Here is a 71,544-nt window from a genome sequence, read left to right on the forward strand (position 1 = left end):
TAGGCACAGGTATTGGCTGAGTTTCTGTCGGCCATTTTCAGTGTCTCTACCGAGTGTCTCGTGAAACTTGAAGCCTCATCTAGACTGAATGATTAGAGGTATGTCGAGGGAATTTTTAAGCAGTTGTCCTGAAAATACAAGTACGGTACCAGTATATATTTTTAGCGGTTTAATGGGAACATCGGACACACCAGACAGTGTCGTCACCAGCAAAGCTGTTTTACTCCATGGTATGCACTGTTGGAAATTCTTATCCAGAAATTTGTGCTCAAGTTCTGACTTGTTGTACATGAATCTGCCTGCTGTTGCTGACTGATTAAAAAATGAATTTAAAAAAATCGCCAAATGTGTCTTAACACCCCAGAGCTGACTCTTGCATGAGCAGGTTGTCTGTTATCTTGTTTTTTTTTTTGTTTTTTTTTTTTGGTGGGTTTGTTTTATTATTTTGTAAACTGCACTATGAAGAAAGATCCATGTTAAGAAACTGTGTTTCCAATTCCACACCAAAGTGTTTGGTTTTTTTTTCTTCTTCTTTGTTCACACTAGAGGCCATGGAAGTCAGCCGAGGGAGACCATGTGACTGGCCCTCTGATGTCATTTCCTGTATGTACTGGACAGACACTGGCAAGGGAAAATGGGTTAATAAATCTATTCCATCCAAATGATATAGTTGTGTCAAGTGTGTGGCTATACTTTTTCAGTTTGTCCTCCAATTTATAATCCACGGTCAGGTTCACTCACAATTCTGAGCAGATTTTAAATGGTGCCTTCATTTTGCCATCTAGGCCATTGACTTCAAGGTATTTTGAGAGAGGAAAGAAGGAACAATATTTAAATGCAGAACGTGCAAATCATTGTCCTCTTTTAGATGTGCAAACCAACCTACCAATGTAGCACTGGCTCCCCTGAGAACGTTCAGACAATGTGCCATCATAGATATTTATAGATAAAATATATATGAAGCCCATAGCCACTGCTGTTCTACTGCATTTGAGTTCCATTAAACAAGCATCAAATGCAATAGATGCAATATTTTAAAACGGTTGGAGCTTTGAAGAGGGGGTTTTAATGTGTTCTTATGCTGTTGAGACGAGGTGCTTCACGTGGCTGTCGGTGACTGTACAGACTAGAGCATGCTGAAACGGCGATAGCAGCTCCCGCTCGAGCAGCCCGCGGGGCTCGGAGTGAAAACACCATCTGTGGCTTCGCCGCTCATGCGTTCATCAGCAGAGCGCTTCCACACCGCGGTGTTCCAGCTCAGTCCTCCATTTAAAGAGAACACGCAGGGCAGCTCTCGCCTTTGTCCCCTGAAAATATTTCAATAACTCGCATTGCGGTTCAACAGTAAAGTGGATGGTAGAAGACAGCGGGCAGCTTCGGAACGCCTGAGGGCCAAACGTGCGCAAACGTTGAGGATGGTGTCTGCTGTTGGACAACAGGGCTGAATGTTATAGATGACAGAGATTTATCAGCATTCTACTCATCACTGTTGTCTTCTGAAGTGGAGTCTTTTGTGGTGGAGTAATGCTTCTTTATTGCAAGCCTTGTAGGCATAGATCTCAGGCAGCTCTCCTAAAAACTCCATGGTTATCTACGTAGATGGTTACTTCCACACCTTGTGAGGTTGGTTCAAGGAAGTGAAGTCACCACATTTAACTGAAACTTCCAGAATCAAGACACTCTAATTCTAAAGAAGTCCAGAACTACTTTTTCCCACCCAGATTGTATGTATGTATACATATACAAAGCTCATGTAAAATACCAATGCAATGTGGCCTAATTAATATTTATGCCATCTAGTGGAGGCTGATATCTATTTCATCCATTTCACAATAAATCCAATCAAAAATGCAACCTTTGTAGTAAGTAGTTTTAAGGAGGTTATGTGGTGTTGAAACAATGGATAAAAACAACTGACGTGTTTTAAAAGCATACTGTGTGTTACTTTCCAGTAAAATCAGTTTTCCTCTCCTCCAAATAGCGATAAATTGTTTCCAAAATACTTAGTTACAATACTTACCAGTTACAGTAATGAAAATATACGTATGGAATATGGATACTTATTTGAAATGACATCTAAAAAATTGGCTGTTCTTTTCAAGCACTGCATCTTTTCAAGTATCTACACAGCATAGAGTATAAAAGGTCACTGCAGAAGGGTTTCATTTTATGAACAAAATGACCTTCAGAAAATTTGATCGCAATATTGGTCAGGTGATGCATGGACCACACGTTGCTAATGGACACTCACCACACAGCTCACTTCATAGATAAACATACACAGAAGGACTCAGAGCTAACCAGCACTGCTATAAAGATAAACATACACAGAAGGACTCAGAGCTAACCAGCACTGCTATAAAGATAAACATACACAGAAGGACTTAGAGCTAACCAGCACTGCTATAAAGATAAACATACACAGAAGGACTTAGAGCTAACCAGCACTGCTATAAAGATAAACATACACAGAAGGACTTAGAGCTAACCAGCACTGCTATAAAGATAAACATACACAGAAGGACTCAGAGCTAACCAGCACTGCTATAAAGATAAACATACACAGAAGGACTCAGAGCTAACCAGCACTGCTATAAAGATAAACATACACAGAAGGACTCAGAGCTAACCAGCACTGCTATAAAGATAAACATACACAGAAGGACTCAGAGCTAACCAGCACTGCTATAAAGATAAACATACACAGAAGGACTCAGAGCTAACCAGCACTGCTATAAAGATAAACATACACAGAAGGACTCAGAGCTAACCAGCACTGCTATAAAGATAAACATACACAGAAGGACTCAGAGCTAACCAGCACTGCTATAACGATAAACATACACAGAAGGACTCAGAACTAACCAGCACTGCTATAAAGATAAACATACACAGAAGGACTTAGAGCTAACCAGCACTGCTATAAAGATAAACATACACAGAAGGACTTAGAGCTAACCAGCACTGCTATAAAGATAAACATACACAGAAGGACTCAGAGCTAACCAGCACTGCTATAAAGATAAACATACACAGAAGGACTCAGAGCTAACCAGCACTGCTATAAAGATAAACATACACAGAAGGACTCAGAGCTAACCAGCACTGCTATAAAGATAAACATACACAGAAGGACTCAGAGCTAACCAGCACTGCTATAAAGATAAACATACACAGAAGGACTCAGAGCTAACCAGCACTGCTATAAAGATAAACATACACAGAAGGACTCAGAGCTAACCAGCACTGCTATAAAGATAAACATACACAGAAGGACTCAGAGCTAACCGCACTGCTAAACGATAAACATACACAGAAGGACTCAGAACTAACCAGCACTGCTATAAAGATAAACATACACAGAAGGACTTAGAGCTAACCAGCACTGCTATAAAGATAAACATACACAGAAGGACTTAGAGCTAACCAGCACTGCTATAAAGATAAACATACACAGAAGGACTTAGAGCTAACCAGCACTGCTATAAGATAAACATACACAGAAGGACTTAGAGCTAACCAGCACTGCTATAAGATAACATACACAGAAGGACTCAGAGCTAACCAGCACTGCTATAAAGATAAACATACACAGAAGGACTCAGAGCTAACCAGCACTGCTATAAAGATAAACATACACAGAAGGACTTAGAGCTAACCAGCACTGCTATAAAGATAAACATACACAGAAGGACTCAGAGCTAACCAGCACTGCTATAAAGATAAACATACACAGAAGGACTCAGAGCTAACTGGCACTGCTATAAAGATAAACATACACAGAAGGACTCAGAGCTAACCAGCACTGCTATAAAGATAAACATACACAGAAGGACTCAGAGCTAACCGGCTAACCAGCACTGTGAAAAGCTGTTACTGTTGGTCACGATAGGCATGGTTTTGACTCCAGGTGCAAACACTACTAATAAAATGAGTACAACCTCAATCAAAGTTTCAGGATTTTCAAAATACTGCCCCTGTCAGTCTTGTAGCTTCTGCATAAAACATTCCCAGAGAAAACCTAAGCATAATGCAGCCTTCTATTTCTCAAGACTCATCCATGATTGAAGACGAGCTGCACGCAGGAAGTACGTAACATCAGGTGACAGAAAGGAGTATGCCAGTAATTCAGCCTTCTGGGACCAAGATGCTTTGCATGAGTAAGGGCGATTTTCACACGCTGCTAGAAACTTGATGGACAGCAAAATTCATGGATGTTATACCATAACATTTATTTCATAAAAGGTAATGTACAAAACTGAAAAGCAACATTTAGTAAAAATCACAGTCCTGCAAAAGCAGGTTTGCATTAACATAAGCTTACTTTGCAGATACCCGATGACATCCCCCACACAGAAAAAAATAACATATTAAAAAAATAAAAAAATTAAAAAACAGTTCTTTGAAACTTGCACCCCAGTTTACCGTGCCACATAAAAAAAACAAACATCTCAACACTAACTACACGATTTGCTTGAGCCTAAAAATGTGTTTCTCACACGGATGGGATAGCGGATGGGACAGAGGTACTGACAATGTAAAACAACTTGATTTACAGGATTTCAGAGCAACGGCATTGTGGGTACATCAAAAAAACAAAAAACAAAAAACAACTGGGGACCAGGTGACTTTAAAGGGCATCCAAGATCCAAGAATCTGCTCTTTGGAAAATGGCAGCACTTTAATTTGCCATCGTCATGCAACATATATATTCAACTGGAACACAAAATAAAAGCTTCCAAGATCAAACAGAGTACGTATTTTTCAACGAAGCCCACAGAAAGTGTTTCCTTAAACATACCCAGCATGCACCAAACCGGTGGCCCTGATTGGTGGATCTGATACATAACCCTGGGTACGTCCAAAATAACACATTCCCTGAGTTTTATTTCCTCATAACGTCCCCCTCAGTGCATTTTAAGCAAAGCTAATCTCACTGAATTCTCATCTCGCGTTTTGTCTGTTCAACTGTTTCCTAGTAGACACACAAACACCTTGAGCCAAATCCACAGGAAGCAAACGAACATTACTTTAATAATATTAGAAACTGCACTGTGTGGCTGGAGGATAAGACAGACCTGTTTCGCACCAAAGCCGGTAACTTTTAAATATGGCAATTAAATTAAACAACGGAATGAGATACACAAGGAAAACAACAAATCGTAAAGAATTCGGGTCTGAAAATTCTAGAATTTGGGTTGTTTTTATCTCAACTTTGGACATTCTACGGAGGCTAGGCTGTTATGTTTATAAAGTCTGAACACTACGGAACTGGTGTAGCTGTGTTGTCTAAACTCAGGATTTACGCTACGCGGGGACTGCAGCTTTGAAATTCAAGCATGACTCAAATTACAAGAAGTCAATCCTTATGTTCGCCGCCCCCAAAACTTCTTTGAGTGAACTAGTTCATAGAAACACACAGCTTGGCAAGTTCTGATCCTGCTAAAACAGCCTACCGAGAACATAAAAACATTATCTGCTAAAAAAAATAAATAAATAAAAATAGCCGTTATTGTGGCATCAGATGCCGGACGTTGTATTTCGACGTGTCCTGGTACTGAGTCATGGGCTTGTCCGCGATTCCGCACGTTCCCACGCCGACCTTTCCGTTTACGCTCTCCGGTGACGCGAATATGCTCCTCTTCACCTGAAAGAGGAGGGAGAAAGCACAAAACACCATTTTTTACACAGTGTATTACTGACGTGTGGTCTGAAAGATGGGGGGGAAAAATATAGTATAACACATTAATAAATCATATTTTGGAAGGGCTAAAAAACTTATTTTAAGTTTGTACACCTATATGGTGACAACTGATAATTAAATGATATACATAATAGCCATAAACATGAACAGTGATGGTGTGCAATGTCAGATTTTTTTTGCTACAGTGCAAGACAGCCATCAATAAACCTGAGAACCAAACTGTGGCCCTCTGGCTTTGTGACCCAGTACTGACCAGGTTACCCAGCATGCCTCAGCAGCTAACGACTCTACACCAGAACCAAAACTTTACAGGAAAATGATCCAAAATGCTTTCGATGACATTCCACAAAGTGCAGCTAGCTATTGTGAAGTCAAGCTGCATGAGCGGGCACCACGTTCTCGTATCGAACCCAGACCGTCTCAATTCTGACTATGGCCAACACACAAATGGCTCTAGCGTTGCTCAGATTGGTGTGTATCAGTTGGCCAGGATGACAAAATATAGGCTCTGCTTTTATGCGTTAGTTAACTCACGATTGTCAAACTCATCGTCGAGCGAAATGAAAGACAGAACCCTCGGAACGTCTCTTCTCCTGCTCAAGGTATGCGTGACTGCACACTTCTTTCTCCTATCCATCGGTATTATGTGATGTAACTTACTGTGTTTGCTGCCATGTGGTCTTATGCTGCATTTGGTCTCATCAGCTAGTAATGTTAGAAAAAATATATCACGTGACCAAGTCATTTATACTAGGTGTTTGCGTTTGGGTCATCGGCAACTGGCAAGTTTATCACATAAACAGTACACGTCCGCTGAGATGTCAAGAAGCCGGACCAATGAGATTGGCCACTAAATGAGAACAGCAGGGTGTGGTCAGCGATACGTCACAATTGGTTAATGCTGGCATCATGGAACTTTCCAGAGTTTACCACTGGTATTTACAACTTTGTCGCCCGTTCGAATGCAGCTCCCTGGTGGCAAACTCGAAAATTTGCAACTTTGAGGAAGATCGGCTGAAAGTGCCATTACAGTGAGCGCTTGTCACATGACGTGTGTTCGGTGCAGGGTAGGCGGAGCTCGGACCTGTCCCTTCTTGTTCTTGGAGTACGCTTTGTTGTTAAACTGCTGCCATTTCGATTTCTGGTCCTCCCTCTCCTGTTCGAGCTCCTTCATCCTCTGCACCTTCTTCTGGGCTTTCTTCTTCTTGTACTCCCTCTGCTCGGCGATCTGCTCCTTCCTGTAGGCACACGTTCAGAACATCTCCCTCTCACTGCACTTTCTAGGTACTGCAACCAAGTTCTTTAAACTGTAACTGTATTGCATTACATTACATTACATTTATTTGGCAGACGCTTTTATCCAAAGCGACGTACAAAAAGTGCATTTCATGGTCATAGACAACAGCTAAACACAGGTTCAGTAAGATACTTATTTTGTACAGCTATTTCTAGCCAAGAACACAGTTTAGTTCACACAGTGGACACTATTCTGACCTAACATCTGCAAAGCCAGCTAGGCAGAAGAATGAGCTACAGTATTAGGACAAATACAAATTACCAAAAAGTTCCGGGATGGGGCAATATGTAACAAGTGTCATAAAAGGGGGGGCGGTGGATTTAGAATGAAATACACAGCGTGGTGGTGGTTAGTCTAGGTATAGTCTGAAGAGATGAGTCCTCAGGCCACGGCAGAAGATGGGTAGTGAGGGGGAGGTTCGGAGAGGGACGGGGAGTTCGTTCCACGACTGGGGAGCTAGGGTGGAGATCCCTTTGGTCGGGTGGGAGGGGTTACAAGGCGTCCTGCTGCCGCAGAGCGGTGTGGTCGAGCAGGCACATAGGATCGAATCACGTCCTGCAAGTAGATGGGGGCTGTCCTGTTGGCTGCAGTGCAGCCAATCCTCATAATTGCATACGCCTGGAGCTGTAATGTAAACCATTTACCTTGGATATGCATGTACAAGGGGTAAGTAATATCACTGGGGCTATGATGGTATGCACTACACTTTGTGCAACAGAGTATGCAGTCATCCATTGTGCAACTACTATTATTATTATTACTCATAACTGAATACTGACACATGTACACTTTAGCATTTCTCCTGGATTGGGGTCAAAATTCCTAAAAGAATACTAGACTTTTTTTTTTTTTTTCACAGTGTTATGCAAGCCCTAAGTGTCAGTGTAATGGTTAGGGTCAGAGTCAGGGTCGGTGTCAGTGTTATGGTCAGGGTCACGGTTACGGGAAGCGCCACCTCACCTGGACTTTGACTTGCTCCCGTCTTCGTCCGAGCGCTTGCCCTCCTCCACGGGTTTGAGGTTGGCGAGGGGCATGACCTCGGCGTTGCCGTAGCCCATGAAGGTGATGGCCCCCGTCCCGTTCTCCTCGTCGATCTCCTCGATCTCGGCTTCGTACAACCTGCCGGTAAATCACGTCTGTAAGCAGGTGAGTACGGGTTTTACATTCAGGCCCTACACAGCACAACAGCGAGAGAGAGACACTCCTTCTGCAAGACAAACGCCAAAGCTCTTCAGTTAAAACTGACATACCACTGCCTTTTTATAAAGTGGGTAAGAGTCCTTGTAAGAGCAGGCTAGAAAAACCAATGAAAATTTTTTAAAAAGCAAAACATTGGTTGGGAATATTAGAATAACTCCATTCTGCTTATCAAGTTTACACAATTACTTCTCTGGCCTGAAACACTTTGTGCCATTACATTAAACTGCGGCGCAGGGCACCGGTCAGAGAAACGGCCTCCTTACCATCGCAGAAAAAGACCGAGCAGACACGAAAAAGAGGGATAACTGCACTTAAGAGAGGGATAACTGCACTTCAGAGAAGGATAACTGCACTTCAGAGAGGATAACTGCACTTAAGAGAAGGATAACTGCATTTAAGAGAGGGATAACTGCACTTCAGAGAAGGATAACTGCACTTAGGAGAGGGATAACTGCACTTAAGAGAGGGATAACTGCACTTCAGAGAAGGATAACTGCACTTAAGAGAAGGATAACTGCATTTAAGAGAGGGATAACTGCACTTAGGAGAGGGATAACTGCACTTAAGAGAGGGATAACTGCACTTAAGAGAGGTATAACTGCACTTAAGAATGGGATACCTACACTTTAGAGAAGGATAACTGCACTTAAGAGAATGATAACTGCACTTAAGAGAGGGAAACTGCACTTAGGAGAGGGATAACTGCACTTAAGAGAGGGATAACTGCACTTACTGTCCGTCCTCATTCCACACCGCCATGCAGCGGTTGCCCACTTTCCAGGCGTGGCTCGGGGGGGGCGCCGCGGAGCTGTCCGCGCTGGCGGGGGCGGCCGACGGCTGGCTGGACAGCAGGTCATTGGTCAGCTCGATGACTTCCTGCGAAGAGAGACACCGCGGCGTCGCGTTCGCCGGGGTTTAGCGCCCGCCGACCGCTCTCACACTTTAAACGCGCTCTCGCCGCTTCCAGGCTGAGGCCTGTTTGCACCGGCCGTACCGAATCAGGCCTCAGCCGCATGATGTGACACTGGTACACTTGCAGCACTTTCACTGTGAAATTCAGAAATCAAACCGGTCCATTTCAAATGGTAAAACTTGTATAATCTTTTAAGAATTACGCTGGTGTGTTATAGTTACACAAGGAGGATGCTCCAATAACTGGTAACCTGCAGCTAGGGGGCGCCAGCACACCGGTAGTATGGGAAACCCTGGCTGATGCTTCACCCAGCCAGGCCACTTTAGTCTACTTTAGCCCAGCAGGAAGAGGCTAGAACAGCACTCTTGGGCCCTGTTTCACAAAGCAAGATTATGGAGCTATCTGGATAACTGCTCTGAGTGACACCCAATACCCTCCCAAATCTGGAACATGCACTGAAGTGAAAAGAGCTGTTCTGAGTTTTATACAGAGCACTTATCCAGCAAACTCAGGAATCCTGCTTCGTCAAACAGGGCCCAGGTCTTGGCCTGCTAGTGACACAGCCCGGGTGGACCTTTCGATATCAAGGCTACAAGAGCACAGCCTGCACTTGCGGTGAGAGTCATTATGGACTGGGCTCCTATGGAGACCAGTTTTGTCATATTTCACACAGTCATTTAATAAGGCAGGAACAATTAGGCAGCTCATTAGGTTGATAGCCATTTCTTTAAAAACGTTGTCTGTAGACCAAGCATAAAGAAAGGATGCATCAATAGGAGCGATGTAGCTTAATGGTCAGGGAACAGGGCTTGCTTGTAGGTTTGCTTCCCTGGTGGGATGCTACCACTGTACCCTTGAGGAAGGTCCTTAACGAGAATAGCTAAATATGCTGCTGCATAAAAGGAATGCATATAAAAATAATGTTAATCTATTAGAGTTACTGTGAATAAGCATCTGCTGAATTGCTGTAATGTAATGATCTGCAGTCTTACCAGTAAGTCCTTCTGAAGTTTGAGCAGGTCCTCATTGTCAGCATCGGATGATAACGCTGCTTCCACCTGCTGCAGCTGAGCTTTGTAGCTGGATAACTGTTTCATTAGATCATCTGACATCTGCAAACACAAACAGCTCAGAGAAAATGGCTCAGCTTCACCCGACACCCAGCCCGGTCCACGGTACAGTATTTATATACATTTCATCAACAGTAAGACATAAGAGAAGGACTTATTACTACTTTACAAACACTCAAAGTTAGCCACGGGACGCTGATCACAAACACGACCACCACCGGAAGCAGTGCGCATTGAAAATGTAGCTAGGTGCGCATTGTTACTGTACAAGATAATTGCCACGGAATAACGGTAACATTAAGCAGCGTCAGACTTACACGGTTTAACTGTTTTCATGGACTGCTTTCAACGTTTCCTAAGCTAACGTTACTTGGTCAAGTAATTTAGGTACTTTAATAAACCGAAGCTGAACACGGTGTCCAAGTCGGCGCAAACACACTGGTTGCCTAACGACGACAACCACAAATCCAGGGACTAACTTCCTATCAATTGATCTTCGCTGTCATTAGTTCTTAGCTGTCACTACGAATTGTGCATTAGCCATTTCCAATTGGAAGCCATGAGTTCAATCAGCTGAGAGTACTGCTGATCAGCAACCTGTGCAAATTGGCTAGCCAGCGTAAGATAACAAAGCAATTAATCTAGCCAGCTAATTACCAAGGTATCCTACACTGCGCGTAGGACTGTGAGAGAGAAAACAACAGCTTTGCTCGCTAGTTTATAGTAAATGTGTAATTCCGTGTTTGAGGTCAAATTAGCCATCTATTTGGAAACACAGAGAGCAACATGATCAGGGTTAGTTAGGCCTTGTGTGATTAGCTGACCAGCTACCTAATTTAGCTTACAAACACAATCTCCGTATTTAGAGCGCGTGAAATGGTCTATAAACGATTACGATTAGATATGTACGTACCTTTATGTACACGAAGTTGGTAAATTAATAACCAAATATGTATATATCTCTACCTTTTTCCCAGCCTGGTTTTCTCTAGCTAGCTTCTCGTCTTTTCTTCACCCCTGATGAATTCTCGTTTAACGTACACGTCTCTCGCGATATTGTTTTCTTTCGTCATCCTCTTACGTTTTTTTAATGACGTATTGTTAATTTATTTATTTCTGTATTTTTTTTATCGTATGGCTGTTTCTGAATCGGTACACGATTTTATACGCTAACTGCTTGTGCACGGATTATGTGTAGATGTCCTGATTCTGGATCAGTTGGCTACAGATACTCGCCAACTCATTCTAAATGCGACCTTCGCGATAAACCCATGAGGGGGAGCTAGTGCTTTAATAGAATAGCATCATTAGTGTTTTCTTGGAAATTGTGGCATTATAACTTGTAAAGCCATCCAAATAAGGCGTAAAAAATTATATACATATTGAGATATTCACTGTTGATGATTTGAATGCATAAGTAAAAAACTGTGCTAATATATTCCATGTCGATTCAGTATATGAGACCTGACAAAGTGCACAGTGTAAGATTTACAGCCAAGCGCTCAAACCTGTTTTATATGAAAAATAAAAGTATGGATATCCAGAACCAGCCAAAAACAAGGGCTTGAAGTAATTTCACTGAGCACAATGTTATTGGCTGTCCTTTTAAAAGAAGCACAAAACAGAGACATACAAATTCCTGTTATTTATATATTTTGTTCCAAGACTCAAATAAGCAGAGTGTGAATCATAAAGTGTAACTTGAAGAGGAAGAAACACAACAGAATTTAAAATCATTTCCATTTGGAGGCTTTCTGATGAGTTTGGAACAAGAACTGAAGACAGAAATGATGATGAAAGAATTCACTTCTGTGAAAATAATCCTATTCAATTAAATTTAGCAAGTGACCCATTATATTTTTCCTTTCATATACTTACTGATAGTACTTGGTGTTTTTGTTAAGTATGAAGTTCATCATATTCCACACACATGGAACAGATTGTTTTACTGCATATGGACATTTTTCAGCATGGTAGAAATATCTTGAGACGTTATATAAATACCCTTTGCTATCTAGAAAATGAAACTTGACACACACCTCTTACATTCTCATCTAAAATCAGATTCTGAGCTTGACAGTTTCACTAATGAAGGGCTGTTATTGGAGAATCAAACGTCCTTTCCTTTATCTTCACACATGATGTGTTGTTCTTGTCTTGTTCTTTTGGGAGGCTGTCGAGGCTGCCAAGGCTAGGACACGTGTGCTCATGTCGTTGATGTCACTTACCACGCAGACAGCGGTTCACACTGGAGGTGAAGTGTCTGTGACTCAGGGTTACTGTTCGCTGTGTGACAGCATGTGTCATCTGTCCCTACAGACCAGACTTAGCCTCCATTCATACTCTCCACTTCACCTATTTCAGGAAGCTATAGCTCACAGACCAGCTCCATTAACTGTCATTCTGCTCTCCTTGTTTATGCCCCACTTGTTCCCCATAGCACATATTTTACATCGCATTTGTACTAATAATTTATAAAATACTTCGCATTTATTTTCATTTTTTGACATCTTTTAAACTCCTCATCATTCATTAATTTTTTTTCCAAAATTGGAATGTCCAATCATATTTGTAGGCCTTTTCTATGTCTGTAGCTCTGGAGTTTGGTTGGCTGAAGGCTGGCACTTGTGTCCAAAATGGCAGCCACTGCGCATAATTACGCTGCAGTCCGCCAGCTGAGCTGCACACTGCAGGCTCCCCATTGGCCAGAGGAGTTGCTCTTGCCTGATCAAACAGGGAGAAACTCGCCAACCAATAGCTTCCCTTAGTGGGCCAATTATATGTCTCTCTGTGAGACTCCCAACAACTGTTCCTGGTAACAGGGTCAAGGGGGTTTCACACCAGATCGGGCACTTGGCGCATCCTGCTCATTTTCTATGGACAGGCTGCGTGGTGCATGATGGAAGCGGGACAGTGAGTGGCGTGGTGCTGTCGCTGGTTCTGTATTTGCACAGAATGTGCTCTGTCTGTGCTGCAACTATTTCTCACCTCAAATGTTTTCAGTAATATATTTTAGTGGACAGTTTAGGGGGGAAAAGAAAGTTCATCCACGCTTTGCCATATTGTTCAATTTTGAAAAGGGGAGCCAAAACCAAGGACCACCCAGCATCTATCCAACCAGGTCACTTGTTTGTATTGATCCCACAGAGGCATCTATCCAACGGAACCCGCCTACACTGCTTGCATCGTACCGCCCATTAAGCGGAGAGCTTGGGGGTCCAGCGCATCGCCATGCGGCCTCGCCGGATTCGGTGAGAATGCAGCATCAGGATTCGAACAACGTCTCGCTCCACCAACATCGTATTCTCACAGAATCTGACAAGGACACCTGGAGACGCGTCAAACCCCAAGCTCTCCGTTCAGTTCACAGGATGTGTATGTGTCCATTTTATAACATCACATGGTCGCAATTTTTGACATCAGAACAAAACTTGATACCAATTGTCGATCAGTATTTCACATGATCTATTTGAATACATTTTTGTTTCTAATACCAATTTAACATTCTCTTTGTAATAATGTGCAGGGAAAATCCAGAAAATAAAAAAGAGATGAATCTATAAAGTGAAAAAAAAAAATTGAGAGAAATAAACAAATACAAAAAAAACAACAACTCAGATACAACTGCTCATTTTAGGCTCAAGGCATTTGAGTGATAGTTCAGGACAGGTTTGATTGACCCTCATTGCACAGAGAAAGAGTGCTTTAGTTGGTTGTGCTACCCAACCACAGATAGATACTTCCTTTCCTGATGCACTCTTAACATGAAATGAGGGCTTATTTTGTCTGTCCTCACAAAGTAAGGTAATTTTCTCCCTGTATGATGCTGAGAACCCATGCGTTTATGTCATCTCAACTGTATTATTGCAGTGCTTTGGTCTCGCAAATTATGTCATTTAAAAATGTCACACTACCCAGAATGCATCAGCCAGTACTGACAGGAATAGAGAAGTGAAAACACATTGCTTCAGAACTTACAGTGAGCTCCATAATGTCTGGGACAAATACATATTATTCTTGATTTGGCTCCGTACTCCTCAATTTTAGATTTGTAATTCACATGTGGTTGAGGTGCATATTCTCAGCATTTATTTAAGGCTATTTTAATACACAGTGGTTTCACCATGTAGAAATAACAGCACTATTTATACATAGCCCCCCATTTCAGGGCACTATAATGTTTGGGAGATAATCGTGTTATGTAAATGAAAGGAGTTATATTTACTGCTTTGTTGCATATCCTTTGCATGCAATGTCTGCTTGAAGTTTGTGACTCATAGACATCACCAGGGGGCTGAGTATGTTCTCTGGTGATTCTCTGCCAGGCCTGTACTGCAGCCGTCTTCAGCTCCTACTTGTTTCGGGGGCTAGTTATCTTAAGTCTTCTGTTCATGGAACATGGACTGTAGCACAAAGAGCTGCCCTGTGTTTTACTCAGCGCAGTTATCCTACTCAGTCATCCTGATTCGCAATACAGCCCCCTGGAGAGCTTGTGGTGATTGTGCCTGCAAAGCTACAAGCACTTTAATTAGGAGAACTGAGCTTATGATAGGGGAACAGTGGAAATTAGAAAAGATATGAAGTATTAATCATGCTCATTAGTGCTCCATTTTAGATTGAGCGATACTACTACTACTGTTGCTGCTGCTGCTACTACTATTACTACTGCTACTGCCACTACTACAACAACTATTACTGCTACTACTACTACTATTACTACTGCTATTACTACTGCTACTACTATTACTATTGCTATTACTACTGCTACTGCTGCTACTACTACAACAACTACTACTAATACTGCTACTACTACTATCACTACTGCTATTACAACTGCTACTGCTAGTACTACTACTACTATAATAATAATAATAACAACAACAACAACAATAACATGCATGTTTCTATTATATAATCTATTACAGCTGGCTTTTGTAGGTTTGTGACATCATGTTCAAAGGACCCAGCGTTATATAAAAGCTTGTAATGGTTTTGTGCCGGGGTTGCATCTAAAAATGGCATCCTTTGTCTCTTTGCTTCATATCGCGAGAAGGACTGAGTCCAACAGTTGCACTGCTCTGATGACAAAACAGCTCTCCCCGGGAGCTATTTTGACCTGCTCTGAAAATTGTAGAGATGGGCCGGATGCCCATTATATGCTATTAGACATGTGCGTCCTGAGAAAATGAAAGGTTTTTTTGGCAGTTGTAATTTCCCCACATGTACCTTAACTGAGTAACCTGCCGGACATAAAGGTCAGGTCACCCTGACGAGAAGACAAGCAGCGTAAGACGTGTGAATGACTCTGTCGGTTGTGTAAGAGAGGGCTCTGTCACGCCCCCACCCGTTCCATTAAGGCTGTTCAGGGAGGACCCTTTCTGTCACAATGCCTGTCGAACGTCATCCTACGCAGGGCAAGGCAGAGTCCCACATGGGCTGGGCTTTGTGCCATCGTGCCCTCTGACAGCCAGGGGAAACGTGGCCCTTTGCAACCCGCTATTATGGATCCCAGCTGTGCTCCCTGCGAGTGCCCCCCTAAACAGCGAGCCGCCTGACGCTACGCGCTAGCTGCTGGCGCGTGGAGACGTCACTCCCTCCTGCGGAGCAGATGCTTGTAGCGGCGTCTGCGTCACGGCAACCACATCTGGGAAAGGACAGACAGTAAAAGAGAACGCGCGCTATGGACACTGTTGCCCGTTTCCTTGTCGCTGATTATGGTTGTTCGGCGTCGCCGATCACTGTCTCTAAAGATCCGAATGGCGTATATGCTGAGAAAGAGGACAAAATGGAGGCAAACGAGGGAGATGACTTGTTTGGGAAGTGTGTCCCTCTCTTTCTATGTCGCTGGCGTTCTCTTATGGGACGTTCACGCGGAAGCTGGAATTAGACCACTCAGAAGGGCAGAAGCCGGCTGCTGGTTGTTCGATCTGTCCTAAACAGAGAGGCTGTGCTTTTCCTGCTCCTCTGGAGCTCAGAGCTCAAAGACGCCATGAGTCACTGATGTCGCTAATCATTTCTGGGGCGCTTGTGAGCTGTGGAAGGCGGCGGACGCGCGTTGCATCCTGTGTGTGAATGACGTGCGTCAGCGACCGCTCGCTCTGCCACGCGCCAGCTATGCACACCAGCTCCCGCTCTCTCACTCACACCAGCTTCAACTGAGAGGCCCGAGTCTTCATCATCATCATCATCATCATCATCATCATCATCATCATCATTATTATTATTATTATTAGTAGTAGTAGTATTAGTAGTAGTAGTAGTAGTAATAATTGTAGGAGTAGTAGTAACAGTCATAGAAATGGTAGTATTGGCATTGTTATAGTAGCACAGTGTAATTTTAAAAAGGACACGGTTGAGCAGAAATGGACTACAGCTTCTTTCTCACTACTGTAATGTTCAGATATTATAAAATAACAAATTCAATATGTGAATGTATTGTGTTCTTTTTGGCCAATCTATTTTAAAAAGCTACTGCTGCAAATGAGCATTCCTTTATCTGTCAGGGAGTTGTTTTGAAGGGTTTTTTTAAAAACATTTTGTTGTTGTTTTTGCACATTCTTTTTGAGCTACATCTCCCCTCCCTTCTGTGCCCAACATGACCACATGATTCACCACACACTAGCTAAAGGTTATTGTAAAATCAGGCAGCCAATCATCTGTCTGTTCTCTCAAGCACATGCTAAAGATCCAGATGTTCAAATAGAAAGTACGTTGACTCACTTTTAATGCTCTGAGCGAAACACACCCCAAACACACCCTTTTCAATAATTTCACCCCCAGTTTCTGAGAGAGAAGAACCTGGGTGTGTTCCAGGCAATCCGTCATCTCCCACTCATTGGCAACACTTTTCCATATCTTTTTTTCCCTCCTACAAGCTGCACATCATTACTGTACTTTGGCGTACCTGTGCATGTACACACTGGACCAAATATTTTGTTCATTCTGTATGTGTACTTTAAATAGAAATGGATGTACAGGCTTATTTCACCCTGTAGATTAAAAACAGAGGTTTGTAGGTAAAAAGGGTTTACGAACCGCATTTCTGAAAGTTTTGCACATCTTTTTTGCAGCTAAAATGAAATTAAAGTCTCAAGGATTTCCTTGTAGTGCTTTCAATCAGTGAAGAGTGTGAAATTTTTCCAACTTGATGACACAATGGCAACATTTTGATCTTTGGCATTTCACCCTCATTTACTAAATGCTGACTGTGGATATTTTATTTGCACATCCTTTATGTGACTGGATCTTCTTGCTCATAATATTTGCTTGAAGTGTGCATTGATTCTCTGTTCTGTGTTTTTTTTTTGTTCTTTGTGAAGCCTCTAAAACTGTGGGGATGTGGGGGGAAGGGGGGGGGGGGGGTACCATTTTCCTGTCCTTCAGGAAGTCAGAAGACCTGGTGCTGTCCCCCGGAATGCTGAGAGCAGGAAGTGCTGCCGGTCAGCACGGAAATGGCATGCTCGGTCAGCTGGGCCCCTTCCATGACCGGGGCCAATGTATAAGAGTTTACTTCCTGTCTGTGAATAGCCTGCCATTTGCTGACGGTGTGACTTATTTAGCGCTGTTGCACCATGGGAACAATGCAGATATCCATGCATTGTGACCATCTTACCATCTACCCATCTTTATTTTTTTGATGCGTTTCCATCAAGAAAACATTCTAAACAAGTGCTGTCTCAAAAGAATGTTCTGGTGATTGTATTTTAAGAACCGTTGTAAAGCACAACATTCTACTGGCAAAGCCAAAAAAACACTTCCCTGCCAACTGTATATGAGAGCTGGCATTGGCAGGAATCAGTGTGTTGTTTTTATTTAAAAAAATGTATTTTAATAAGTAGATGTTCAATAATGGTTTGTTTTATACTGTGACATATTGTGGCCTTTGGAAACTGTGCATCCATTTGTTTAATTAAAATCAATCAAATGCATGTTATTTGTATAATACTTTTTACAGAGAACTGTCACAAAGATGCTTTACAGAGAAACAGAAAGAAAATTGGGCAAAAACTAGACCTGAACCCCCAAAATTCAAGCAAGGTGGTGATTTTAAAAAAACTCCCTGATGGGAAGAAATCTCGGGTGGAACCTGACTACAGAGGGGAAGTCCATCCACTGGCAGGCCCGATGTAAAGTAGAGGCAGAATGCACAGTGACATAGATGTAATAAAGGATCTATCACAGCAAATAATCAAATGGGTTGAGCAGGTTACAGTTGAATTATTAAACTAGCTGGTAAAGTAGAAAGTCCCAATGAAGAGATGTATAACATGCAGTTCACCAGAAGGGTGGGGAGATGCATCTGGGTCTCCATGTTGTGTCAAGATGTTGTTTTGAACCAGGGACAGGGCTATAACTGTCCACAAACTCAGGACAAATGACAGGGCAGGAGCCTCATGGGAAAAAAACAGAGAAGAAGATTAGGCACTGTATAAATTAGGAGAGTAACAATTACAAATGTGAAGGCCAAGGTGTAATGTGGAAGGGCACAGTGTACTATGCTATGGGAGCATATCTGAAAGATGTGAAATCTATAATTAGCCTGTTCGACAGGATCCAATTCAGTTGGATCCCAATTTGGTTTCTGGAGTAGTGTCTTGATTTCTGCCTCCTTAAAGGATGTAGGAACATAGCCTGAAAACAATGGAGAAGTAAGCATGTGTAGAATTGGTTAGCCAATGACAGGCAATGACTCCTTCAGTAGCTTTGTGGATATGAGATCTAGAAGACAGGTTTATGCTTTGGAGGAAGAAACTGATTTGGTTAAGGTCTGGGATTAAAGAATTGAAGTCGCTCTTTGTGTCTACAGGCAGTTCTATATGGTCAATGTTGTTGCCGCTGACTGGTGTAGAGGCAACTAGCTTTTCCCTATTTATTTTAGCTGCAAGAAGCTGGAATTTGAGGATTAGTTGCTACATGATTATTAGTTATTTCAGCAACCACAGTGAATAGAAACTGGAGCTAGTTCTTATTTTCTTGTGTAAGCTTTGAAAAGTAAAACGACCTAAGATTGGAGAGATGGGATGCTTATGAACACCGACTTCAGGCCAAGTGGAATAGCTCCAGTTTAGTGGGAACGCCACTTGCATTATAGTTGACAAGACATGTGGTCAGTATACCAGAGGGCAAGCCTCTTATCAATGACGTTAATGGAGCAACTACATAAAAGGTTTTACATAAAGTAGTAGCCAATCCGTCAGTTAGATCATCAGCTCATAAGGAGCTAGCAGAAATGTCTAAATCAAACTATTCTGGTAGCACATTAACAAGGTTTGTAGTAGTAGAGGTAGTGTTAGTTCATCCTAGATTCAGACGTTGCAGGGTGGGGTAATTGTGCATTCAGTGTAACAAGAACATTTCTAATATTTCAAATGAATCAAATTTCTGCTTTGGTTTTGGGATTGAGTGATTAAGGGAATTTGTAAATAAATATTAAAAAGATCACCATGTCCTGCAATTGTTTCCTTTCCTTCCACAAATAGTGTAAGCAATTCCACAGTAAGAGAAGAAAGCGCTTACAAAATCTAATGGCAAAAGTTGCGAAACAATCATATCATTGTTTTCTGTGATCTATGAATTACAAATAAAAAATAAGCCAAAACGGTGGGGGTGTATTATGAGAGGGGGTGTATGTTAAGACCCGACAAGTCCATGACCTAAATGGCGCTGTGTAAATTGCAGCAAATTCCTGTGAGATTAGTCCTACAGTTTCATTATTTCATAACAGCAGGCTTGCAGGTTTGGAACACATTATGTTGAAAGACCATTTGATTTCAGTGACTTGGCTGTTTTTACCACCTATGTTCCTGCATTATGTACAAATAAATTAGATTCTTCAGACAGACTGTCCTGACAGAAACATACCTGATTTGAAAACAGTGCGAAAGTTGTAGTCATGCTCGTCAGCTGAAATGTATAAAATATATTTTCTCTTTTAAGTTTGCAGCAAATAGAAATAATGTCAGACAATGACATAGAGAACAGTATTAAGTTGGAAGTCATGTGAGGTGTCAGTCTCCTGCAGTGGATACACACACACACACACACATGCACGCAGACACACACACACACACACAAACACATGTACTGTCCACATACACAAACACACACACAGCCACACACACAGAGATATAATGACATGACTGATGGTGAAATCATTGCTTCTTGGTAAAATTATAAGGACATTTTATACTACTTTCAAAAATATATTCCATAAATATAACTGAGGTAACTGATGCTTGTTGAAGTTATGTAATTAATTTATGGAATACTGCCTGGTCAGTAGGCTCATCACCTCCACTCATAAGCTGAGGAAATTAAGACCGACACCCCCCCCCCCCACCCCCCACCCCCAAATATCCACATGGTGTGAGGTATTTACCAACCAAATCTTAACCCTCCCAATCGGCAGGGGTCTCCCTGATTTTAAATCATAAATATCAAAAGTTTGGGTTGAGGTTAATTTGAAATTGGTAAACTTCTCACACTGCAATCTGGAAACACCCCACGCTGCAGAATAATGTGGACAGATAATCAGTAATACTGTGTTGTGAAAGGAACAGCGAACAAGAACCTGTAATAGCTAATGTTACAGCCTACAGTCAGGTCCATAAATATTTGGACATTGACACAATTTTCATCATTTCGGTTCTGTACGCCACCACAATGGATTTGAAATGAAACAATCAAGGTATGATTTGAGTGTAGACTTCCAGCTTTAATTTAAGGGTTTTGTCAAAAATATTGTATGAACAATGTAGGAATTACAACCATTTTTATACATAACCCCCCCCCCCCCCATTTTTAGGGGCTCAAAAGTAATTGGACATAAATTAAATTGTCATTTTTAATACTTGGTTGCAAATCCTTTGCAGTCAATGACTACGTGAAGTCTTGAACCCATACACATCACCAGACACTGGGTTTCTTCCCTGTTGATGCTCTGCCAGGCCTCTACTGCAGCTGTCTTCAGTTCCTGCTTGTTCTTGGGGCGTTCTGCCTTCAGTTTTGCCTTCAGCAAGTGAATTCCAGGCTCAGCTGGATTCAGATCAGGTGATTGACTTGGCATTCTACAGAACATTCCACTTCTTTGCCTTAAAAAAGTCTTGAGTTGCTTTCGCAGTATGCTTTGGGTCATTGTCCATCTGCACAGTGAAGCACCGTCTAATGAGTTTTGAAGCATTTGGCTGAATCTGGGCAGATAATATAGCCCTATACACTTCGGAATTCATCCTGCTGCTTTTGTCAGCAGTCACATCATCAATAAATACAAGGGAACCAGTTCCTGAGGCAGCCATACATGCCCACGCCATAACACTACCTCCACCATGCTTCACAGATGAGGTGGTATGCTTTGGATAATAAGCCATTCCTTCCCTTCTCTATATTGTTCTCTTCCCATCATTCTGGTACAAGTTGACCTTTGTCTCATCTGTCCATATGATGTTGTTCCAGAACTGTACAGGCTTTTTTAGATGTTTTTTGACAAACTCTAATATGGTCTTCCTGTTTTTGAGGCTTACCAATGGTTTACATCTTGTGGTAAACCCTCTGTATTTACTTTGATGAAGTCTTCTCTTGATTGTTGACTTTGACACAGATACGCCTACCTCCTGGAGGGTGTTCTTGACCTGGCCAACCGCTGTGAAGGGGTTTTTCTTCACCAGGGAAAGTATTCTTCTGTCATCCACCACAGTTGTTTTCTGTGGTCTTCCAGGCCTTTTGGTGTTCCTGAGCTCACCAGTGCATTCTTTCTTTTTTAGAACGTACCAAATAGTTTTGCTATTTCACTGATCTCTGATGGGGTTTTTTTTTCAGCCTAATGATGGCTTGCTTGACAGCGCTTTGGACTTGAGAGTTAACAGCAACAGATTCCAAATGCAAATGCCACACTTCAATTCTAGACCTTTTATCTGCTTAATTTTAAATTAAATAATGAGGGAATAACACACACCTGGCCATGGAACAGCTGAGCAGCCGATTGTCCAATTACTTTTGGTCCCTTAAAAAGAGGGGGGGGGGGGGCACATATAAAAAGTGCTGTAATTCCTACACCGTTCACCCGATTTAGATGTAAATACCTCCAAATTAAATTAAGGTCTGCACTTTGAGCTCATATTCATTATTTAATTTCAACTCCAATATTCTGTGGTAGACAGCTAAAATAACTATTACTTTGTCAATGTCCAAATATTTATGGACCTGACTGTATGTATACTTGGGTATACTTGTGCAAAAAGAGGTTATCTATCTGGTGGCATTTTTTTTGTTACAATACAAATTGGAATTTGTTAAGCTAAAACTTATTGATCATAGATGGGTCTTATGTGACTTCCCGGTGCTATCCCCCTTTTATATTCCTAAGATTATCGCTGATGTTCTCCACATCTTAAAGTCACTCTGTATAATAGCATCTGTTAAGTGGTTGAAATTTAATTGTTGCCACTATTGCCTCTTCTGTATAAGAGCACCCTGGCATTAGGAATGTATAGCATTTACACGACTTTACACAACCTTAAATGTAAGTAAGAGCGATGGGCGGAGGGGTTGGTAGTTTGTGACGTGATGGAAATTATTCTGCTTCCACAAGAACCACAAGGCCGCTGGAAAATATGCGCAATATCAGCCTACCCCTTTTTGTGATGTCACAGTTGCAACCCAGCCCACGTGTCTGTCTTTCAATTCTGTCAAATGCAGAACCTGCCTGAAGTGGCAGCTTCCTGTAAAACTACACCAGCCGAAAAACAAATGGATTTCCTTATTTTGCATTACAGAAAGCACGTGCCATCTCAGACTTAATCTTTTGAAACCAGGAGTGTATATAAATGCATTAAGCGGTTGGTTTAAAAGGTCATTTACTATCTTGTAGCAGACACAAGCCTATTACCTCATTATCGGCTTATGACAGACCACATTAACAGAGGCTAATAATGGGAACAGACCAAAGTTAACTTCAGTAGCATTCCTGTTAAGAAGGGTTTTCTTCTATTATGGCCTGTGGTAATGTCTACATAAAGTAGTCATGCATGAAGGCTTAGAAGTGGACTCCGTGGCACTCTAGAAATCACCAATTTGTTGTCAAATTAATAGTCTGCTATCCCTGCGGGTTTTTTTAAATCAAGGTGTTAATACACTTCGTTTAATTCTATGTATCATTTTCATACACCTATATTCAAAAAAAATGCGGACGTATAAAAAAATACAAATTATTTTTGGCATTTTTCATTTTTACCTTTTTATCATTTTAGGTAATTTACAATGATAATACGGACATATTTTGGCAATGGCAAAAATATATAAAACAACTATAGCGTAACAGTGTGCCGTGTAAATGTTTAGACCGCTTTCGGTTGTATTACTAATTACTTTAGGTGGAGACACAACATAGTAGGCTACGCAACAATGTGGGCGGTCTTGTCTAAATCATGCCGGTGTCCATATTTGGTTCGTGGCGTCACAATCCGGAGGTTCATTCATATAAAGTAGTTCAGCGGAATCCCACGGAGGGAACGTAAGCACCGACGCACGGAGGAGTCACTGTGACTATCTGGCTGTTGTGAACTCCGCGCCAGTGTCATTCACTTCTGAGTACCATTTCTTATTTTTAACCAGGCTAACACATATCCCAGTGAGCATTTCTAATGACAAGCAGCATGAAGGTTTTAAGCATAGACTGCCGACGTCTTCAGAAAATAATAAGAAAAGAATATGGAAACTGTCTCATAGTGGATTGCCGAACGTATTTTTCTTTCTTGGACTCAAGCATAAAAGGTTCCGTCAATGTAAACTTGAACTCGGTTATTCTCCGGAGATTGCGAGGAGGTCCCGTGCCTCTAAAATACATTATACCGGACGAGAAAGCCCAGTGTCGACTGCGAGAGGGCAGCATCTCGACGGTAGTAGCTTTGGACAGCAGTACGCTCCACTGGCAAAAAGTAAAAAAGGACAGCGTTGCCCAGATTGTTATCAGTACATTCTCACATCTAGCAAGTGGAGCTAAAATTTGTTTTCTGAAAGGTAAGACACCGAATGAAAAAATCTGTTGAATTGTGTTGACAATCCAATCGGGTTTATACAAAGCGTATGATACTGTATGTTGAGATTGTGCCTAACGCTCCATGGTGGATTCTTCATATTTGTGAGTAAAGTTGTATACTTATTCAAAATGAAAGCTGAAGCTTATAACTGTACTTTTGCCTCACATGGTCAACTGGCTCTTTCATTTTGTGATATGACTTAAAATGTAACTATAATATAATTAAGTATTGCTTTTTAATACTAGCAGTTATTTATCCTTTAATGCGTGTTTATCAGTCACCTAATTAGACCTACATTTAGTCTTTTAGCTGTTTCATGAGAAGAACACACTGTGCTTTACTCTACTGGATTGCCCAGAGTTGCGAGAGGTGGTATTGGGAGACAAACTGAAAATGCGCACAGCAACATCAAATTCAGTGGATATGAGTCAGACCCTGATAAATCATTACTCAGTCGCCAGTGCGCGGGTTAACTGTTTGGTCTCTTCCTCTGTGTATAACTGGAAAAATGTAAACATATTGGACTGACGTGAATTTGTAGCAGTCTTTCCTTTAAATGTGGACTAATTGTTATTCATTAAGGCATTTATATTCGTAAGATAAGAGCATTAAAGGACGAACGAACACGGACACAAGTCATTTAAATCATCAATTTATAGGTACATTGAACAGGCATGGACCGTGGACAGGCCAGTGGCTCAAAGCTACCAGGGACATAAAGACCGTGTTTTTTCACGTTGTCGACACAATTCAGTTTGTCTGAGTTGATTGTCAATTGCTAGCTACTTCTAGATCTGGATTTGAATTCAGTTAATAATTTCAGTCCTTTATGGAAGAAACTAATTGTCGGCTATTTGTTAGTGTAAAGAAGCTTGACTGCTAGACTGAAAGAAATAGTTTTTGTTACCATGTATTTTCTTTCAGGTCAATAAAACAATTTTATCCAGACAGTGAATCCAGAATTAGAATTTAGTTAAAGGATAGATACTAACATTAGGCTAAAAGCCTGAAAAGAACAACAACTTTACTTCTTTCAGTTTTATCAGTGAACAAGCAGACCTGCAACAGACAGAATGTGGAAATGGTTGGAAGATCAAGTAGACACTAGTAGCTGAGAGCTCCAAAATTTTTGCCTTTGCAATTTATTTTATCACAACTTAATTAATTAATTTATTTATTCATGTATTATTTGGCTGATAAAAAGCATTTCTCATTTCAAGCAATTTGCCTCAATCTGCTAGAAATATCACAACCAAAAATGCACAAATGTATTTTCTTTTCTGTATATGCCTTCTGTCTTGAAATAAAATGAGTTTCTGCAAATTTGAACCAAACTGCCATGGGATTATTATTCGGTGTAACATTAAGTCTGTGGAACTGCAACAGGGGACAGTTTCCCACTGCTCCAGTTAGACCGATCCCACTGCCGGCCATTTTGTCTAAAAAGAAGATGACAGTTATTGGTGAAACACTTTAAGCACATATCCCTGGCTCTTATAAACATTCTGTCCTCCTAAAAGCACCAATAAGATGTCCAGAGTCTGAGAAAAAAATGATAGAATAATTATAAACAATCAGCTTCTATATGTAAACACAGTGTGTTATGTTGCCTTTTATGATTTTATGTTAGCCAAACAATTAAATGTAATGCAGACTAGAATGCTTCAAAAATAATTGAAGTGCACCATAATATCATTCATGTTAAACATTACTGAGATATTGTATATTGAAATTTGTGATGTTTAACATGGAAGTCATGGTTGTACAGACTGATTAAAGCAAGACGCCAAGATGGCCAAGCTGGTAAAAGCTAATGAAGAGCCAATAGGCATGAGTAACTCTAAAATACAGCATCTATGCCACAAAAAGCCAGCTTTATTCAGGATGACAAATTAGAATATATGTAACAAAAAATGTGCTGCATTTCAGTGTTTTACTAAAAACATATTGAGTAATGAATGTAGTATGTAAAGGTACATCTAACTATATAGATGACCTTTCAGACTTCCACTTGCTTTAATCCACAGATATAGTAATACGTGTATTTTTCTTCTCGACAGGCGGATATGAGTGCTTCCATTCTCAGTACCCCGAGCTCTGCACTGAGCTGAAACCCACCCCGCACCGCGGAACTGAAATGCAGAAGCTGGTCTCTCACCACAAACCAGATTACGATCAGGTGCGTATGGGGGAAGGGTCAGCGGTTCCTGTCCTCAGCCCACATTCAGAGCGAGCCGTTTCCCTCTTTCCCTCGCTCACTCATTCTGTTCGACGTTTTGTGAAAGAGTGCAGTCACGCTGGCCAACCAGTTCCGTAACTACTGCGACCTTTGATGCGAAACGATTTCTTTTTAACTTCTCCATCGCAGTCCAGCTGCAAAAAATATGGACTGCTAATGTTTGCTGTTTGCTAATGTACATGTTTGAGCCAACTGGTGGACAGGCATAATACCTTTAAAGCAAAGACAGAGAAAACCTCAACCTAGAGATGCCCAGTAAAATACAAAGATAACCTTTTAAACTTTTCACCTCATATTGATGTAAATGATAAATAATAGTGATGATAGCTTGAAAGTATGTTAAATAACTCATATAAATAAAAGTTTCATACTAGCTGTTAACATTTAAATAATTGTTAGATAATTATCGCAAAAGTATGTTTTTCTGCCTTGTGTGATAACAGCAGCTCCAAATGCCGCAAATTCTTGGCCTTGCTTCACACTACAGGCTAAAAATAGTGATTGCTGCTGTAATTTACATAACTATCTCACAGGAAATCCTTTGCATTTGATTCTTGTGCAAGATATTCAAATGCCTGCTAAAAAATCCCAGTAACTATAAATAGGATTAGAGTTTCACAGGGACGCTCACTTCTAGTGAGGGCATGGATATTAAAACCACAGGTTTTTGTTACACAAACATGGATTATGAGATGCAGAACGCATTCTATTTACAGTACTCAGGTCAATCCAATTTAATGTATGTAGCACTTTTTACAGAGACAATGTCACAAACAGGATGTTTCACAGGAAAATTGGGAAACACTGGACCAGAACACCCCCCCCCCCCAAAAAAAAAAGAAAAAGAAAAAAAATGATGTCAAAAAAAAAAAGCTCCCCAGTGGGAAGAAATAAAAAGGCAAACAATGGTGAGAAAAAAAACTTCCTGGTGGAAGAACTCTCAGGAGAAGCCGAGCTGACAGGAAGAGCTCATTCTCCATTCTGCCACATTCATGTGTGACACTGCAATAACGTCCATAAAGCTCTCCAAAAAAAGGTAGTCACTTTCATAACCCTCTGCGGTTATGCTTGTGTAGACTTCTCTTCATTTCAGTCTTTGAAACATCTCACCAATACCAATGTACCAAACAGCTGATTTTGATGCACCCAATGTTCTGGCTATGTCTCTGATTGATTTATTCAGATTTTTTCACCCCATGATGGAATACTTTACTGGCATTGACACTATGTTGAGAGACAACAGCAACGGGACTCTAAATGCAGATCCCACACCTAGAATCAACCTTCTGTTAGCTTCCTTGTGCATGAACTAATGATGCAGAAACACACAGCTGAACAAGAAACAGCTGAGCAGCCAATTGTCCAATTACTTTTGGTCCCCCTAACTGGGGGGACAATATTTATAAAGGTCTGCAATCCTTACCCCATTCACCTGATATGGATGCAAATACCTGCAAATTAAAGCTGACAGTCTGCACTTAAACCTCTCATTCATTGTTTAATTTCAAGTCCAATGTGCTAACACACAGAGCCAAAACAACAAAAATGTCTCACTGTCCAAATGCTTACGGACTACAATGTAAATGACTACACCACAACTGCCATTTAACACTGTTGCACTTGGTCAGACAGGCCTTTGATTAAACAGATTACTAACTAGGCCTACACGTATATATGAATAAATAGGTATGTTTTTTTCTTGGCCTCAGCGTGTCAATGTGCAGATGTACAATCAAATCGCCCCCAACGCTTTGTCACTGGATTGAGCGAGTGAGACGGCACCGTACAGAAGCACTGCCCCCGAATTCACACAGGAAGTGAATATGCAGGATTATAAATGAACTAATACTTTGTGGCTTACCAGGGCTGTCTAGGTCAGTCTCTGAAATCCTCATGACGTAAGCTGCGGACAGGCCACAATTGTTTCTCGGCGAATTAGTTCAGTATAGCAGTTGAGAGCCTGATGTCCGGTCAGAGTGAGTCATTTAATGTGGTGAAAACTATCAGTCACAGCTATATCACTTTACAAACAGCGAGATTAATGCCAAGGCATTATTCATTTTGGAAGTGTAGAATTTAATAATGAAGCCATTTATATTTACTGGTCTACTATTTATATGTAAACTCATTACATCAGTAGTGCCCTTCAGCCAGCCAACATTTGTGACATCTTTCCTTCCTTTAAGGTATTTACGGTCCTGTCAAAGAGCTGGTACCAGATCTATTGGACTGGCATTAATATTGAATGCTTGATATTTAGGGGCTTCCATTCAATTGAGACACAAAAACTGGTCAGCAGTGGTGTTGCCAGTCGTATATGTATCAAAGACATTCAGCTGATACAAAAAAATTGAATAAATAAAAACAATAGATATGACTTTGAAGAGTGATATATTGTTGTTTTATTGTAGGTTCTATGGGACATGTTTGTTTTCTCATAAGAGATAAGCTATAATTATGGGCTTTTTTCCCTCAATGTCGTCACTAAACCTTTATTGACTTTGTTTGTTTTGTCTGTTTTTTTTCTCCCAGGGCAAGCCGGTGGAGATCCTGCCTTTCCTGTACCTGGGCAGTGCCTACCACGCTTCCAGGGACGACTACCTCCATGACCTTCAGATCACGGCCTTGCTCAACATCTCCCGCAGGGACCCGCAGCAGCCCAAAGGCCGCCTGCGCTACAAGCGCATCCCGGTGGAGGACAGCCACCTCGCCGACATCAGCGCCCACTTCCCCGAGGCCATAGACTTCATCGGTAAGCCCCTCCTCCGCACCGTCCGCAGCCTCAGGGGGACCAATAAGGCCAGGCCTTCGGAGGACACGCCCAAACGCCGCACGCTGTCAATCTTACTACTGGACACATGCCAGAAAGAGGATATTAATTGTGCTGTTGAATATTTTTATCGCCGTGGGGCTCCAGGATTCGGATATGCTTTTCTCGGAAACTTTAAATGTACTATTCCCTGCCTATAGAAAATGCACTTGTAGTTATACAGTTATAAAACAGCATGACAAGAAATTATACTGTAAGTGAATAATGAGTAGTAAACTTCTTTAATTAAGACAGTGCTACTTTCTGTAAAATAAATAAATACATAAATTGATCTGCAAACATTTAAGGTAATTCTGTGCAACTTTAAAATATGCTTAATTAGTACCATGGCAGGCATTAACTATGTGGGTGGACAGAATGAAAGAAGAAACACATTTCTTTATCTGCCAGTAGTCTGCTAAAGGAGGATGTAGTCATTTTAGCAGGCACGGCTGTTAAAAATAAACCTTGATTTGTCAGGGAAGCGATCCTGCGCTAATCTTTCTCAGCACCTGTCCTCCAAAAAGCCCGGAGTGGATGTGCGTAATGGCCGTCATTCAAAATGGAGCCTCACCCTCCTGATTTCAGAAAACACACGACGAAGCTGCCGCCAGCTTTTAGCCTCGTCACTCAGGCGTAGCCAGGGACAATGAGGCGTCCTCGTTAACGGCAGGTTTAGAAGCAGCTGTTTACCTGCTGAAGGTGCGTCTAGCGGAGGCCAGTTGCACAAACGTCATCAGAATAAAAACATCAACAGCCTCATTTGCTCATACTAACAGTCTGGCACGATAAGCCCACAAGCTGTCCCGTCCACAGCTGAACAGTGCGTCAGGACTCCACTGTGGGTGAAACGCAGTGGAAACACACACAGAGTAGGCTGGGTAATGGAAAATTCTGCCTCAGGAGCAGAGGAGTACATTTTTCACTTGCACTGATCGGCAGCTGTGCTATAACACATGCAAATTTAAAAACACTTCATATTTTTTTCAAGAAGACATTGCTTCCTTCTTCTATGACCCACATCCTTTTATTAATATCTCCCTCTCTCTCTATCTATATATATTCATAGTTCTTAGAAAGTCTCATTGAGATAAAAAAAAATATTTTGTAAAGAATACCTTTCCAAGAGGCAGCATATTTAAAAGCAAGCACATTACACAGAAAAGGATACATACCACCAAGTAAAAACCACCAAGCTAATGCTATTCTTAATGTTACCACCAAATCTGAAGATAATTTTTCTTCTTTTGTCAGAAGAAAAAAATGAATGAATTGCTGTGATTGTTTTGTCTTTCAGACTGCGTGAGAACATCAGGGGGGAAAGTTCTGGTTCACTGTGAAGCGGGCATCTCCAGATCTCCCACCATATGCATGGCCTACATCATGAAAACCAAGGGACTTCAGCTGGAGGAGGCCTTCCAGTTCATCAAGCAGCGGCGGCCCCTTATCTCCCCGAACCTCAGCTTCATGGGGCAGCTGCTTCAGCTCGAGACCGAGCTCCTCCCCTCTGTGACGCTTACGCCTACTGCCCCCTGCAGTCAGGACAGAATATCACCGCGCGCAGACGCCTTCGCTCTCAGCAATACGTACGAGGCATCCGTGTTCAGCTTCCCAACATCCTTTCTGACTCCAGTGTCCATTCAGACCCCGGTGCACCAGCTGAATTTATGCCCGATAACCGCGTTGCCTTAATTTGAACATTGTGCGTGTGCAAGATGAGAGACAGAAAACGAAAATTGCCAGTGAAAATGTACACTCAACATATGACGAAGGAATGAAGGACATTTGTTTCTTTCTTGTTTAGTAATTAAGTTACTACAGACTCCGTTTTTCTACGTATGTAATAAACCAAGCACGACAAGTAGATTGATAACTGCCTTAAAGTGATTTTTGTTCACAGTAAGTTAGAAGTGCATTATAAATGCGGGTATTCCAATTTTTTAAAGCTCTGAAAGTTAGTGGAAATAGTACCCTAATAAAGATGTTGGCCAAATACAACACTGTTGTTGATTCTTTATTTTTCCATACGCACAGTGAGTTTGCTAAAATCCACACCAGACTTTGGCTAATTGTTACATTACATAATTTTCAATTCGTCCGGTTGGTTTCATATTGCAACGATTCAAGCGCACCAATGCGCAAATAAAGCGATTTGTATGTACACGTGTGTGTTCGATTATATTTGGTGGGGATTCCAGTTATTAGGCATACGTTCTCCTAGCAAATAATGATGGAGTATCGAACGCATTGTGTAGCTATTTTGTTAGCCACTTATAATCTGGCATCAATACCAGAAGCTCATATTGGTAGAACAAAAACAATATTGGTGTCAGTCCAGAATTGCGGATTTGACCAGTCGCTTTTCGGCGATGGGCTCTGATGTTGCATTCCTTCAGAATCGCGACCCTAGATACGTTCCAAATCTAAAAACAGTAAAAGTCCTCTGTCTATCGGTCATGATATGTGCTAAAGGCCAAGAAGAGGCTGGCACTATTGTAATTCTGATGCGCTAATCTATTCAGGCCAAACACGTTAATGTGACATTGTTCGCCGGTTTTATCGAATCCCCTCTCACTCAATTTCTGACTAAATATCAGAAATGTGTTTGTAATTGAATGTTTTTTTCTCTTACTACTCCCTTGTGTAGCCTAATTGTAAGCCCATGTTTCTTGAAGGCACGGTTCGTTTGTTTGGTGCGCACCACGGGTGAAGGTTTCACACCTGTCAAAACCTAACAGAAAAAACTTCGATTGGTCCGCACCAAATGAGGTCGGTGTGAAAGCACCCCTAGCCTACCTGCTTCATGCATGACACATTTTGCAATGTTGTGGGCATTATGGGATATAATCAATATATGGCATTTTCGATTTTATTGTAGGCTAGTAGACAAGCAATTCTAGTCCTAGTGCCAATTGTTTAGCACAGCCGCCTGCCAATATATTGGCACAAATTACTGATAATGTCCCTATTGTAAGAACATATTATAGTGAAAGCAATATCTATGTATTTGCGTCAACTCAAAGTTAGTTGAGAGGAAAGGCCTGTATGAATGAATAGAGAAGCAGAAGAATGAAACCAATTAATTTCATAAAGCGCCCACTGAGCCACATTGTATAACCTAGGCTACTGTACAATGTAAGCGTCAGGCTACACTTTGCGTACAATACATAATGCACGACTGGAATTAAACATATAATAAAAAAGACTGTTAAACAGACTTCCTGTGGAATATAACCTTATAATGGTTTAGTGCAAAATGTATTTCTGTCTAGTGACTTCAAGTAGTATTTTTCACACTCCGGGTACGATAAAAAGACAGCTACGCACCCCGCACTTTTGCCGCCGAACGTCTCATCCTTTGGTAGATACCAACTGAACAAAATATGGGTGTACATAAAAATGTTGATAAACTGAAAGATGTTTAACTTTCATGAACAAGAAAATATTAATACTGCATAACAAATAAAAAATTTTAAATACTAATTAATAGAAAAGACACGGCATTTTAATTTTTACAAGACTGTCTTTTCTTAAAATTGAATTCGTGTTGGTTTTCGTTCACCTACAGCGGCCATTTTTACTATTCCTCCTCATCCTTCTCAGCCACCATTTTTGTCTTTTATTTGTGTTATGCAGTGTATCGATAATCTGCATTTCGGATATTGTAAAATTAAGAAATGCATATAATTGCTACACAGTTAATAATTTAAATGCACGTCGCCACGCTTCGGTGAACGGAAAGGACATTTCCTGAACTCTTGTGAATTAATCTACTTGATCTCCGAGACAAGAATTCTTGCAGAGCGGGTTAGCTAGCAAGCTAGCCACAATAGCGCCGAAATGTACATCAAACAGGTAGCTAATAGTAGTTTTCATTTTTTTGACCTACATGTAATTGCGACTCCGGTTTATGAAAGTAATATATATATATAAAATGTAATCGAAATTGTGTATCTATCTCCGTGCAGATTGAGAAAGTTTTTTTTGTCAGAAAGCACGGCACATTGTTTTCGCAAATATACGCTCGCGAACGTATTAGCTCGAGCTAGCTTAGGCGGCAATTTTAGCTAAATAACGAAGTGCTAGCGAACTACTTAGCTTACGAATGTGACTCAGGTAGTGCATTTTATTTTTTATGAATAACGTTTTGGTGTAGTCGAGCGCGGGTTTTAAAATGTCAAACAAGCTATCTGACGAGGTTTCCCTCGGTGTGGTTGCTGACTGGCTTGACACGTAAAGTTAGCATGTGAGTTAGCTTGCTGGGCTAGCTGGCTGATTATGTCGGACTACCAACTTTTGCACGAGGGGAAAATCTGGTTTGTCGCTGTAATTGGCACTATCTATGGTGTTTGGAGTTAATGCTTTGTAGTAATGCTAGCTAGAGTGCGTTTTTATACTAATAATGACGAATCAGTAATGAATACCAGCAGCAGGGGCAATGAGGCCTGGTAAATAAATGTCACAGTAATTTGGCTGGTCGTTCACATGAATGGGGGCTGGCAAGCTTCAAGTCTAGGCTAAGCTAGCTCTACTTTTCAAAACAAACGCACGTAGCCACACCACGAGTATCCCCCCACTTGTTAGCCTATTACGCATCTGGGCTTTTAAAGTCTTTTTCCAGGTTTATTAAAGTTAAAAAAACGCGCTGTTTTGGCGACCCAGGACCATCTTGAGTTGAGATGAACAACACAAACTTTTGAGTTCGATTCGAACTCTTCACACAGTCAGTCGGTTCTAGACATTTGCTGATGTTTCTGTTACTAAATGCGAACAATTGAAAATGTAGGTAATAACGTTGTTTGTATTAGACATGCAACGAGGATGACGTTTTAAGCTCGCTTAAAACGATGTGATGTACTTGGCTAAGTAGCGAATAGCGCAGCAGACACACCCACTCCAACATTTTAACACTAAATAACCGAGCAATAACATTAGTTTGAGATATTCACTAATCTCCTTTGCCGAAATATGTATCAGCGGCCAATCGTCATGCTTTTGAAAGGTCATTAATTTTATGCATTGTTTTTCTCCGGGTTTAGGTGATTATCCAGGGGTTCCGAAGTTATCGAGATCAGACTGTGGTCGATCCATTCAGCTCAAAGCACAACGTCATCGGTGAGTTTCAAGCAGTCAATAAGTTCTAAAGGTGTTTATATATATGGAATTGCATCACTGTAGCAAGCTTTTAAAGCATTTGTGTCGAAAAGGGAAAATTGCAACACATTTTCTTTTGTTTGTTTTAGTTGGAAGAAATGGGTCCGGAAAAAGCAACTTCTTCTATGGTATGTGCACATTTTCTTGTATTCGAATGTATTTTAATTGTCATAAAGATATGTCGTTTTATTGCATATGCCAAAAAAGGTCCTACAATTCTTTTTTTTCCGTTGTTTGTGTTTTTCCCCCAGCCATCCAATTTGTTCTCAGTGATGAGTTCAGTCACCTACGCCCAGAGCAGAGACTGGCTTTACTGCATGTGAGTCTTTGACTGAAATTAAATAGATGATTAGATTGGATATAGCACTGCGCAACACTAACATTTTTTCTCTTTCAGGAAGGGACTGGTCCACGTGTCATCTCTGCTTTTGTGGAAATCATATTTGACAATTCTGACAACAGGTTACCGGTAAGCAAGCCTAGAAAATGCAGTTTCTTCACGTATGAAACGGGTCTTATGAATGAGTAGCAAGCATTTTCTAGATTTTTTAAATTAATTAATTTTTTTGTTCAACATGGTTTTGCATAGAGAAAAGTAAGTAATGTAAAGGTTTCCTAACAGATTGACAAAGAAGAGGTCTCTCTCCGTCGTGTTATCGGAGCAAAAAAAGACCAGTATTTCTTGGACAAGAAAATGGTGACGTGAGTAACATTTTCTCGGCACAACAACAGGCACGGAGATGGTGACTCAGAATGATTTAAAATTCATACTGCCAAATGTTCTATACAATAGGAGCTGTTGAATATGGTAATTAAACACAAAGGCTGACTTGGACCACCCTGTATAAATAGAACAAATGTTCAAGATTTTCTCTGAACAGAAAACAAAAATGTTATATTTATTTGCTAACATAATGCCTATTAATTCTTTTATTTCAGGAAAAATGACGTGATGAACCTGCTGGAAAGCGCTGGGTTTTCTCGCAGCAATCCTTACTATATTGTGAAGCAAGGAAAGGTAAGACCGTTGTGAACTTGTAACCCTTCCACCCTTTTATTTCTTTTTGGTATTATTATCTTTTTGAGCCTTGGGGGTTTATTTGTCCTATTTTCAGTGTTAACGGAAGCGAGCTCTTTGCCCGTGTTCATAAAGCATGTGAACAGGAGCGCTGATCTAGGATGCCTTTTCCCTTTTGGCTCTATATGGGTCGATGGATATGGACTGATCCTAGATCAGCGCTTGTACTCCATTGCTTTATGAATACAGTCACCGTACTACCAGACTGCTATCACGGTTTGCTTGTGTAATCATGTTTGCAGCATACAGGGAAATATGTTTCTATGACTGGTAGAACCTTTATAGCAATGTCCCGTTGACAAGCAGCAGCTTAGAGGATTGCGTTCGAGTCAGGCGCGTGCCAATAGGCAGGCGTGACCGTCGCTGTTCCCCGTTCAGATCAACCAGATGGCGACAGCGCCCGATTCCCAGCGCCTGAAACTGCTGAGGGAGGTGGCCGGAACCCGAGTGTACGACGAGCGCAAGGAGGAGAGCATCTCCCTCATGAAGGAGACGGGTAAGACCTCCCGAGGAAGATCTCCCGAGGAAGACCGCGCTCATTCACTGGGCTATACATGAGATACAAGGGCAGAATTTAGCCACACAGCCATAGAATAGGTTCCGAAGCAGTTATTGGATCGATTTAAATGTTTCATAAGCAGATAAAAACTTATGGTCTGTACTTTCCTTATTTGATCGTCGTGAGAAAGCATTAGTTCTGTTCCTCTTGTTGTGTCAGTGTTTAAAGTTTGAAAGAACAGTCGCTATTGAAAACGTTAGCTCCAGACTAAGGGAGGCTCATAATGTTAAAGTGGTGTAAGCTACTTCAAATGTAAATGCTCCTACGCTCGAAGGCGACCTGTCATCGTGTGTTCTGCCTGAACGCTTTCGTATCGGCGGCTGCGTTTCGTGTGCCGTTCGCTGTGGAAGTGAGAGGCGGCGGCTAGGTTAGCGGCTAATCGGCGCTCTGCTCTCCCCTCAGAGGGCAAAAGGGAGAAGATCAACGAGCTGCTGAAGTACATCGAGGAGCGCCTGCACACGCTGGAGGACGAGAAGGAGGAGCTGGCGCAGTACCAGAAGTGGGACAAGATGAGGAGAGCCCTGGAGTACACCATCTATAACCAGGAGCTCAACGAGACCCGCGCCAAGCTGGACGAGGTGCGCCCCCTAGAGGCGGGAGGGCAGGAAGTGTGCGGGGAGACGGACCGGTCTTAGGAGTGCCCGTTCAGCGCTTTCTTTTCTCAGAGGAACAGAGACACTTACTGTTATACGCCAGAGATAAAGCGATGGCTTGGTTTTATTTCTCCATGTTTGTTTGAAGCTGTAGGTTTATATCAGGTCACTTAAGATACTGCCCCCTAATGATCCTGCAGGTGTGTGAGTCCCCTCTCCCACACACACACACACACACACACACGCATCTGAAGGCGACAGTGCAGAGACCCTAGGGCATGGTATAGAAAGCCATATTCATTTATCCGTTCTCTACTGCTAGGCGAGTAACCATGCTCATTGTTTGTACCTTTCAGCTGTCCACCAAGCGGGAAACCTGCGGGGACAAATCTCGACAGCTGCGGGACGCCCAGCAGGACGCCCGGGACAAAGTGGAGGTACGTGTCTCGCACACCTTCCAACGGACACTTCAGAGCGCTCAGGCTCATTATTGGAAAGATTTTGGCCGTCATGTTATACTCATCCTGGAGTGGATATAGCTGATCCTGGGCCCATATTAATTTTCAGGTTTTTATTGGAGCAGAAAGACAGTGAGATGGCTTTTAGAGGAACAGTAAGGCAGTAAGATGGGTTCTTCCTCTTCCTCAGGAAACTGAGCGGGTGGTGCGCGAGCTGAAGGCCAAGATCTCGGCCATGAAGGAGGAGAAGGAGCAGCTGAGCACGGAGAGGCAGGAGCAGATCAAGCAGAGGACCAAACTGGAGCTGAAGACCAAGGACCTGCAGGATGAGCTGGCGGGGAACAGCGAGCAGAGGGTACGGAGGCCTGGGGTGTGCTCGTAGCATAATGGGCAGGGTGCAGGCTGTGGGTTCGATTCCCAGCCGGGGCTCTCCTAGGTGTAGCATGAGAGGCGGGTTTAAACCAGGTGAGCCAGAATACCCTCACCTGGGCATTTTGGGCTCCTGGTGATGGAAGGAGAACCAGCCACATGGTTTACCTCCCTGCTTTCATTAATAAAGCAGTTATGTGGTTTGTGAAAGTAAATGTTGTAATACCTTTAAATATGCCAGTCTTGTGCGCACAGATGTGTATCATTTCTGAGAAAAGGAAAAGAAAAAAAAAAGAACACCTAAGTTGCATGTTTAACCTTTGCTGCGGTTTTGGTCTGAGCAGGTAATTTTGAGAGATGAATTGATTTCCCCCCCCCCCCCCGTTAGAAACGATTGCTCAAGGAACGGCAGAAACTTCTGGAAAAGATCGAGGAGAAGCAGAAGGAGCTGCAGGAGACGGAGCCCAAGTTCAACGCCGTGAAGGAGAAGGAGGAGCGAGGCATAGCCAGGTGCGGGGTCCTGCGGGTTTACCTCCTGCCGCTGTGAGTTTCCTCCCCGAACTGAACCGCTCTGCTAAACGGGGTTTTCCCCGCTCCCTTGCGCCCCCCGCAGGCTGGCCCAGGCCACGCAGGAGAGGACCGACCTGTACGCCAAGCAGGGCCGCGGCAGTCAGTTCACCTCCAAGGAGGAGCGGGACAAGTGGATCAAGAAGGAGCTCAAGTCCCTGGACCAGGCCATCAACGACAAGAAGCGCCAGATCGCCGCCATCCACAAGGACCTGGAGGACACGGAGGCCAACAAGGAGCGCAACCTGGAGCAGTACAGCGTGAGCAGGGCTTCCTTACAAAAGCGCAGATACCGCTAACATTTTAGCATTCTCTTCCAGTGCGCTCTCAATGGAGGGATGGGAATTTGAGGCTTTGGAAAGCCTATATGCATTAGTCATATCCATTGATCTATATGTTAAAATGATTTTAAGCATTTATTTTTCCCCAATCTAAAGAGATGTACACTACTGCCTAAACTTGAATTCATATTAGGCAAGATGAGAAAATACTGAGCACTAGGGCATCGATTAGTATATGCTGAGCAATCTGGCATCATTTAGCAAATACTGAGCACTCTGACATTCTTTAGTATATACTGAACACTTGCATCACTCAGTATATACTGAGCAATTTGGCATTGTTTTGTGTATACTGAGCACTGTGGCATTGTTTAGTATATACTGAGCACTCGAGCATCGTTTAGTAAATACTGAGCAATCTAGCATCATTTAGTATGTATTGAGCAGTTTGGCATTGTTTATTTCAGGTTGATGTGCAGTGTAAGAAATAAAGGAATAGCATGTGCCTAATTAAACCTCGTCCTTTTCCTTCCTTTCCAGAAACTAGATCAGGATCTGAACGAAGTGAAGACGCGCGTGGAAGAATTGGACAAGAAATATTACGAAGTAAAGAACAGAAAAGATGAACTGCAGAGCGAGAGAAAGTAAGATTTATTCTTTTCAAACTGCTCCCATGTGCTTTTCATTATTTTAAAAAAAGTGTAAAATAAAATGGGCGATAGATTAGGGTTTATCTGTTTTGTTTTGTGTGGTGTCATTGTATATTTGGTGTCCTGATAAAATGTTTAATCTCCATATGGATCTATGGGACTTACCAGAGTAGAAATATTAACTTGACGAACATCAAACAAATATGCTTTCGGCCAGCCTAGCATTTTGCATCAAATTAAAATAGTTTTTTTTGTAACTAAGACAGTTAGTGTTGTTTTTATTGGTGAGATTGAGGTAAGCCATCAGGAATAGCGATTTGGTCCTCCTGTGAAAGGGAAGAAGTAAATGTGCGATTTGGAGGCGAGCGTTAGCCTAGCTCCTGTTGTTCTTCCGCACAGTTACCTGTGGAGGTTAGGGTAGTGCTGTTTTAATGGGTTTCTCCCTGGCACAGTTACCTGTGGAGGTTAGGGTAGTGCTGTTTTAATGGGTTTCTCCCTGGCACAGTTACCTGTGGAGGTTAGGGTAGTGCTGTTTTAATGGGTTTCTCCCTGGCACAGTTACCTGTGGAGGTTAGGGTAGTGCTGTTTTAATGGGTTTCTCCCTGGCACAGTTACCTGTGGAGGTTAGGGTAGTGCTGTTTTAATGGGTTTCTCCCTGGCACAGTTACCTGTGGAGGGAGGAGAACGCGGAGCAGCAGGCCCTGGCCGCCAAGCGGGAGGACTTGGAGAAGAAGCAGCAGCTCCTGCGCGCGGCTACTGGAAAGGTCTGCACGCACACACGCCCGCCCGCCCGCACACACACCCGCACGCCCCGCCCGCTCGCACACACACACACCCACACGCCTGCCCGCTCGCACACACACCCGCACACCTGCCCACTCGCACACACACCCGCACACCTGCCCACTCGCACACACACCCGCCTGCTTATAAGATAAGATTATTGGTTTGTTTTCGAGCTGTAAAGGTTGACTCCTGTTCCTGTGTTTCCTGCAGGCCATTTTGAACGGCATCGACAGCATCAACAAAGTGCTGGAGCACTTCCGCCGCAAAGGCATCAACCAGCACGTCATCAACGGCTACTACGGGATCGTCATGAACAACTTCGAGTGCGAGCCCGCCTTCTACACCTGCGTGGAGGTCACGGCTGGGACCAGGTGAGCGCTTTGCCACCTGTAGTGTCATTTATGAAAACTTAATTTGTTTTTGTGCAGTAATTCAGGCTGCTTGCTTCACACCTCCTTTTCAGAAAGGGTGATCTCCAGACCCTTTGTTCCATGGAAATTGCTGTCTTTTGTGTTCCTTGCATTTTCTAGAGCTTTCCTCCAGTTTATCCCTTCTGCTGTAGATCACACCTGCTTTTGGTACATACAGGGGTACTTTTTTGTTGGTTGTAGGCACTGTAAAGTTTTCTGACCAGATGCAGTCTCAACATCTGAGTCTCATTTTTGCTGCCGCAAGTCCTGCCAATTCATTGTGATTCTGTTTTAAGGTGTTATTGACATTTTAAATGTGAAATGCAATTAAATTAATTAAATACCGATATAGTTATTATAAAATAATAATGCTTTATTTGCTGGAGGAATAAGAAGTTGCCAACGCTAATCCTTGTTTCCTGTCCCCAGGTTGTTTTACCACATTGTGGAGACTGATGAAGTCAGCACCAAAATCCTGACCGAGTTCAATAAGATGAACCTGCCTGGGGAGGTCACCTTTCTCCCCCTCAGCAAACTGGACGTCAGAGATACGGCCTATCCAGAGACAAACGTAAGCCGTCTGTTCCGTTAAATTCACACATTGTGTTGTTTATTTTTTTTTTCTGAATTTTATTTTTCGGTTTTCTGGCACCTGGAACACGTACTGAATTGGAATGAAACTTGCTCTGTGACTTAACCTTAAGCGTGTTGTTCTCAGTTCTGTTGATGTGTGATGTATCGCATTATTTTACATCCTTGCTTAAACAAGACTACTCTTGTTCCTCATTTTATTGTACTTACAATCAGCAGTGTAATGTAATCGTGCGGTTTGTGTCAGTGAAAATATGTACGAGCGGATTGTGTTCAGAAGTATAACCTACGCGTGGCTCTCGATACGAGCGTCCTGCTGGATGCCCATTCGCCGCGCAGTGGCTCTCGATACGAGCGTCCTGCTGAATGCCCATTCGCCGCGCAGTGGCTCTCGATACGAGCGTCCTGCTGGATGCCCATTCGCCGCGCAGTGGCTCTCGATACGAGCGTCCTGCTGAATGCCCATTCGCCGCGCAGTGTAACGGGGCGTGTCCCTTTTCAGGACGCCATCCCGATGATCAGCAAGCTGCGCTACAGCCCCAAGTTCGACAAGGCCTTCAAGCACGTGTTCGGCAAGACGCTGATCTGCCGCAGCATGGAGGTGTCCACCCAGCTGGCCCGCGCCTTCACCATGGACTGCATCACGCTGGAGGGTGAGTGGGGGGGGGAGGGAGGGGGGACAGCACACGGCCCAGCAGAAATGTGTGCTCCCAGCCCTGCAGTCCTGGGAGGTGTTTCAGCTGACAAAACATGGCTCATATATTTGAGCTGATTGAAATGGGAACAACACAGTCACATTGCTGTAAGACTAATAAAAGCATGTGTTCTAATTTAGTTTTTCCTTCCAGTGTTGATAATTTTATGTTTGGAATGAATGCCAAAAATGAGTGTTGAAAGGACACTGTATTCTTCAGTGGTTTATATTTGGTTTGGGAATAGGAACAGTTGAAAGTGAAGTTCAGCGGGTTTGGTTTGAGTGAAAAGCGTAGCGCATCGAGGGCCTGTAAAGTCAGGTGACTGTGTGCGTTGGGCTGCAGGTGACCAGGTGAGCCATCGCGGGGCCCTCACTGGGGGGTACTACGACACCAGGAAGTCCCGCCTGGAGCTGCAGAAGGACGCCCGCAAAGCAGAGGAGGAGCTGGGAGAGCTGGAAGCCAAGCTGAACGAAAATCTGCGCAGGAACATCGAACATATCCTGCCCCTTTAGTGTGTGTCTGTGTGTGTGTGTGCGCATGCGTGTGTCTGTGTGTGTGTGTGCATGTGTGTGTCTGTGTGCGTGCGTGTGTGTGTGTGTGCGTGCCTGTGCGTGTGTGGTATTCTAGAACCTTAATGCCCAGTAATAGGCACCTACCGTGTTTAATGGGCTGCTATACATCATATTCCTTGTTAGAGTGCATCGCAAATAGCTGTTAATAATAGTCCTGTCTGTAGTTTGTCTTGGACCAGGTAATCTTGTGCAGTATTTCTTTTTTCAAACGTGTCTTGCCATTGGCTGCCGGACGGTAGGCGTGTGTGAGTCTCGTCCTTAACGGCCTGCACGCATCAATAACGAGATCGACCAGCTGATGAACCAGATGCAGCAGATCGAGACGCAGCAGCGCAAGTTCAAGGCGTCCCGGGACAGCATCCTGTCCGAGATGAAGATGCTGAAGGAGAAGCGGCTGCAGTCGGAGAAGACCTTCATGCCGAAGGTGACGGCCCGTTCGCTCGCTCACCAGGGGGGCGGGGATTTAAGCCCCGTGTTCCCTTAGCACTGTCTCCCAGTCAATGTCCCTTTAATACTGCCGTTACAGTCACAGGGAGTTAAAGTAGGCTCGCACACCACTATTAAAACTAGATGAAAGGCTTAAAATGTCTACAGTACAAAACATTATTTTGTCAGTGTTAAGAATATAAGCTGTTATTGCCTGAGGCAGTGGTGCAGTTCTGTGGGACACGGTACCCAGTTGTCTGACTAGTGATATCACCCATGACCTGACGATTTAAGGCTCCACTTCTTACACAAGCTTATTAGCCCGACCTTTCAGACTGCTCCCCATTAGCCGTTAGCAGTCAGTGTGGCCTGTAGGTTTTTTTTTTTCTCTTGTGCTCCTGACTAGGAAAACCTGAATCTCTTGGACTGAAACTTCCACCGTCTTTATTACGATACTGCCGTAATAGTGCTCATTTGTTTTAACACACCAGCAAGAATGTTATGGTAGTCGTTCCATGTGAGATGTAGTATTTTAATTTTCATAGCTCTCATTATTATCTAATCTCTTATTAGTGGTGATGTTGGTGTTTTTATTGAGTGTTGCTCAGTATTGCGGATTGCAGGTGATGCTTTGAGGAAGCTGAATGCTGTGCTGGTCCAGTGAAGTGAGTTTTGGTTGTTGGTTGTGATGTGCCCTTCAGCAAAGGAGCCTGCAGAGCCTGGAGGCCAGCCTGCACGCCATGGAGTCCACGCGCGAGTCTCTGAAGGCCGAGCTGGGCACCGACCTGCTGTCCCAGCTCAGCCTGGGCGACCAGCGCCGCGTGGACGACCTCAACGACGAAATCCGCCAGCTGCAGCAGGTGAGGGGCGGGGCGGGGCGGGGTCGTGGGTGTGCGGGCGGCTTGGGGTGGGGCACTGCCCCTTCAACATAGAAACCCCCCTTACGCTAGTCCCCACCGAAGAGAGGAAGCAGGAGTACCCGTCTGCTTAGGGATGATCTTTTGATTTTAGTTGCGTAACATCTTGATGCTCTGTTTAGCCCGGATAATCTTTCATGTGGTAACCTGATGAATTTGTATAACGCCTTTTGTTTTATTTAACATGAAATGTTCCTGATTTTGCACATTAAAGCGTTTTTTGCTTGTAATCTCCTAGAGAGGAGAAACAAAAGGTCAGACGTTGCCCTGAGAGCTGAGAGTTACATAAGGGCCTTATTGTGTGGCATCTGAAATAAATAACTTGTGTAAGACCTCATAATTAACAGCTAATTAGTATTATAGAAAGACGTGTTTTATTTTAGGAAAATAAATGTGAAAGTGGAGACCCTCTTTATTAAAATGTATTGTTGAATTTTGGTTTATTATGCTGGTTGAATATAAGCCCCTGTGTGTGTGTGTGTGTGTCTGTAGGATAACAGGCAGCTGCTGAACGAGAGGATTAAGCTGGAGGGAATAATGACCAGGGTGGAGACGTACCTGAACGAGAACCTGCGCAAGCGCCTGGACCAAGTGGAACAGGTACGGTGTGAATGGTGCTGCACAGGTACGGAGTGAATGGTGCTGCACAGGTACGGAGTGAATGGTGCTGCAGGGGAGTATATGTGTAATAATGCTGGATTGTGTGGATTAGGGGGTGTATGTGTAATAATGCTGGATTGTGTGGTTTAGGGGGTGTATGTGTAATAATGCTGGATTGTGTGGATTAGGGGTGTATGTGTAATAATGCTGGATTGTGTGGATTAGGGGTGTATGTGTAATAATGCTGGATTGTGTGGATTAGGGGGTGTATGTGTAATAATGCTGGATTGTGTGGATTAGGGGGTGTATGTGTAATAATGCTGGATTGTGTGGATTAGGGGGTGTATGTGTAATAATGCTGGATTGTGTGGATTAGGGGGTGTATGTGTAATAATGCTGGATCGTGTGGATTAGGGGGTGTATGTGTAATAATGCTGGATCGTGTGGATTAGGGGGTGTATGTGTAATAATGCTGGATTGTGTGCATTAGGGGGTATGTGTGTAAATGCTGGATTGTGTGCATTAGGGGCTATATGTGTAAAAATGTTGCATAGCATAGATTAGGGGGTGCATGTGTAATAGTATTGGATTGTGTGGATTAGGGGGTGTATGTGTAATAATGCTGGATCGTGTGGATTAGGGGGTGTATGTGTAATAATGCTGGATTGTGTGGATTAGGGGGGTGTATGTGTAATAATGCTGGATTGTGTGCATTAGGGGGTATGTGTGTAAATGCTGGATTGTGTGCATTAGGGGCTATATGTGTAAAAATGTTGCATAGCATAGATTAGGGGGTGCATGTGTAATAGTATTGGATTGTGTGGATTAGGGGGTGTATGTGTAATAATGCTGGATTGTGTGGATTAGGGGGGTGTATGTGTAATAATGCTGGATTGTGTGCATTAGGGGGTATGTGTGTAAATGCTGGATTGTGTGCATTAGGGGCTATATGTGTAAAAATGTTGCATAGCATAGATTAGGGGGTGTATGTGTAATAATGCTGGATTGTGTGGATTAGGGGGTGTATGTGTAATAATGCTGGATTGTGTGGATTAGGGGGTGTATGTGTAATAATGCTGGATTGTGTGGATTAGGGGTGTATGTGTAATAATGCTGGATTGTGTGGATTAGGGGGTGTATGTGTTATAATGCTGGATTGTGTGGATTAGGGGGTGTATGTGTAATAATGCTGGATTGTGTGGATTGGGGGTGTATGTGTAATAATGCTGGATTGTGTGGATTAGGGGGTGTATGTGTAATAATGCTGGATTGTGTGGATTAGGGGTGTATGTGTAATAATGCTGGATTGTGCGGATTAAGGGGTGTATGTGTAATAATGCTGGATTGTGTGGATTAGGGGGTGATGTGTTATAATGCTGGATTGTGTGGATTAGGGGTGTATGTGTAATAATGCTGGATTGTGTGGATTAGGGGGTGTATGTGTAATAATGCTGGATCGTGTGGATTAGGGGTGTATGTGTATAATGCTGGATTGTGTGGATTAGGGGTGTATGTGTAATAATGCTGGATTGTGTGGATTAGGGGGTGTATGTGTAATAATGCTGGATTGTGTGGATTAGGGGTGTATGTGTAATAATGCTGGATTGTGTGGATTAGGGGGTGTATGTGTAATAATGCTGGATCGTGTGGATTAGGGGGTGTATGTGTAATAATGCTGGATTGTGTGGATTAGGGGTGTTATGTGTAATAATGCTGGATTGTGTGGATTAGGGGGTGTATGTGTAATAATGCTGGATTGTGTGGATTAGGGGGTGTATGTGTAATAATGCTGGATTGTGTGGATTAGGGGGTGTATGTGTAATAATGCTGGATTGTGTGGATTAGGGGGTGTATGTGTAATAATGCTGGATTGTGTATGTGGGGCTGACGGGTGTTTGTCTGTGCAGGAGCTGAATGAGCTGAGGGAGACGGAGGGAGGGACGGTCCTCACTGCCACCACCTCCGAGCTGGAGGGAATCAACAAGCGTATCAAGGACACAATGGCACGCTCAGAAGGTGAGTACTTATTCACAGCCCCACCCACCCCCGAACTCAATTTTAAATGCTAGTCAGAGTACAGTCAGCACTGGAATAGAGCCTTAACAGATACCAGACCATGAGGCCCAACCACACACTGGAACAGAGCCTTAACAGATACCAGACCATTGGGCCCATCCACACACTGGAACAGTGCCTTAACAGATGCCAACCAGACAATGGAGCCCATCCACACACTGGAACAGTGCCTTAGCATTATGAGTCACCCATTGCCATTTTTATACTATGCTTTATATAGACTTCTTTTTTGGGTAAAGGGAACAGACTGTTTGCCGTCATTAAGTATTTTTGTTTTCTGTTTTCCACATTTGATCCATACGGGAAAACCCGGGAGGGTTACAGATTGAGATATGTAGAAATGCTTTTGGTTTTGATGCTACTGTTTCAGGTAATAAACACTTAAGACTACCTTTGGCAAAAGAGAATTATGCATTTGTTTCAGGAGTGATAATGTAATAACAAAAAAGTTGCACACAAATGTTGTGTATTCAAAACATTTTCGTTTAGCACATTTGTGCTTAAAGACAATAGGTTTTGTGGTCCCGAGCAATTGTCTATGTACTTTTTCAATTTTTATGAAAATTTTATACATTTTTGACATTTTTTTCAAATTTGCAGAAATTAATGAAGGAAAATGCTCGGTTGAGCTTGAGCGTTGAGAGCCTTGAGTTCAGTTTGAGTGTTGAGTTTCTGAGCCTGCTACCTGTTGTAGTGAATGGAACTTTGAGGAAAAGCGAGCTTTTTAAGCGTAGCGTCTGAAGTGCACTCTCCTCTTGTTCTCCAGACCTGGACGCTATTGACAACGGAGTTTGGATCAAGGCATGAAGAGCATGGAAGCTGGAAGGCTCGAAGGACCAGAAGCGCCATCCCACGCTACCAGGAGCTGGAGAGATGACCAACGCAGGCATCTGACTGAAGAAGAAGGAGGAGTGCATGAAGAAGATCCGCGAGCTGGGCTCCCTCCCACAGGAAGCCTTCGAGAAGTACCAAACCCTCACGCTCAAACAGGTAACTCACTGGAGAAGTACACTAGCTCAACGGTACTGCGGAGAAGTACCAACACTCACACTGAAAAGGTAACTCACTGGAGAAGTACCACGCGCTCAAACGGTAACTCCTGGAGAGAACCCTATTCAAGGTAACTCACTGGAGAAGTACCAAACGCTCACGCTCAAACAGGTAACTCACTGGAGAAGTACCAAACCCTCACACTCAAACAGGTAACTCACTGGAGAAGTACCAAACGCTCACGCTCAAACAGGTAACTCACTGGAGAAGTACCAAACCCTCACGCTCAAACAGGTAACTCACTGGAAGACAACCCTCACGCTAAACAGGTAACTCACTGGAGAAGTACCAACGCTCAACTAAACAGGTAACTCACTGGAGAAGTACCAAACCCTCACATACTCAAACAGGTAACTCACTGGAGAAGTACCTCACGCTTAAACAGGTAACTCACTGGAGAAGTACCAAACGCTCACACTGAAACAGGTAACTCACTGGAGAAGTACCAAACTCTCACGCTCAAACAGGTAACTCACTGGAGAGTACCAGCTCACACTGAACAGTAACTATGAGCAACCTCACATGAAACAGGTAACTCACTGGAGAAGTACCAAACTCTCACGCTCAAACAGGTAACTCACTGGAGAAGTACCTCACGCTTAAACAGGTAACTCACTGGAGAAGTACCAAACCCTCACATACTCAAACAGGTGTAGTAAAACTTTTACACTGATGTACCAAACCGTGTTACTGATGGGTGGGGTAGCAGCTGACAGTTTTGCTAGCTTGTTGTTTCCTGAATTCACAGGATTTGGTCGTGAGATAAGCATACGAATATACATACAAATGTTGTTTTCAAAATTAGGAGAGAAAGAAAAACGATATTGATATTTTTGTGGAAAAACATAATAGATAATTCGGTTTCGGACAGACCTCACCTTGAAAATACTATGCTATGTAAAAGTTGTGTAAGTTGCTCTGGATAACAGTGTCTGCTAAGTGCCTGCAGTGTAAAATTGAAAGTGTTTTGTCCTCGTCCCTTGCAGCTGTTTCGTAAACTGGAGCAGTGCAACACGGAGCTGAAGAAGTACAGCCACGTGAACAAGAAGGCCCTGGACCAGTTTGTGAACTTCTCCGAGCAGAAGGAGAAGCTCATCAAGAGGCAGGACGAGCTGGACAGGGGCTACAAGTCCATCATGGAGCTGATGAATGTTCTGGAACTGCGCAAATACGAAGCCATACAGCTCACCTTCAAACAGGTAATCCCCTCGCTCTTGATGAATATTGACGGTGTTTTAGATTCAAGCTATCGCACTGGTTGAATCACTAAGTATACTTTAGAAAATTATATTCCAGTAGTAAAATAAGTCAAATGCCTCAATGTATGGACATACGGCAGTGCATGCAATGGCACTACTAACAGTCCTATAAATTTGCATGGAAATTCAATTAATCTTAGTTACTCCTAATCTGATTGAGATTTCTATATCAGTGGGACCTCCTGGTTACATAAAGGTTGATAATTGATCTTTAGAAGTTTTACTTTTATTTCCCCATGCAGTCTTTTTTTGTTTGTCTCAAAATGGCCCAATGACTTCTAACGCCTCGTCCACCTTCAGGTGTCGAAGAACTTCAGCGAGGTGTTCCAAAAGCTGGTCCCGGGGGGCAAGGCTACGCTGGTGATGAAGAAGGGGGACACGGAAGGGGGTCAGTCCCAGGACGAGGGGGAGGGCGGCACAGACAGCGAGAGGGGGTCGGGCTCGCAGAGCAGCGTACCTTCTGTGGACCAGTTCACTGGAGTGGGAATACGGGTAAGAAAACTGACTAATAACGCCACGTCCTCGTGAGGACCAGTCACTATAGCCAGGTCCTCATAAGGACCAGCCACTATAGCCAGGTCCTCATAAGGACCAGCCACTATAGCCAGGTCCCCATAAGGACCAGCCACTATAGCCAGGTCCCCATAAGGTCTAGTTACTATAGCCAACTCGTCATAAGGACCAGCCACTATAGCCAGGTCCCCATAAGGTCTAGTTACTATAGCCAACTCGTCATAAGGACCAGTCACTATAGCCAGGTCCTCATAAGGACCAGTCACTATAATCCAGGTCCTCATAAGGACCAGTCACTATATCCAGGTCCTCATAAGGACCAGTCACTATATTCAGGTCCTCATAAGGACCAGTCACTATAGCCAGGTCCCCATAAGGACCAGTCACTACAGCCAGGTCCCTGTAAGGACCAGTCACTACAGCCAGGTCCCTGTAAGGACCAGTCACTATAACCAGGTCCCTATAAGGACCAGCCACTATAGCCAGGTCCTCATAAGGACCAGTCACTATAGCCAGGTCCCCATAAGGACCTGTCACTATAACCAGGTCCCCGTAAGGAACAGTCAGTATAGCCAGGTCCCCATAAGGACCTGTCACTATAACCAGGTCCCCGTAAGGAACAGTCACTAAAGCCAGGTTCCCATAAGGACCAGTCACTATAGGCAGGTCCTCATAAGGACCAGTCACTATAGCCAGGTCCTCATAAGGACCAGTCACTCAGGTCCTCATAAGGACCTGTCACTATAACCAGGTCCCCGTAAGGACCAGTCACTATAGCCAGGTCCTCATAAGGACCAGTCACTATATCCAGGTCCTCATAAGGACCAGTCACTATATCCAGGACCTCATAAGGACCAGTCACTATATTCAGGTCCTCATAAGGACCAGTCACTATAGCCAGGTCCCCATAAGGACCAGTCACTACAGCCAGGTCCCCGTAAGGACCAGTCACTATAGCCAGATCCCTGTAAGGACCAGTCACTATAACCAGGTCCCTATAAGGACCAGCCACTATAGCCAGGTCCTCATAAGGACCAGTCACTATATCCAGGTCCCCATAAGGACCAGTCACTATAGCCAGGTCCCCATAAGGACCTGTCACTATAACCAGGTCCCCGTAAGGAACAGTCACTAAAGCCAGGTTCCCATAAGGACCAGTCACTATAGCCAGGTTCCCATAAGGACCAGTCAGTATAGCCAGGTCCTCATAAGGACCAGTCACTCAGGTCCTCATAAGGACCAGTCACTATAATCCAGGTCCCCATAAGGACCAGTCACTATAGCCAGGTCCTCATAAGGACCAGTCACTATATCCAGGTCCTCATAAGGACCAGTCACTATATCCAGATCCTCATAAGGACCAGCCACTATAGCCAGGTCCTCATAAGGACCAGTCACTATAGCCAGGTCCCCATAAGGACCTGTCACTATAACCAGGTCCCCGTAAGGAACAGTCACTAAAGCCAGGTTCCCATAAGGACCAGTCAGTATAGCCAGGTCCCCATTCTCATCACTATAGCTAGGGTCCCCCTAAGGACCAGTCATTTTAAGGGACATTTACACATCACACATCCTTCTAAATATCCTGAAATGTGCCATTTGAAGAGCACTTGTCAAGGTGTTTCTAAATTGTGTGTGTGTGGTGTTTGCATTTCTGTGTGTGTGTGTGCGTGCTTGTGTGTATGTATATGTGCACGAGTGTGCAGGTGTCCTTCACAGGAAAGCAGGGTGAGATGAGGGAGATGCAGCAGCTCTCCGGGGGGCAGAAGTCCCTGGTGGCCCTGGCGCTCATCTTCGCCATTCAGAAGTGTGACCCCGCCCCCTTCTACCTGTTTGATGAGATCGACCAGGCCCTGGACGCCCAGCACAGGAAGGCCGTGTCTGGTGAGTATCAGATGCTGATTGGCCCTCCTCATTAATCTACTGTTTCTGTTGCACTGGATGAATGCATTATTTCTATGAATTTCCACAGCTAGCAAAAATGTCGTATTTGGCCAGATATTTTACTTCCAGCTCACTTGTGTCTGGTTTTGTTTAAGACATGATTGTGGAGCTGGCTGGACACGCCCAGTTTATCACAACGACCTTCAGGCCTGAGCTTCTGGAGTCTGCAGACAAGTTCTATGGTGTAAAATTCAGAAACAAGGTAATTTTATTTATATTAACTTCCGCTTTGATGTGATGTGTTGAAGGCTTACTTCCCACAGGTAGCATCTCATTATTTAAAAAGAAATCTGGATCTCTTCTGAAGCATGAGCTATTATTACCCCCCCCCCCCATTAAATCTGGAGGGGGGGGTCAGGAGGTTAGTCCAAGTTTGATTAGCAAATGAAGCGTCTTACCAGCGAAGCAGACGTATTGTAGCTTGACTTCTCTATGGGAGATCAGTGAAGATTGTGCTTCAACAGCTGTACACCAATGCATCTTGCGTTTCGCTCTATTTGTGGGGTATAAAATGCAGTAAATGAAGCATAGGCATTGGTATGACCCTTAGCCGTAGAAATCCCCGGCAGTTTCCGGCACAGAATTTGGCTAACTGGAGCGTTGGCTTGTGCTCGCAGGTGAGCCACATTGACGTGATCTCCGCCGAGCAGGCCAAGGACTTCGTGGAGGACGACACGACGCACGGATGAGCAGCAGGCCCCCGCCTGCTCTCAGCGACCGCGCTGAAGCTGTCTGTACTCCAGCCTGTTTGGAATTACCTGTGCGTTCTTTTAATCTACACTTATTCGTCAGTTATCGGTTTCCCTAAGAACAGCTGTTAACTTTTTTTGTGTGGGGCCCGGGGGATTTTAGGCTAGGAGCAAACGACCAGAGTAAGGAAAAGAAACAGAAGACATCGTTAAAACCCCGTATTGTCTTACATATTGTAACCCTCTTCCCCAGTTTCTAATTTGAATTTACTGTGATTTTATATATTTTTTTTCTTTATACTGTGCAGTTCCAGCACATTCTTGTTTTTAGCCTCCTTTTCGTCTTGCTGTTTGAAACTCTTCCTTGTGGAATGTTATTTCAATAAAATATAACCATTTCACTTGTTACTAGAGGTAAAATAAACTAAATTATAAATACTTTTGTTTTTAAATGGTTGTTTTTCTATAGCCTACTCATTGCCAATCAGATACAGGAATGCATTTGGCATACGGCTAGACAACAATAGGCAATTGTTTCCCAGTGTTCGACTTTTCCATGGGATTGTAAAAAAAATAAAATTGCAACATGGCTTTCTTAAAAGTTAAAAAAATAAAATAAAATACACTTGAGTTAATACACATATACTACTCAGGTAAAAATGTGTTTAAAATAACCGTGGCGTTTATATAACCTTGGAGTTTATAAAGGAGGTTATTGAGACTGTTACAAGGCACTGGGATCTTGGTGCTTCTGCAATGATTGTGTCAACGTCATGATGGGGACATTTACTATCCCTTATATTACACTAGGCTATGCGTTGACCAGAAGTCGGGAGAGGCAACTGGTACCAAAGAATTTTGTAAATTGATTTTAAGAAAACCTGAACAAATGCATAACAATAAAATGAGAAATACTTTTGTCAGGTTAACCACACTAAGTGGCAAGCAACACGTGATCTCTGTTGAGTGACAGTTTTCATGATCAAGGAAAAAAGGTTAGACCACAAAAAAGAGTACAGCTGTTTGCACCTGGTTACCTGAATACAGTGTACATCACTAAAGCGCTGCGGCTGGTAAAATCCTTTCTAATTGTAATATGTAAATGATGCTCTCGCTTTTGTGCAGGCAAGCTAAGTTGCAAATGCATAAACATTGCACCTTCTCTGAAAGCAGAAAAAAGAATAACCTTTTTTCTTTTCTAAAAGTAGAGACCCACAAGAAATGGGTTTCATTTCTGGAGGCCCTTGGGCACTGCAATACTGCAATAACCCCTACAGTTAATATTTTTAGTGCCTGCTTTCGTGACAGAGACTAAACCAACTATCTACATACAATAAACTAGTGGTCATAGTGAATCTAATGTGTTATACCCCTTAGCGCAGAGATGCCGCAGAATGACTGGCGCAGATCCTCATCTGGCCCATTTAGGGGGTGTTCAATTTAAGGCTTTATAACTCCAGATGTGAACATCACGGAGACCTGGGCTCGAATGGAGCAAGACTTTTGCACCATTTGCAATACTAGTAGATTAGTATAAGTTTGTAATTTCGGTGGAAATGAAGTGCCACAAATGCAGTTATCTTGGCACAAATGGAAAAAACGAAGTTTTCTCATTTGAAATTAAATGCTGAGAGATCACATGTATAAAACAGGTAGAACTATACATGTCCTAGATCATAAATTCCCTGGTCACTATTGGTGCATCAAACAAAAAATGACTGGGCCACCTATGAATGTTTACACTAATGTATGTAAAATGCCCAAATTAGAGAATGGCGCACACCACTTGAAAAACGCTCAATTTCATTGTGAGTGGTATGAATTCTAACAAAGCAGGCTACTGAGAGCCACTATGCTAACACTAGCCAGGGTACTCAAAAATCTGAGGATGATGGGTAAAACTACTGAAGATCTACAAAGTAAACAGTAAGCAGTGTACCCTGGTGTCCTTTAGTGTTTTCAAGTCTAGCCAAGATGTCTAAATTGTGCATTGCTGTGAATCATTACATAATCAAATATTTCACTACAAATCAACTGTTTTGACTCATGAAACTCGCTTTTATATCATTGTCAAGTATGAATTACTGTCATTTCATTATTATAGGGGTCTTAAGATATCTAGGGGTCCAAAAATCTACAAAAATGAATAAATCATTTTTGTCCATTATAAAGCATATAAATTTACCCCTTATGATGGTTTAAGCTGAAATATTAATATTACATTGAGGAATAATACAAAAACATTGACACACTGTGGTACACATAGCCATATACGTAAGCATTGACTCGTATGTTTTTCTCTACAGTATGTAATGTTTCGTTGTATGGGGATGGGACAACATATTACAAATGTTACTATTTATGATCGTTCCAAGCAAAATTTTTGCATTCATCTAGCGCATATCAGCACACAGTAAATACGAATGAGTATTTTCCATGCCGCAAAAGAGTTATAATGCCGTAAATAGCAAGTGGGGTTTTCCGCGTGGCCAATGTCAATATCTACCCCCACTTCGGATTTGCATGTTTATTTTTCAAACAGAATGTTCCAAGACTATAAATGACCACTGAATCTTGAAAGGGACATCTTTATGTGTAAAACCAATGGTAAGATTGTAAATTTATTACATATTTTGCCGCAGATATTGAGAGTAGAATTATTTGGTGTAATTACACAAGAATTCCTATTGTTTATTTTGCTATTCAGCGAGCAGTGTTTTTCACCACTGTATTGGCGTAACTTTGGGGCATTGTTGGCTTTATCTTGTTGCCACGAGGGGAGTATGACTTTTTGGTGGTGAAAGATTATTTTCACGAACTCTCAAATAAACGCTATTGTCCAGTGTCATAATTGGGGGTATAGTTACAGATGAGACTGCAGTGAGGGGGTGCTTGTTAAATGGACAAACTAAATGACAATAGTGGCACGTAAGAACTTTTGTAAATTTTGGGCACATCTATTTTGTGTTAGTCTGGCATTCATCACCTATATGTGCCTATGAATAAAAAGAATTTGTTGTTTCCTCTCATAGTTTGGTTGCAAGAGCACTAAATACCTGAGTGGAGCAATCTCATGTCACGAGCACCCTGGCCACTAGGGGGCTTGCACAAAGGGGTTAAATAGTTTTCAAATTTACATACTGTAAGTGGAATCAAAGCCTTTCTTTATTCAGGTGTAATATCTGGAGTTTAATGTTACTGCACGGGACAACCTGCTCTAGCCTACCCATGAGGAATGATTTGCATATGACGTGTCTTATGGATATAAATATTGATGAGGGCAGGATACACGCCCAGCCTGTCCTTATCTGCTGAACAGTTCATAATAATCTAATAGCATCTATTACAATTTAATCGTTTTAATTTGGTGGATTAAAAACTTTAAATATTAAGACAATCAGTTGTCACTTCTGGGGAATACATCCATGGTTTGAATCCAGTTTTCTGGACCTTTAAATTACATTTTGCCGGCTCTTGCTTCTATTCATTGCACATTCCTTCAGTTGAGCTGCCCTAGCTTCGCGGAGTAGTGAGCCACCTAAAGCTATGTACCAGTGGTTTAAATTTACAGAACAAAATGGCCAGTAGGTGGTGATGTTGTAAAGAATAGACTTAGCTGAACACGAGGACCAGGCAGTGTTCTGTTGTGGCTGTGTGATATTACCAGATTTCTCAGCAGCAATGCTCCTATGCTGGCCCACTTAAAATACGTGGTAATAGCAAAGAATACAGCTCCCAGAATGCATCAGGAAATATATCTAACCCTATCCTTTAATCCTCCATAAATGTTGCCATTGTTAAGTACGTATGTGGATGTTGATTGTGGAATTTAGAATGTTTACAATTTCATATTCCGGTGCTTTACATTTACGTTCACGTGAGAAGTCGTTCCACACTTTATAAAACTTAAAACTTTAAAACTGTAGGCCAAATCTTATTGTATTATGAAGTGGAATATTTCCACAACACTATTCATGCTACATGTTAAAACGTTTTGTAAGTGAATGGTCTTTTTAATACACTATTTTTGTTAGACTTAATCGTTAACCACAATCAAGGCAACAAAACTGGATAACAGATAGTTTTCCTAGTTTCACTTCCCAAAACAACCACCTACCTCTGGATACTGTTTATTAATTGTTGTGAAATATGTCTAATTTTGAAAAAAGCCATAATACCAGTTTTAAATAATGGGACTGACCATTAAACCATTTGACATAAATAAAATATTAAATTACCTGTAGCAAATGGGTGAAGCTGAATGTAGAACGGGTACAGCTGGGTTGCATGCGCTCCCAGCTGAATGAATCAGTCTCAGATCTTATAACAGTAGCCGGTTCCATCAGCAGAAAATTACCGCAAAAGGACATTTTACAATTCCAACTGAAGCAGGCCATTTGCCCATGATGATAAAATTCTGCTTTCTAAAAATGCTCGGCCTTCGTTTTAAGTTGAGGACTCCACCAGCTGTAGGTGTCAAAGGTTATTGAGTTCAGAACAGCAGTCCGCTGTTATTCTGGGGTGTTTCCCATAAACCATTTATCTCCCGTTCCCTTCAGGATGTAAAGATAATTCCGAATCACAAGCAGGGAACGAGCTGCCCGTCTCTACAAATAAAATGTGATTGGGGCAACGTACTATTAACGTCCTCTATTGGTCTCATAACGTCTGCTTTACGTATCAAGTTACGTAGTGTAAATGTAAAAACGTAAGACCGGGGCCCCGTCGCTGCGACATCACAAAACAACGTTGTGGATACGTTACAATTACATCCTTAAAACGTTACATTTGACAATGTAATATAATAACCTTACCCCAACGTTGTGATTACGTCATCAGGCAGTCATCACACAACGTTGTGAATCCGTCCGTCGTAACTTTATAGATTTACGTTGCTGACACTTTTAAACTTCTTTATTACGTTATTTACCTTTCGACAACATTGCTGATCGGTCACTGACTTTCTAAACCCTGACCATACATTTAGATTTTGTATTAAAACAAGGTATATCATGGTGTATCATGGGGATCTCCATTCTACCTTACCAATGAAATTGCTTCTGTAATTCATGACTTCAAAATTTATTTTCAAAGATACTAAAAAATGTACACATATCAAGCCCAAATAGAATAGAAAGCCTTTATTGTGATTGTATAGAATACCATTGAGATCAGGTTCAAGTTACATTTCTAGGTAGGCAATATGTGCTACAGCAAGCATAATTATGGTACAGAAGATGAGACATAAACATACAAAACTAGATACAGAAACAACATAAAAAGGGTGACTTGCACTAGTGAAATGTCCATAGCAGGTCCCCCAAAGCATAAATCCTAGTATAATATACAGTACCTCCTCATCACCATAATCATCACCTCCACCACCATCATAAGCATCAACTGCAGCATATTATACAGATTTGTTGAGTCTGATAGCTGGTAATAAGCGCAAGGTCAATAGCGATGTAGAGACAGACAACAGGCAATGAGCATAATTCAGCATAATGTTGCTGTAACTGTAACAGTGCCAGGTGCCCCCAATCAGGAGTTGTTCTTTCATTGTCCGAATACCAGACCGTACACCAACCTTGAGTACTATACATTTAGTAAACGGAGAGGCGATTTACACATTTATTTTTCATGAATGTTATTAGGAATGAAGCCACCACCTTTGCAATTCTACAACCACTCGCTTGTTAAGTGGCAAACTGGTCAAGTGTAAATTCCAGTGTGTGGTCACATTACCTTCGGCGTGCTAGCCTACGGAATTTGTTCCGTCTCTTCCGTCACCTCTGGGGAGATGTCGGCAACAGGACTCCTGTGTTCCTGAGGATATCAAAGGACAACGTAGCAACACAGATCAGAAAAAAGCACAGTATGCCAAGATGCATTTTACAACACAGACTCTAATGACCCGATTACACTAGGTCTATAAACACATTCCTCTCTAGGATAACTTCATTCTGTGTTGAAGGGACATTTGCATTGCAGTTTATCCATGTTCATTATAAATGAATGAAACGCAATTAAAAATGATAATGTAACACAGGACTACTAATCAGCATAGGCGCCAACTTTTAAAAATGTCCTGCCTTTATTTTATCAATCACAACAAATCACAATGACAGGGTTTTTTTTGGCAATTCTTGCACAAAATGCCCACATTTAAAGAAAAATTGTATGTTCCGTATTCCGATGTCTTATTAAAACACACACCACAATTGACCCTGCAGTGTTCCTGTAGTAGTCAGACACAAAAAAAACATAAACTAAACATTGCGACCGACCTTAGCAATTCGGCACAATAAAAGGGGATTGCTTACCTTACTTTGACATCGCAAACGTGTTTCTCGTGACGTAATTTAGTCATGTGACAGCTGAGTTGACCAACCGAGAGTTAGGACAGGATAACAGAAGATAACAGACCAAGAGCACCCACTCGCGAGGGCATTCCAGGAAGCACGTCTTTTGGCAACAGCGCTATACATTTTATATATATATATATATATATATATATATATTAATGGTATTTCACTTTTAAATGTTGAACTCTGAAATATTGGGGGTGCTCGAGCTCTAGATCACCCACAGAGCTGGCGCCTATGCTAATCGGTGATGTTGTAGATGCTACACTGTAGGTCAAGAGACAGAAAAATTCTCATTTAGTTTAGTCAAAGCAGCCAATCCTAAATTCGCCTTGGTTTCTTTTCTTAACTTCACCATCTCACTGTATCTTCATTTTAGGATATCCCGACTTCTATCATGACTGCTTTTATCAGTGGTTACCAAAAATGAAATTTAATTCTGGCCAATGACAAGTTTTCAAGTCCATGCTGTTTTACATACATCAGGGCTTTTGCTGTGCAGCAATGTTGCCTGTATTATGCCAATGTCATTCATTGTGGAACCTGCAAATTGTCTTTGTGCTGCCGTGTGGCTGACTATGCTGTCTAAAAATTTTATTGGTCTGGGGCAATTTTTTTGTTGAGATTTGACATAGTATTTTTAGGCCCATGGGGACAGGTCTGACTATCCTACATTCCGTCTCAAGAATTTCACAATTTAGAATGCCTCTGTAATAATTCCTACCTGGTGATAAGATCCTAACTGCATTTAGGAAAAGTCTTCGGCCATGCGAAAATCCTATTTTGTATTTCTCTTTTTATTCTAGTACTGTACGGAGAGTTGTTTGACCTGAGCCTCGCCAAAAAAAAAAAAAAATCACCACCCTGCAACAGATGAACTGGCAATGTAAATCTGACATTTTTGTGAGAAATGTACCTGGATAACTTGCGGTAATGCTCAAGCAACTTGTATAAAGTAAATATAAAGTAATGTTCAAGCATCTTGGAAAAAAACAATCAATCACCAAATAAACTCCCATTAGGTATGATCTTTGTTGTAAGGGAAGTTAAAAAACATCAAATGCAACATTATACTGAATTTCTGTAGCACCATCAAGAACTAAAAACAAGTGCTTTAAAACCGAACATTATTCAGTAAGAAACAAGAAGAGGAAGAGGAAGAATGCTTTATTAGTCACGTGCACATACATGTACACACAGTGAAATGCGTCCTCTGCATTTAATCCATCCTAATTACCTAGGAGCAGTGGGTCCATAAACAACTTTTGTCCATTTAAAAAAAACTTTGTCCCAACACCAAGGATGAGGAGTCCGGCAATATTTCCGGAATCGAAGATGGTTAAAGTTCCCCATCTGAAGGAGAGATGGACGGAGGGCCTGGAGCTTCTGCAGATACCTAAAGACATATCCAATGAAATGGCTGTAAACACACACCTCACATACACATTCACTTTGATTCATTTTTGATGATAAAAAAATACTTTTAGCTCGGGGTTTGCATTTTAAATTACATGGGGCAAAAAGGCAAAAAAGGTATATCATTTCATTGGAAGTATGTTGTGTCACTGGATAGGAGAAATAAAATAAACCCTGAATTCACATACCTTTTTGCATCGGGCAGGGGCATGTTTCAGTGTCTCCTGCACCTGGACGGCCACGTCTGCCAGGGTATCGTTTGGCCTGGAGGCCATAACTGCCCCTTCATAAAGTTATCAATAAAGGTACTGGTTTCAATGGATTTGTCATGAACACGCAACAAAAGACAATGGAAATAACACAACTTGGTCATTTTGTGAAACAATATGAATTATTTCTTACGTAATATGACACTGTATACGGTCATATTCTTCAGAGGCTTCTTCCCCTTCTTTCCGTGCACACTGTAGTTGCTCCAAACAGTATGTGTAGCAATCGCCAGCATGACCCGCCGGACTCCATCTGCCAAGTCTTTCCCGCCCATTGTACTCAGATATTGTGTCTGCATAACACAAAGACAATCTAGTGTTATTTACTTTACCGATGTTTTGCCTTGAGAGTAGGGATGCACAATATACTTTGCCACTGCCGAAACCAATTGGTACTAATGGCGCTTTTACTACGCCAGTGCAATTGTAGGAGAAACACCGAGTGTCAATACATTTTAAAAGGGGAAAAAAAAAACTTCTTCTGCACTGCAGTTGCTCACCATCTTCCTCTGATGTTCTTTGTCCTGCAGCTGGTCTTCCAAGACCTGCAGCTCATCTTCGGATTTCGCAGGGTCCAGTGCATCCAGCACTGATACCCTTACAGCACCGGGCTCGTTTCTTTTCAGTCTCCTTAACATCTGCGTGATTTCTATTTGTGTCTCAGTGATTGTGGCCAGCTGCTGCAACACCACTCTCTGAAATTCTGGATATAAACAAGAGTTGTGGCTGAAAGTACCTTTCAGGCTACATATTTGCACTTTTCACAAAACTGAATTTCCTCTGGAAACAACTATGCAAATATCTGTCAATGAGCAAAGAGCTGTTTCCGTATAATATCCCATAACTACCTGTAGTCTGGTCTTGTGCTCTACTTTCCATTTGAGCTGTTGCGCAAAATGTAGAGAACTCTGCAAAAGAAAATCAATTGAAGTCAGTGTTTGGTGAAAATAATGTTTTGGGAATGTATTCTTTTCCGTTACCTTTTCAGGCCTTGGTGCTACTCTGTTCAGCACATAATTTGGGTCAAAAGTAAATAGGCCTATATTGTGCTCAATCACTTAACCATTCATTTGGGAAAGTCTGGACCAGGTAGCTGCTAAGCAGTAAAACAGAGTAGATAATGTCACAATGGCTAGTAATGTAACGATGTAAAGATACAGGCGAAAATGACAGCACGGAGAGATGTAGCAGGGCAGAGGGGCAGAAAAGCTGATCTCTCTGTAAAAGGGGCCTAATTTCTATTCTTCTGTACCTTGTACACAGGACAAGCAAGCAACAAACAGAACAGTGTAGCGCTGTTTATATTTTTAAGTTATGCTATCTTTGACACAAAGTAGTACTTGAAAGGGAGCACTTCAGATATATAAAGGTTAGTTATTTGTTTGACAAATGAAACTATTAAAAATGGAGTACATCAGATAATTTTTCAGTCATTCAGGTAATGGGATCCTTTATTGAAAATAGCCTATATATTGACAATATACGAGAATACAAGAATAAAAAGGCACTCAACCCCCCTCCCTTTGAATTCTGTGTTTCCCACAGAATTCGAGGGGAATGCTATCGGAGTTATAATGCATGTAAACAAACTGGGTAATGAAATGAACTCCTGTAGCATTTCCCTAGTCCTACAACACAACAAAGTGACTGCATCAACTTCAACGAATCCTGGTTAACCTCAGCAAATAAATAACGCAATCTTACAAGATTGGAAAAAGTACATTTTCCAAGTTACTAGGCCAGCTGGGTAGCACCCAAAATCCTCAAGTTATATCCCTGCCTGCAACATCAAGTATTTAGTAAAAAAAAAAATTCACCATTCACCAACATACCATCTGCAAAGCTCGATGGATTTGGTGAAGCTGGAATGCCAAGCTGGGGGCTCCGGACCTCTGGGAAACAAAAACAGCATCACAAATGGTTGAAAGAGATTGGCTCCGGTATGATTAGCGCTAGTATGAGTTAATAATTTTGTAATTTTGTGTAGCTTCAACAAAATTCAGAACAAAAAGGACACTCAGACCATCTCAAAGCTACAACAAATTTCACAATCGCCATAATGCAAACATGGCACGGCGAAACCATGGTCAGAACTGCACACGGAAGAGAGAGCCCCCCCCCCAGCGAGCCTCAATGATAAATGGTAAATGGTAAATGGACTGCATTTATATAGCGCTTTTATCCAAAGCGCTTTACAATTGATGCCTCTCATTCGCCAGAGCAGTTAGGAGTTAGGGGTTAGGTGTCTTGCTCAAGGACACTTCGACATGCCCAGGGCGGGGTTTGAACCGGCAACCCTCCGACTGCCAGACAATCGGTCTTACCTCCTGAGCTATGCCGCCCCTATACCAGGTAGCTGGTAAAATGTTTAACATGAAAACAGGGTTCATATGGACAACGTTAAATCAAATTCAAGGACTTTCAATGCACTATTTTTCGTCTCATAAGGACTCCACACAAAAGCATGAAACATTTCTGTAAGCCTTACTGTGTTCTAACAAACATCAGTGCTTTAAATCATATGTTCACATTCTCTAAACAATGGGGTCTAGCCAGGAGGAAAGGCTTCATGCATGTGATAATTCACTCCTCCTCTGGTTCCTTTTCAATGACGCTTCACATATTATAATTTCTGTTCACCCAGGGTTGCTTTCCAATGGCTCTCGGCACCTAAGTCTCGGGGGAGAGCTTGCATTTGAAAAGGGGTACTCAACACCCAGATGGAAACAGGATGGGTGTGGGGACTTAAACAGATTATAACTCTGAAACTTTAAATAAGTTAAAAATAAATAAACTTTAAATAAATAACAGGTAGACAAATCACAATACAACAGCAGTAAATGTTTTCACACACTCTTTAAACAATCTATATGAACATTTAACAGCATTTGTTCCATTTAAATACTCACATTTGTTGAAAAACTAACTCTAGATTTACCACTCTTCCTTCTGTGTTTCTGTCAGGTTTGCAGTTAACGTTAGTGGGACCAATTTATACTCTTTCTTAGGCAGGAGGAAATGTAATTTGGTTGGCTACACAAGTTAAGTGTAGAAAATAACTGAAGAAATAAAATAAATAAATAATATTACCTGACCGGGTCAGAGCTGTTGCATTGTTTTGGGCTTACCTCTTCTGAAATTAATGCTCGATGGCTTCTTGTGTAGCATGGTGGGAAGTAAAAAATTTTTAAAAACCCACTGAGCAAATACATCCCTGGAAGTTTGCATCAGTGTGTGGCTGGTGGAAGGCAGTTCTTGGTGGCCATGTTGCTGCAAGATCTTAAGCAAAGCATCCAAGGCATTAGGCTTGATCGAGAACTCATTTGCCCAGGCCCGCAATTCCTCACACAGAGAAGAATCTTTAGGGTGATCCAAGTCAGTGTCCACTTGGCTGCCTGTAACGGCATCTTCATCCAAGTGTGGAATTTCCACATCTGAGTAAGGGACACCAGTTCTCGTCATCTCCTCATGACTGTTACGGGGCTCAGGAATATTAATCTCCTCCCGGTGTTCTGCAATGCCATTGGAGGATGACTGAGTATCATCACGGTGGGCGTTTGCCCTCGTCGTACGAAGACATTTCTTCGCAGACCTCCAGCTCCTTGCGTACTGGCTCCTTCTCTTTCTCTTTCCTTCACTCATCCTATAAAAAACATTTGAAATTTTTTGCTCAGGGGGGAAATAGTTCTAATATGCAAATTAGGGCATACATAATTTGAAATTGTAGGCTAACTGTATCCCGGGAAATTTAATTTAGAATCAACATTTGAATCTAGTGCCCATGTAGCCGTATGTAGGCTATTACAGGGTTTCTGCTGTTAATGTTTAGCGTGAGCACCGCCACACCATTAACACTGAGCCTCGACAAAGGGAGACGGGAATAATACCAAGACCTTGACTCTTTTTTACGCGTTCATTATTAATATTAACAGTAATGACTTATTATTAGGATATTATTAAAACATCTTTAAAATGTCACATAGGCTATACTGACCATTTTCGCAATTTTTGTCTGGGACCAAACCAAACTCCCAACTGCAACCTACGACGCCACCACGCCTACAAGCAATTTCCACAGGAAACGCTGTATTAAGTATGTGGACGATTATCCTAAAAGTCAGTGGTGTTCAATCTTCTTTGGGCTAAGGCACACCAAAAGTCAAATCCAAATCTCAAAGGACACATACATACAAGTGTAGTCACAGACTCATAGAATATGAGACGCACGTCAAAGCAATCCATACGCACAGAGAGAGAGAGAGAGAGAGAGAGAAGAAGGAAGGACTAGACAGAGAGAGAGAGAGAGAGAGAGATGAGAGAGAGATGAGAGAGACAGAGAGAGAGAGAGAGAGAGAGAGAAGAGGGGAGAGAGGAGAGAAGAAGAGAGAGAGAGGGAGAGAAGAAGAGAGAGAAGAGAGGCACATTTTCAGTCAGAGCGCTATGATGGAAGTGACATATAGAAACAGTATAGGAAACATCAAGTAGCCAATCAGTTAGCACTGTGCTAGGACATGATTTTACAGTTGGCAGAAATGCCAAGGACATAGTAGTGAATGGGGAAAAACTGCATTTTTACTGTCGTCATTTAGGGCTGTGCTGTAAAATTAATAGACACCACAATATGATATAACAACATCTACAATGCAAAGGCCACAATAATGGACATTTTGTAAATTCACTTTTAAAAGTGGTTTAATCGTTAATGACACCAGACTCCATCCTAGTGGCTAAAACTGAAAACTGCTCATCAGTCATAGTTCTTACGGAGCCATTTATGCTGCATGATTCCACACAGTTTCAATTGGGCCTAGATTATTCCAATGACTTTATTAAACAACTTATGAAATGTATGAAAAAAGTTAGACCGCTTTGCATAAGTCAAACCCACTACCACACACACACGGGGCAACATGTAACAAGTGTCATGAAAAAAAAGGGGGGGGGGGGGGAGAGAGATTTAGAGTGAAATATACAGTGTGGTGGTGGTTAGTCTAGGTATAGTCTGAAGAGATGAGTCCTCAGCAACGGCAGAAGATGGGTAGTGAGGGGGAGGTTCGAAGAGAGAGGGGGAGTTCGTTCCACCACTGGGGAGCTAGAGTGGAGAAGCTATGTGATCCCTTTGGGCGGGTGGGAGGGGTTACAAGGCGCCCTGCTGCCGCAGAGCGGAGTGGTCGAGCAGGCACATAGAATCGAGTCATGTCCTGCAAGTAGATGGGGGCTGTCCTGTTGGCAGCAGTGTAGGCAAGGGTCAGAGCTTTGAACCATTCAAAGTAGGCTACATTTTTATGGGTTAGTGCTGTCCGGTTGTGCTAGATACTTCACATTAACCTTGTACGGCGATCAATTAAGGCGAACAGCACAGTACCACTTAATTATAGCAATTTCTATCATAGACATATTTCTATCCCAACGGTAATGAACTAAAAAAGGCGACAAACGACCTTTTCTGTGACAAAATGCATCGTCGAGCTCACGCACACTGCTGGCGACATTCTAAAGCTCCGCTTTGCCAAAGATATTTCTACATTTATATATATTTATATATCTGGTTTTGCCCTCCCTACGCATAGCTTTCAAAACAGGCGCCAACAATGCTAGCTTGAAAAGGCTTGCTAACTCCAGTTCCCCAAACACCAGCCATGAACACCACGCCACAACTAATTTAACATCACATTTTAACTAGCAAACAGCATGCATTAGCATCTCATGAGGACATGAACAAGGTGCATTACGGACCGCCGTTTATACATGTTGAGCTAGCAATTGTTAACTAACGAAACATGTCATCACCGAGATCAGCTAGGTAATGCTAGCTGGTCTTACATTACATTTCCACTGGGCTATTAGCGTTAAATACTCAAACTAGCAAATATGTTTTCTAACAGACCACTGACTCAAATTAGTCCCAGAACAGACGCCAGACGGCAGGTCTGAACGCCACCATTTCACCGGCTAACTTAAAGCATTAGCAACATTCAGCTAGAACTGCAAACATGCATGCTGAAAGTAGGACTCCAACATTACATTGCAAATACTACTAACTGAAAAGATCTGCAATACATTCAGTTAAAAATATAAAGGCATAGTGCAACACTCACCTGCTCTTTAACGTCGTCTAACCACGGTGAAATAATAATAATAATAATAATAATAATTCTTCTTCTCCTTCTTCTCCTCCTCCTCCTCCTCCTCTAAATTTAATGGCGGATTGCAAACAAACATGTATAGGTGCATACCGCCACCTACTGTATCGGAGTGTGTAACACCAGGGCTTTACATCAGATTACATAATGGACTGGAATTGACTGGAATGGACTACATAAAAAAACAAACAAAAAAAAAAACCTATATATATAACAAAAAAACAAAACTATATATCACGATATAATCCTGCATCGTTAAGGAATATAAAGAGAAATTCTATTCCCGTTCTAGCTCATATATCTTATCACGTAAAGTGTTCCTCTCTGAATTATATTTAGTACATCTCATTATGACATGCTCAACATTTTCGGGAATATTACAAATATCACATTTATCTGAAATACACTTTGTCATTAAATAAAGAGTTGAATTTAATCCAGTGTGTCCAAATCTTAACCTTGAAAAAACCCCTTCCTCTCTTCTGCACTTCCCTTTGAAAGCCTTCACCTTAATGGATTTCTGTATACTGTAATAGTGTCTCCCTTTGATATCTATGTCCCACTTCTTCTGCCACAAATCACTCACTGCCTCTCTTATTAATGATTTGGCCTCACTTTTTCCAAAGGGAACTTTCATTATTTCATTGTCATTTAATTTCAATGCGCACTCTTTGTAGTTTCATCTGCTTTCTCATTACCCTCCACACCAACATGAGCAGGAACCCAACAAAAATGTACATCAATTCCAACTCATTGTATTCTTAGCATTATCGTAAATATTTCCATCAATAAATCATCTCTTATTGTTTCTTTTGAGTTCAAACTATTAAGAGCTGCAGTAGAGTCTGAACAAATGACAACTCTCCCAGGCCTTACTTCTTCTACCCATTGTAATCCTAAGATTATTGCAACTATTTCTGCTGTAAATACAGATAATCTATCACTAATTCTTTTGCATATGACTACATCAAACTCAGGTATGTACACTCCTGTTCCTACATGTCCACTCCCTAGATCTTTAGATCCATCAGTAAATATTGGCATATAGTTATAATAATTCCTCTTCACATGATCTTGAACCAAATATCCAATGTTACCCACTTCCCTTTCAATCCACTCTCTCTTCTGCTCCACGAGTTGCAAGTCCATAAAAACCCCACACTACATCCCTGCCTCTCCAGTTTAAAAACCATCATTAAAATCTGCCCAACTATGTCTATTCTAGCTCTTCTCCCCTCACCTCCCCCCAATGCCATCAAGGCAGATAATGAATCAGGGCACAAGACAGCATTACCCAAACCCCCTTCTTCCACCTCCCACAATGCCCACAACAACGCAACCAGCTCAGCAGAGAATATTGATATCCCATCAGGCAACCTTCTACTCTGACAGACTTGTACATGTGGTACGTATAAGCCAACTCCCACTCTTCTGCTTTCAGGATCTCTTGAGCCATCAGTATGAATATTTATATAGTTACCCCATCCTCTACATACGCTGCAACATTTCCTATTTCACCTTTCTGTATTAACTCTTTTATTGTTAAGTCCACATCAATCTCTGTCCACATCCATCGAGGGATAGGTGACCAGCATACAGAGGGCCCTACCTTAATTCCATTAAATCCCAGTTGCTCTGAGTATTTCCTTACGGAATTTATATAGCTGCCCCTATTAATCCTACTGCCACCCTTTTCAAACTCCCAGCACTCCGTTAACAGAGAAATTGATGGAAGAGCTGTTCCAAAGCCTTTTAGCTGAATCCAATAATTTAACGCTATTTTTTCACGTCGCAGCCTCAGTGGAGCCTCCCCCGTTTCCACCAGCAGCGCCGGGGTCCGGAATGCCCCAGTGCACAACCTCAGAGCCCTGGCCTGAACAACATCCAGCTTAGCCAGCGTAGACTTGGCCGCTGAACCACATGCCAAGCACCCATAGTCATAGATTGCTCTTATCATAGCCATAAATCATCAGCATTAAATTTCTATCTGCCCCCCAGGAACAGCCAGTCAAGCACCTCATAATATTTACAACCTTCTCACACTTACCATTTTTTCCACATGTGCTCTTATATGTCAGTTTTTCATCCAGACACACACCTAAAAACTTAAAAAACTTCTTCAATGGGTTCTCCATATACCTTAAGCCCCTGTCTATCTATTTCCTTATTTCTGCCAAAGATCGCATATTTTGTCTTTGATACTGACAATGTAAAACCCCACTTATCAGCCCAAGCCTGCCCCTTATCTAAGGCTCCCTGCATCTGCCTCATCAAATATTCAACATTGTGGCCTCTCTTCCATATTGCTCCGTCATCTGCAAAGAGAGATCTACCAAAGCCATCTCCCACTGCATCAAACATATCATCCACCATTATATTAAACAGGACAGGACTGATAACACTACCCTGCAGGGTACCACGGTGAAACAGCCACCTTCTTCCAAGATCACGTTACCTCTTACGTCACAGCAATATGCGCATGTGATTGGATATAACGTGTTAACGGTCCAAGCGTAAACGTGCAGGCGCAGACCAGAGACTGTAAAAAATATGGACAAAGCTACTGTGACGTCACCCATTGCCTCTCCGTGGGTCTGTAAAACACGTTTTGAAGCTCAATGGCGGGCGCGGCCATGTTCTCGATTTGGAGCCAAAACCATAGAGTTAAGCGATCTTGTGATTTTTACAATGTGATTGACAGTCCGGTGCGGAAAAGCCCATCAACCTGAACGAACGATTGCAGAACGAACTTGAGGCTAGCTGACTGTCTGCCGTTGTTTTGAAATATATTATCACATGTTTACGGAGTTTAATTTCCATCCGTGACTGTACTGTGTCATGTAATCACGTTATATGTATGGCATTAATAATACAATTATGTTCAGTTATCTTCAATTTATGTTTCTCAGCAAAACGAATATGCTTAGCTAGCGTATCAGCTTGCCAGTGAGCTAGGTAAGCTATCCGTGGTTAGCTCACGCATTAGCAATATGAACCACAGGGGAAGAACATCGACCACACTGATGATGGTCAATCAATCAGAGATGTGTAGGCTACTGGTGATTTGACTAGGCTAATTTTCGTATAACTGTCTGGTAGACCTGCTGTTAACCGAGCAAGTTATCGTCGTAGGTTTTCGCCACAGTCAGTTAATGAGCCAGTAACTGCTACTAGCTACTCCATCGTCGTTTGTGGTGTTCACTTGCTGGGTGACGCTAGCTGACCGATCGTTCGCAAGTCACTTTCTACCGAATAAAAATGAACACTGTCAGCGGTGTTTAACAAATCTACCAAGTATTTTAATAACTGATCTACAGGCGTGTAAATATGACAACGCACTTTGAAGAGCAAGTTTTCCACCTGTTGCATAAAGACAAAAATAATGTACATTGAATTTCTAATTAATATTATTTTCTTGCTAGCTTCTAGCTTTGTCACATTCGTGCAGCCTAGCCCAGGTAGACATTTACGTAATGTACACGACTGACAAGCCGTCAAACACGTTTGACAGATGGAATATTTTCCGGTTAGGGTTAGCTAGCTAGTCAAATGGCTTGGTAGCCGAAGTTGCGAACTGTTTTAGCATAGGCTACTGGACTACCACATATAGCAAATAAGCGTTAGCTGATTACGCTTTCTGCCAACGAATTATTTGGTTAAGTGGGCTAAAGGAAATAGTAAAAATGACTCGGCTACCGCAAAACTTCAGAGGAGGATTATTTTATGGTCGTCTAGTGCAGCTGTAAATAGCACACGCTATAATGAAACCACTACAAAATGGGATGCCTGCATTTTCTGACTTCGGACAGGTGGACCGTGGTCGGAGCCGCAATGTCAAGGCCAAGAGACGCCACCTCCCACCCCAGTGACCACAGATTGTAGCCCTTACTGTAGCTCAGTCCTCCGCAGTAATCCGGAAGTGACGCAAGCTGTACCTCATTGGTCCAGAACAAATATTGGCACTGTGCCCAAATGACGCAATAAATCATGAAATCGACCCATGGACAGTCATAAGACGAATAAAATACACCTATTATGACTATTTGTTATTGTGAGAAAAAATTATTGACTTTGTATTTTGATCGCATATGTACCGTAGACTTACATGGAAACCGGATATGAAAACACCTATACTGGAGCCATCCGTAGTGGCGCTACTGAGCAACCAGGAACTACAAAACCAGGAAATGAGCTTCAAAAACGAAGTCTGGTTTTGGCCGCTTGGCGCAGACAGACATTTACAAACGTTCTGACAACCTACCAGTAACGTTTCTAATGAAGTAAGGATGAGGACTGTGATATAACGTAATTGTTACGTTATTAAATTACGTCGTATTGACGTAATTCTATAACGTTACTGCAATGCAGAACAGTCTCCATGAGGACTGGTTATTTTGCGACCATATATCAATGTTGTCACAACGTCACCTGTTGGTAATGTTGCGACTAACCAAATTATGACCAAAGTGCAACGTTGACATTACCTAATGTGTTTGTAGGGTGGTTTATTTAATTTTCATTTAATATACATTTAGTCACGTTTACAGAGCAACTTAAATGAGATTTTCACTTACAGCCCATTTATGCAGCTGAGTAGGCTATATACGATAGCAGTTCGGCTTAATTACCTTACGCAAGAATAACACAGCAGAGCAAAGCTGGTCCGATTCCCATGCAGCAGTAAATTCATATTCAGTGAGTCGTTTTAATTGCAAGTTTACACAAGAACGTTATATTTTATTATGTGTATAGGGAGAAGTGATGGGTATTTAAATGATTCTGTCATGTGAATTCACACTTCCAGTGTACATACCATTCAGTGTAAATTCAGCCAGTTAAAATTAAGCCCGGTTTCGCAATAACACCTTTATGTTGCAAATAAGACTTTGCTATAGATTTAATGTCCCTTCACCGCCAGGTTTAAAGTTGCTGGATCCAATTAAATCCTCGCGTCCCTTCCATCAGTCTTCCGGCTCATAACCAAGGATGAACACGCGGCAGTATAAGTGCGAATCATACGAGTCTGGTTGCGGGAGAGAGTCCTAATAAACGGCACATAAATCTGTCTGGACTTGTAATCGACCGCGCACATGTTAATTTGTTGTCCGACAGGTGGTGTGTTGCGCTCGCTGTAACCTCGCCGTGAAGACTGGTCTCCCACGGCGCTCGCAGCAGCGCTGACAGCTGGAGCCACTTCTGGAAACGGAAAACAATAGCGCAGTAATCTACAGCCCACGGGACCCTTTATCTATTTACCACAGAACAGATAAACATCCGGCTACTTCCGGTCACGGTCTCTGGGCCGTTCAAGGCAAGCTAAGGTTTTCAAACCAGTGTCCTGGCGTCTCTGTTTGCATGCTGAATTTTGTTGCAGCCCATCTTTTGAGCAATTAAGGTTGTTGCTGAAGTCTTTCCATACTTTTCTTTCTTTAAATTTACAAACAACAATGTAGTTTTGGCTCATTGACATTGACTTTGCTTTTACTTTGAACTCTTAAATTTTCAACAAAGAAATTAATTTTCAACAAATATTAAGGGCAAATCATCCCTTAACACGTACCGTCTTAAACTTTTGCTGGAACATAAACCAGAATGTATAGGAAGGCTCCAAGCGTGAGAAGCTCAGTAAAAATATAGGCAACACTTTTTTTCAGTCCAGCGACTGTCTAAGGACCTTACCTTTGTAAAATATACAACGAGTGCCATGATATTTGGGGCAGAGACATTTTTTTTTGATTTGGCTCTGTACTCCACTATTTTTTATTTGTAATCAAACAATTTGGGACAAATGGCATCACAAGTGTTTCTGATTAGTCAGATGTGTTCCTTAGTACCGGTATAAGATAGCT

The 71,544-nt window shown here is 42.2% G+C and overlaps 5 protein-coding genes across 8 annotated transcripts in view; 3 read left to right on the top strand and 2 right to left on the bottom strand.

The window, feature by feature from the left end:
- Positions 1–665, top strand: part of LOC135244580 (max-interacting protein 1-like) — a 23,406-nt gene extending 22,741 nt beyond the window's left edge. For all 3 annotated transcript variants that reach the window (XM_064317002.1, XM_064317004.1, XM_064317003.1), the window contains one exon: positions 1–665. This exon is cut by the window's left edge and continues 2,292 nt beyond it. The gene's annotated coding sequence lies outside the window, so the exon portion shown is untranslated.
- A 3,542-nt stretch (positions 666–4,207) lies between these two features.
- On the bottom strand, positions 4,208–11,246 carry smndc1 (survival motor neuron domain containing 1). 2 transcript variants are annotated; one of them, XM_064317173.1, is made up of 6 exons: positions 11,098–11,246; positions 10,107–10,226; positions 8,935–9,077; positions 7,962–8,120; positions 6,789–6,942; positions 4,208–5,647 (listed from the first exon to the last, which is right to left on the bottom strand). In XM_064317173.1, the coding sequence occupies exons 2-6, from the start codon at positions 10,224–10,226 to the stop codon at positions 5,510–5,512; spliced, it is 714 nt and encodes a 237-aa protein (XP_064173243.1). In that variant the 5' UTR covers positions 11,098–11,246; the 3' UTR covers positions 4,208–5,509. The 2 variants fall into 2 exon arrangements, with proteins under 2 accessions (XP_064173243.1, XP_064173244.1); XM_064317174.1 differs by lacking the exon at positions 11,098–11,246 and adding an exon at positions 10,502–11,084.
- A 12,425-nt stretch (positions 11,247–23,671) lies between these two features.
- On the top strand, positions 23,672–31,263 carry LOC135244428 (dual specificity protein phosphatase 5-like). Its single transcript, XM_064316681.1, has 4 exons — positions 23,672–24,197; positions 26,278–26,396; positions 28,989–29,208; positions 30,563–31,263. Exons 1-4 carry the CDS (start codon positions 23,822–23,824, stop codon positions 30,955–30,957), a joined length of 1,110 nt encoding a protein of 369 aa, XP_064172751.1. The 5' UTR covers positions 23,672–23,821; the 3' UTR covers positions 30,958–31,263.
- Positions 31,264–32,848: 1,585 nt separating this feature from the next.
- smc3 (structural maintenance of chromosomes 3) lies at positions 32,849–51,940 on the top strand. The gene is given in 29 exon segments (XM_064316682.1): positions 32,849–33,120; positions 34,305–34,380; positions 34,509–34,547; positions 34,671–34,738; positions 34,817–34,888; positions 35,042–35,121; positions 35,359–35,437; positions 35,876–35,993; positions 36,459–36,634; positions 37,006–37,086; positions 37,298–37,462; positions 37,865–37,986; positions 38,090–38,303; positions 38,865–38,968; positions 39,639–39,738; positions 39,971–40,131; positions 40,600–40,741; positions 41,264–41,414; positions 41,799–41,962; positions 42,312–42,452; positions 43,156–43,314; positions 43,864–43,971; positions 45,879–45,987; positions 46,814–47,037; positions 48,084–48,296; positions 48,657–48,848; positions 50,576–50,753; positions 50,909–51,015; positions 51,431–51,940. Coding segments are annotated over 29 exon segments (3,630 nt in total). The 5' UTR covers positions 32,849–33,105; the 3' UTR covers positions 51,503–51,940.
- Positions 51,941–59,018: 7,078 nt separating this feature from the next.
- LOC135244925 (uncharacterized) lies at positions 59,019–65,754 on the bottom strand. Its single transcript, XM_064317612.1, has 8 exons — positions 65,651–65,754; positions 62,681–63,195; positions 61,385–61,444; positions 60,401–60,460; positions 60,053–60,255; positions 59,686–59,845; positions 59,472–59,566; positions 59,019–59,263 (listed from the first exon to the last, which is right to left on the bottom strand). The coding sequence occupies exons 2-8, from the start codon at positions 63,192–63,194 to the stop codon at positions 59,207–59,209; spliced, it is 1,149 nt and encodes a 382-aa protein (XP_064173682.1). The 5' UTR covers position 63,195; positions 65,651–65,754; the 3' UTR covers positions 59,019–59,206.
- Positions 65,755–71,544: the final 5,790 nt, after the last annotated feature.

Source organism: Anguilla rostrata, chromosome 18, assembly GCF_018555375.3.
Source record: "Anguilla rostrata isolate EN2019 chromosome 18, ASM1855537v3, whole genome shotgun sequence".
In the NCBI taxonomy this organism is placed as follows: domain Eukaryota; kingdom Metazoa; phylum Chordata; class Actinopteri; order Anguilliformes; family Anguillidae; genus Anguilla; species Anguilla rostrata.

Bases quoted from the DNA above. Each gene is read 5' to 3' on its own strand.
- smndc1 (XM_064317173.1), bottom strand. From the start codon at position 10,226: ATGTCAGATGATCTAATGAAACAGTTATCCAGCTACAAAGCTCAGCTG. The intron at 8,121-8,934 runs GTAAGTGCAGTT...ATTTACCGGCAG, and splicing joins GTGTGGAATGAGGACGGACA to GTTGTACGAAGCCGAGATCG. The intron at 6,943-7,961 runs GTGAGGTGGCGC...GTGTGCCTACAG, and splicing joins GGGAGCAAGTCAAAGTCCAG to GAAGGAGCAGATCGCCGAGC.
- LOC135244428 (XM_064316681.1), top strand. From the start codon at position 23,822: ATGACAAGCAGCATGAAGGTTTTAAGCATAGACTGCCGACGTCTTCAG. The intron at 26,397-28,988 runs GTGCGTATGGGG...TTTTTCTCCCAG, and splicing joins ACAAACCAGATTACGATCAG to GGCAAGCCGGTGGAGATCCT. The intron at 29,209-30,562 runs GTAAGCCCCTCC...TTTGTCTTTCAG, and splicing joins CGAGGCCATAGACTTCATCG to ACTGCGTGAGAACATCAGGG.
- LOC135244925 (XM_064317612.1), bottom strand. From the start codon at position 63,194: ATGAGTGAAGGAAAGAGAAAGAGAAGGAGCCAGTACGCAAGGAGCTGG. The intron at 60,461-61,384 runs GTATGTTGGTGA...TTTCTTTTGCAG, and splicing joins TCCATCGAGCTTTGCAGATG to AGTTCTCTACATTTTGCGCA. The intron at 59,567-59,685 runs GTAAGAAATAAT...AACTTTATGAAG, and splicing joins CGTATACAGTGTCATATTAC to GGGCAGTTATGGCCTCCAGG.